This window comes from Pristis pectinata, chromosome 11, assembly GCF_009764475.1.
Source record: "Pristis pectinata isolate sPriPec2 chromosome 11, sPriPec2.1.pri, whole genome shotgun sequence".
NCBI classification, from domain to species: domain Eukaryota; kingdom Metazoa; phylum Chordata; class Chondrichthyes; order Rhinopristiformes; family Pristidae; genus Pristis; species Pristis pectinata.
This window is the reverse complement of record NC_067415.1, coordinates 43,959,559-44,026,081: the sequence shown is the minus strand read 5'-3', so window position 1 is coordinate 44,026,081 and position 66,523 is coordinate 43,959,559. Positions and strand designations below refer to the sequence as shown.

At 39.5% G+C, this 66,523-nt stretch overlaps 2 protein-coding genes across 3 annotated transcripts; both read right to left on the bottom strand.

Moving 5' to 3' along the window:
* Positions 1-11,884: 11,884 nt before the first annotated feature.
* On the bottom strand, positions 11,885-25,460 carry hikeshi (heat shock protein nuclear import factor hikeshi). Of its 2 annotated transcripts, none has more exons than XM_052026625.1 (5): positions 25,252-25,460; positions 21,027-21,264; positions 19,555-19,706; positions 17,807-17,925; positions 11,885-14,090 (listed from the first exon to the last, which is right to left on the bottom strand). In XM_052026625.1, exons 1-5 carry the CDS (start codon positions 25,279-25,281, stop codon positions 14,036-14,038), a joined length of 594 nt encoding a protein of 197 aa, XP_051882585.1. In that variant the 5' UTR covers positions 25,282-25,460; the 3' UTR covers positions 11,885-14,035. The 2 variants fall into 2 exon arrangements, with proteins under 2 accessions (XP_051882585.1, XP_051882586.1); XM_052026626.1 differs by having other exon boundaries at positions 11,885-12,816; positions 25,252-25,395.
* A 2,479-nt stretch (positions 25,461-27,939) lies between these two features.
* On the bottom strand, positions 27,940-43,997 carry eed (embryonic ectoderm development). Its single transcript, XM_052026058.1, has 12 exons — positions 43,899-43,997; positions 40,044-40,196; positions 37,089-37,181; positions 36,393-36,458; positions 35,666-35,791; positions 34,116-34,197; positions 33,166-33,257; positions 31,634-31,767; positions 29,844-29,949; positions 29,309-29,467; positions 28,808-28,881; positions 27,940-28,316 (listed from the first exon to the last, which is right to left on the bottom strand). Exons 1-12 carry the CDS (start codon positions 43,992-43,994, stop codon positions 28,190-28,192), a joined length of 1,308 nt encoding a protein of 435 aa, XP_051882018.1. The 5' UTR covers positions 43,995-43,997; the 3' UTR covers positions 27,940-28,189.
* Between the last annotated feature and the right edge of the window lie 22,526 nt (positions 43,998-66,523).

Genomic DNA, 66,523 nt, shown 5'->3' with positions numbered 1-66,523 from the left:
CGATAATTGAACCGTCACCATCTTCTCTCGTATGACACCAACACCACCTGTGCGTTTTGCATTCTCTTGGTTTCTACCCTATTGGCAAGCACTCCCTCTTCTTTCCATCTCTACCCTTTCTTTACAAACGTGTTCGTTTTCCCGCTTTTGGCAAAAGGTTATCAACCTGAAATGCTAATTTAAATGAAAACTGCAGATGCTGGAAATCTGAAACAAAAACAAAACCTTGTAAAGTCTAACTACCCTTATTTCACAACTTTTACATTTCTTTGTTCCCATTTTCCCTCAAACTGCCCTCAATCTATAATCAAATAACTTTATAGCTTATCACCAGGACAACCTTGGCTTCACCTAGCAACAAACATTCGCTTTTTCTTATCCATCCTTCTCCCATCTTCCCTGTAACTTAAAACTAACTTGTTTTCTCTCTTCCCCAATTCTGCCGGAAGGTCTTCAACCTGAAATAATGTTAACTCTCTCTCTCTCCGACGTTCTTTTTATTGCAGATTCCCAACAACTACCGCTCTTGAAAATTGTAAATAACAGTTTAGTGGGAAGTCTTTATTGAGGAGGCAAGGATTTTCACCTCCATCAAAGTATCCAGAAAACCTGCTAACAGTCTGCAATGCTTGTGCAGGATCCCCAAAATTTCAAGTGAGTTCAAGCCTCAGCTGCCGACTGCTCGGAGTTGAAATGTCTTCCCTCTATTCAGCGCTGATCATTAACAGATCCCGCCAACAATGTGTAGACACAACACTGTTGAAATGGGTTACTTTTAAATGTAGGCTCTATTATTACAGCCAGCATGTAAAGATACCTTGCCGACTGTTAAAATGGCACTAAGAGACTGCAATATGTTGTGTATGTTATGCGCATCCTTTGAAATTGATAGTTCTGCTGGTGAGAGAATTTTCTTTTACCAGTAACTCGAGCAATGGGTTCTAAAATCCGATGCATTGGTGCGCGTTTTTCTTGTGGATAAATATTAGCTCAAAAAATGGCTACACTGAGATTAATGCGAAGCAAGCAAGCAATGCCAAGTAGCAGTGTGCGACGAGCGACCATGCCTATGACAAGTAGAATACATCTCCCAACCAGTTTCACGAGCGTGCTCGGTGCACGACAGGGAATGGTGGGTGGGAAGGGAGGGGTGGGGGTGGTGTATGTTGGGGAGAGGAGGAATGGGATGGATGTAATCCGGACAGTAGATTCCAGTATCATAGTTAGTCATTAGTCTTCCTGTCTCCGCTGCACCAGCGCAAAGATGCAAATCACAGCCAGATAAATCAGTGAGCAGCTCGGCACCGTGGCACCGTGCAAAATTAAAGCACATGGATTAAAGTAAAAGTACGGATGTGAATGGACATCTTGCTGGCGGACAGGAAACTAAGTATAGGAATAAACATGGCACAAGGGACTGCAGATGATGGAATCTGGAGCAACTAGTCTTAATGCAGGGTTTCGACCCGTATCGCCGACAGTTCCTTGCCTCCCACAGATGCTGTTCGACCCGCTGAGTTCGTCCAGCAAATTGTTGTTTGTAGGAATAAATGGGTCTTTTTCCGAGGGGCAGACAGTGACTATTGAGGAACCACAGGAATCAGTGGTGGGACTCAAGCTATTTATAATACATATAATTATTTGGAACAGGGAATTAAATGTAATAACTTCAAGCGTGTGGTTGACGTGGTGTGTCTTGAAGATGGCGCAGAGAAGCTTCAGATTGATTTGGACAGGTTGAGGGAAGAGGCAGTGATACATGGCAAATAAACATAATGTGTATAAATGTGAGGTTATCTACTTTGGTAAATTGGTTTATTATTGCCACATGTACCGAGGTACAGTGAAAAGCTTGTTTTGCATACCATCCATACAGATCATTTCATTACACGGTGTATTGAGGTAATACGTAAAACAATGACAGAGTGCAGAATAAAGAGTTACAGTTACAGAGAAAGTGCAGTGGAGGTAGACAATAAGGTGCAAGGCCATAATGAGGTAGATTGTAGGGTCAAGAGTCCATTTTATTGTACTAGGGGACTGTTCAATAGTCTTATAACAGTGGGATAGAAGCTGTCCCTGAGCCTTGTGGTACCTGCTGTTAGGCTTTTGTATCTTCTGCCTGATGGGAGGGGGGAGAAGAGAGAATGTCCAGGTGGGTAGAGTCTCTGATTATGCTTGCTGCTTTACCAAGACAGCAAGAAGTGTAGACAAAGGCCATGGAGGGGAGGCTGGTTTCCTTGATGTGCTGAGCTGTGTCCACAACTCTGCAGTTTCTTGCAGTCCTGGGCAGAGCAGTTGCCATACCAAGCCGTGAAGCATCCAGATAGGATGCTTTCTATGGTGCATCAATAAAAATCGGTGAGTGTCAAAGGGGACATGCCAAATTTCTTTAGCCTCCTGAGGAAGTAGACGCGCTAGTGAGCTTTCTTAGAACCATAGAACAATACAGGCCCTTCGGCCCACCATGTTGTGCTGCCCTTCAAACCACACCTATGACTATCTAACCCCTTCCTCCCATTTATCCCTCTAACTTAAATTCCTCCATATGCTTATCTAACAATCGCTTGAACTTGTCCAATGTATCAGCTTCTACCACCACCCCAGGCAGCGCATTCCATGCACCAACCACTCTCTGGGTGAAAAACCTCCCTCTGACATCACCCTTGAATTTCCCACCGAATACCTTAAAGCCATGTCCTCTTGTTTTGAGCATTGGCGCCCTGGGAAAGAGACGCTGGCTGTGGCATCTATGTGGTTGGACCAGAACATGTTGTTGGTGATGTTCATGCCTAGGAACTTGAAGCTCTCAACCCTCTCGATCTTAGCACTATTGATGTAAACAGAAGTCTGTGCACTACCCCCCTTCCTGAAATCAATGACCAACTCTTTTGTTTTGCTGACATTGAGGAAAGGTTGTTGTAATGACACCATGTCACTAGGCTCTCTATCTCCTTCCTGTACTCTGACTCATCGTTATTTGAGATTCAGCCCATTACGGTGGGGTCATCTGCAAATTTGTAGATGGAGTTAGAGCAAACTCTGGCCACATAGTCGTGAATGTATAGGGAGTAGAGAATGTATGAGTATAGGGTTGAGGAAGCAGCCTTGTGGAGCACCAGGTTGAGAATAATCACGGCAAAGGTGTTTCTGCCTATGCTTACTGATTGCGGTCTGTTGGTCAGGAAGTCAAGGATCCAGTTGCAAAGGAAGGTGGTGAGTACCAGGTCTAGAAGTTTAGAGATGAGTTTTCTTGGAATTATAGTGTTGAAGGCCGAGCTTTTCGAGTTGTCATACCAGACCACGATGCAACCAGTCAGGATACTTTCAACAGTACATCTGTAGAAGTTTGTTAGAGTGTTCTATGACAAGCCAAAGCTCCTTAAACTCCTAAGAAAGTAAAGACATTGGCATGTTTTCCTTATGATTGCATCTATGTGCTGGGCCCAGGACAGGTCATCCGATATATTAATGCCCAGGAATTTAAAGCTGCTGACTCTCTCCACTGCCGATCCCCCAACGTAGACTGAAGCATGTTAACCCTCCTTCCCCTTCCTGAAGTCAACAAGTCATGGGCACACCCCTCCCTACCATCAGTAGTATCTACAGGAGGTGCTGCCTCAAGAAGGCAACATCCATCAAAGATCCCCACCATCTGGGCCATGCTATCTTTTCACAGCTACCATCGAGCAGGAGTTACAGAAGCCTGAAGTCCCACACCACCAGGTTCAAGAACAGCTACGTCCCTTCAACCATTCGGTTCTTGAACCAACCAGCAAAACCCTAATCACCACTACAGTTTAGCAACACTATGACCATTCTGATCACTTTGCACTAAAATTTTTTTTTTTTGTTCAACTTGTTTTTTCTTGTAAAAATTGTGTATAATTTATGCTTTTCTTGTGAATGCCGCTTATATGCTATGTGCCTGTAATGCTGCTGCAAGTCAGTTTTTCATTGCACCTGTGCATACATGCACTTATGCATGACAATATACTCAACTTTGACTTTGCAGTCAATAAACAATAGTCTAACATACACATCTTTACTATCCAGATGCTCCAGAAATGAACATAGGGCCAGGGAGATGGCATCCACCATAGACGTTTTGGCAGTAGGCAAATTGCAGTGGGTCAAGTTTGTCTGGGAGGCTGGAGTTAATGTGTGCCATGACCAGCCTCTTGAAGCACTTCATGATGGCCGATGTCAGAGCCACCGGGCGGTAGTAACTAAGGCACATCACCTTGTTTTTCTTAGGTACTTGGGATGATAGTGGTCTTCTTAAAGCAGATAGGAGCCTCAGATTGAAGTGGGGAGAGGTTAAAAATGTCTGCAAATACCCCACCAGCTGATCTGCACAGGATCCAAGGACGTGGCCAGGGAGACCATCCGGGCCTGATGCTCTCTGCAGGTTCAGTCTCCAGAAGACTGATCTTATAGCTGCAACGTAAGACGTCTTCAACTTTGGTAGCAATAATGGAAAGGCAGCTCATCTGAATTATAATAGATTGGGAAAGGGGGAGGTGCATCTAGACCAGGATGTCACCCTACACCAGTTACTGAATGTAAACATGTGATTAAAAGGCATAGTGAGAGTATAGAAGCAGGGAGTTTTGCTGCAGTTGTACACATCCTTGGAAAGACAACACCTTCAGTATTGTGTGCAGTTTTGGACTCCTTTTTGAGGAAGGATGTTCTCATTGTGGAGCAAGTTTAGCAAAGATTCCTAGGATGGCAGGACTGACATATGAAGAGATTTGCTTAATTAGACTTGTATTCATAAGATTTTAGAAGAATGAGAGGGGAAAGCTATAATATTCTAACAGGACTAGACAGATTAGATGCAAGGATGTTTCTGATGGCATTAGAGTCCAGGAACCAGTCTAAAGATTAGGGATGAGCCATTTAAGACTGAGATGAAGAAAGACATTTCTTCTTGTGAATCTGTGGCATTCTCTACCACAGAATGCAGTTGAAGCCAAATCATTAAATATATTCAAGGAGTAGTTATATATTACTTTTAGGGCTAGAGGGATCAAAGAATATAGGGAGAAAGCTGGAACAGAGTACTGAATTTGGATGATCAGTCATGATCATATTGAAAGATGGAGCAGGCTCAAAGGGCCAAATGGCCTATCTTTGCTCCTACCTTCTATACTTTCCCAATTCTTCATTAATCCTTCATGAGATCTCTCACACTGGGTGCTTAAAAGGGAAATGTTTAAAGGTTCCCTACATTAATTAGTATGAGACAGTTAGTTTTCCATTTAAACAATGAAGCATCCTATATAATGCAGGACGGTTAACAATCCTGTGCTTTTTTGTAAATAAACACAGGATAGCAAATTGTAGTTGGAAGTTGCACTGGAAGTTTAATCAGCTGATATTTGCCCATGTGATCATTAATTACAGAAGATTTCAGCACAAGCTGTAGAATTTTCATTAAGTTGAGAGCACAGAAGGCAAGTATCTTTATGCATAGTTTGAAGCAGTGGGTATGTGCAAGAAATCCCAAGAACCAGGAAGCATCTTCTATTGATAATGAAGGAAAAGCAAGAGCAGATGAGGGGGGGAAAAAATCAAAGAAGTGAGAGAGAAGGGAAAGAGAAGAAAAAATTTGGAGTTGAGAATCAGAATTAGGGTTGATTCCAGCAGTAACTAATAGAAACTCACTGACATTGCAGCAATAATTAATATTATTGCAGAATCTTCACAGTCAAAAATTTGTAAAGTGGGCTATTCTTATGTACACATTCATAGGACTAGAACATAATCTTGTGATTAAAGGTTTTTGCTTATGCTTTCAGCTGATATATAGAGTATGGATTTGCAGTGTGGCAAGAAATAATAAAATGACATATTGCTCATTCCCAGAATGCTTCATGATTTGACCTTTCCCAAGGAAAAGGTTTGTCAAAGAATGCATAAACAAGGGATCACTGTTCTACATGAAAAGAGGACAAAACAAACTAAATCATGGTCAGCAGATTAGGTAGAAAAACAGAAAAAAAAGCTAATTGAAAAGCAACTCTGATTATTGCATAGCAAAATCAGCAAGATTACAAGAATTAATGTGACTGATTAACAGTCCTGCAAAAGGTTAAGCTTTCCTTCATAAAAGAGAGAACAAAACTGTTGTGTCTCTAAGTGAATTTGTTCATGTCTCTGCAGGACCTTATTAGGCACAAAATGTGTCAAACTCCATAAAATGTTATTTTTGTTTTTGCAAATCAAGTCAGAGCCTTAAAATAATAATCACTGGATGTCTGTATGCATTTGGTAGCAATGGGTATAACCAGTGATGATTCTGTAATCACAGAATAAACATGCAAAAGCAAAGCAAATTATGCAGCTTTTAAAGCCTGTTTAACCATTCAATTAGATCATGACCAATACCATGTGTCAAGTCTATTTTCCCCTCTTTCACCAATTGCCTTGGCGTTCAGCAATCTATCACCTATACAGAATAATGAAAGTGTACAAACGTATACAGAAATAATCTCTTAACCTCTGTCCTAAGATTTTGCTCCCCTTATAGACCTTTTCTTTCCACTCCTCCCCCTATCCTCAACCTTCTGTTCTAGATTCTCCAGCTACAGGAAACAACCTCTCTACAGCTAACCAGTCTACTTCTCAGAATCTTGTATGAACCCATGATATCACCTGCTTATCCCTCTAGACTCCAATAATTATAAGCTAAATCATACTAAATTACTCCCCAAAGGACAATCTTCTCATCCCAGAACCAATAAAGTAAATCTACATTGCACAATTCCAAGGAAAGCACAACCTTCTTTGGATATGGAGATCAACAATGCCCACAGCATCCTAAATGAAGACTCACGTATAGCATGTACAATTTCAGTAAGACTACATTACTTTTGTACTTCACAATGAGTATAATGTGAAATTTAGCTTCTTAATTGCTAACTGTATATTTACTTTCTGCATCTCACAAATCAACACATCAAATCCTTCTGTACATTAGTACTTAGTTTCTCACCAGTTATTTTTTTTATTCTTCCTACCAAAATGATAACCTCACATTTTACATTGCACACACCAGCTGCCATCTTGCTGCTCACTCAAATAAAGCTTTATAAACTTCTTTGCATCCTCCTACCTCTGTAACATCAGCACCTTTAAATTATTTTTGTACTTTATAATTGCATCTACAATGTTATTCTAAATTGTGAATATCCAAGGGCTCTGTATTGGCACCCTATTAGCAAGGGATTATCAATTTGAAAATGATGTTTGTGCTTCTCTTTTTTTTTACTGTTCTTCAACCAAATTTCTTTCCATACCAGAATGTAACTCCCACCCTCTGTTTTCCCTCTCCAGTGGTATTTCATCTGTTAAGGGGTATGTAAGCCACTCAAATTTGTTCCTTGTTATCTTCCATCTGCACCCATAGAGAACTCCCAATACCCTTAAAAAACATACTCCCTTTGAATATACAATTAAATTTTGAAAGCTAGTTTTGAATATACTTCTACCATCTCTTCAGAAGGGTCATTCCTGCTCAGTATACAAATAAGTGGATTTTTCATATCACCTGAGTCTTTTGTTAATCAACCCAAGTCTGTTTCCTTGTGTTACTGAGCCTTTTTCACTGTTTCTCAAACAAGGATTGTCCTCCACAGTAGTTGACAATACTCTTTAATTAATTCTATTTCCCACTCTTCCCTTTCCTTCCAAGAAACATTATAGGATTCCTCTTGATTTGACCTTTCACCCCACAGCCTCCACATTCAACCCATTACCTCTGCCACTGGCAGGACCTCCAGCATAATGGCACCACTAAACACTTCTTATACTCCTCTCCCTTCTCCTTCCACTATTCCAAAGAGTCCATAGCCAATTCATTTCTCCATCACCAATACATCTCTTCCTTTTCCATGCCACTTTTTTGTGACAATCACAGTAGATGACCCTTTACCTACCATCCAATGAACAAACATTCTTTCAGAATGAAACAGTGGTTTGCTTGTACTCCTTTGTTCAGAGCTCAGTGTCCTGTACACTAGGGAATTCAAATGCACATTGGGTGGCCCACTTTGTGGAAAACCACCATTCAGTATGTAAGCAAAAGACCAACCATCCAGTGACCTGCCCCTTTAAATCTACGTCTCTAACACTTACACCATCAAGCTCAAATTAAACTTGTATACCTCATTTCCAACATAGGATATTACAAATGTCCAAACTCAACATTTGATTCTGTCATTTCCATTCACAGCACCCCTTAACCTATTAGCCCCATTTCCACACATCTTTGCCTTGCACTCATACGGACATTTAATTATTCCTGCAATCTACCCAATCATAACTTACTTTCTCTTCCTTCTGCCCCATCTGTCCCACCCCACTAACATTTTCTGCATCTTTACCTATTCTATAGCAAACTCCCAATGTTGATGAAAGCTCATTCGTCATTAGTTAACTGTTTCACTCTATGACTATTACTGCACCTGCTGACTATTTCAAACATTTAATTTCTTCCACTGAAAACATATTTTTCTTATTTACTCTTGATCAAGAGACACAGTTCTATCAAAAACTACACACGATTTTCAACTCCTAGATTATGTGGTCAGGACTTGTGAACATTTTCAATTGAAAGAGGTAATAAAACTGTTACATTAAATCCTTCATAAGATGGTACTATAAAAGGGCCAACAATATTTTTAATTTGATAATTTTTTTTATAAATAAACAAGGATTTTAAAACTTGTGATTCTCATTGCATCTTCTGAAAGGTAACAAGGTAACATGGTGATATTCAAGGACATAGTGGCTGTAATATCTTTGTCACAACCAAAGCCATTTTTCCAAAGTTATGATATCAGCCCTGCTTGCCCCATTTGGTTTGGACTCCAGGTTGAAAATCTTACTATGATCAATCTTCATTATGACTCAACTGAACTATTAAAATAGGTACACAGAGTATTACTAGATATTCCATCCAACCCACATTAGTAGCAATATAGAACAAAATCCCAGTTAAGCCTGTGATTAAATGTTTAAATGTCTGTTCAGATCATAATATAATCCTAATTATTTTGTACTAAAACTATAATAATTTGATTATAGCAACATAACTAAGCAAAATAAAAATCAATTGATTTTAATTGTGACTAACTACTTTGGTAGGTATAACTGAAGAAGGTGAAATGTTATATAGAGGTACGCAATATTAGAACAGATATGTAAAGACTAGTACATTGAGGTTTCACCTTTTGGGTCAGAGAGAATCCAGCATCTTTCCTCAAGTGTTCATTAAAAGAAAAATTATGGTGTTGTTTAGGAAGTGGTGGGTGGGAGGAATTGATTTATACATTCAACCCCTGTTCTATTATTTCTTCTTCCTAATCAGGCCTCCATCAAATTTGTATTTGGAATATATCTGGATTTAAATGGAATAAAACTACGTGAAGTGTCACATTCCACATACTCACTTTCCAATGGTTATATGTACTGCACTAAATTGCGCACAACTCAGAACTAATTAGTTAAATCAAATTAGGAATATTACAGAAACATTGTGCCAGATATAAAATTTCAGAAGTTATAAAATCAGAGCCTACCTATTCCTTTATAAACAATGTATAGCACTCAGCGACTTTTGCTTCTGATGGAGTTTCTACTGACACTTGGAAATGTATTCTACAATCTTCATTGGATCCTGAGGTAGAAATGAAACCACATATTTTCCACATACTCACCCATCATTCAGCATTTCATTGGATCATATGTTTATATTTTCACTAATTTATATTAAAATGCATGTGTCTTTCTAACCAACTGGTGCTATTAATTCAAAAATGAAAAACACGATGATGCTGGAGGAACTCAGCAGGCCAGGCAGCATCCATGGAAGAAAGCAGGTGGTCAACATTTCGGGTCAGGGCCCTTCTTCAGGACTGAAGATAGGAAAAGGGGAAGCCCAATACATGGGAGGGAAAAGCAGAGTAGGGATAGATTCCAGCATCTGCAGTCCTTTGTTTCTCTATTAATTCAAAGGCTGCTGGAAAAAAGTGAAACCTACAGAAATACTGGAAAGCAGGCCACAAAACACCTGTGGCATTTGTTTCAAGTCAGTGACATTATGTCTGTTACATTTTCCATTTTTGACACAATCTTCCATCAAACAAAGGGAAAGAAAAAGCACAACAAGGCATTGAGTTCAAGAGTCAGGAAGTTGCATTGCAGCTTTATAAAATTCTAGTTAGACCGCATCTGGAATATTCCATTCAATTCTGGTTGCCCCATTACAGGAAGGCTTTGGAGAGAGTGCAGAAAAGTTTTACCAGGATGCTGCCTGGATTAGAGGGCATGTACTATAAAGAGAGATTGGACAAACTTGGGTTGTTTTCCCTGGAGTGGCAGAGGCCAAGGGAAGACCTGATAGAGGTTTATGAGATTATGAGAGGCATAGATAGACAGCCGGTATCTTTCTCCCTAGGATCAAAATGTCTAATACTAGAGGGCATGTATTTAAGGTGAAGGGGCTAGTTCAGAGGAGATGTACAGGGCAAGTTTTCTTTTACATAGAGACTGGTGGGTGCCTGGCAGAGGTGGTGACGGAGGCAAATACGCTAAGACATTTAAGAAGCTCTTAGCTAGACACATGAATGTGCAGAGAATGGAGGAATATGGACATTGCTTGGCAGAATGGATTAGTTTAGTTGGGCATTTAATTCCTAGTTTAATTAGTTAGGCAGAACATTGTGGGCCGAACGGCCTGTTCCTGTGCTGTACTGTTCTATTTTCTATGTCTGCAAATAGAATGGAAGTCAGCAGAGATTTCATCAAAACCTATTATATAAAATTGAATGAAGATCATGATTTGAAATTGTGGCACAGAATTAAGAGATGGTATTGTTCATCGAGATGTCACTGAATTTCATGGCAATGGTATCAAATGCCATGGGCAGAGAGGTCAGTAGGAGAGTGGGATGCTGAACTGAAAAAGCACACAACCAGAAGTTCTGGATCAAACTTGCAAAACAGATGTATTCAGTAAAGTGATTCATTAATTTGCATTTGGTCAGCTCCTATGGAGGTGGTCCAAATGTGTGCAGCAAATGTAAACGTATGAAGTGATCAGAAAAACAAATTGAAAATGAGAAAGTGAGGGTAAAATTTCTGCACTTTCATCAGAAGGGAAACAGTTGCTGGGGCTCATGAAAGAGTAGATGAGGGAGTTTCAGAGGGAGCAAAAGCAGCAAAAATGTCATTCAACTTGCTACAATATTCAATAAGCAACCTGCTACCTTCCACACCTTCCTATATACATTGGCATATAAATTTCATTGGCTTGTCTCCAATATACTGAACTGAGCACTTGCAGCTTTCTGGGGTAGAGAATTTTAAAAGATCCCAACTAAGTGAAGAACCTTCTCCACAAATCAGTCTGAAATACACAATCCCTTTTTCTAAGATGGGCAGAATGTTGAGGAGGGGGGGAAAGGTATGATTCACACCACCATTACAGAAGTTCTGAGAGAGATGACACAGGGTGATCCATTGAATCTGGAAGGTGGCAGATTGACAAATACAAAAGGAAGCTTATTATGATTCCAAACTGAGAGGAGAAAGGGCAAGGTTACAACTGCAGGAAATGGGGAAGACATAATCGAGGCCACTGTGAACTGTAGAGGAAGAAATCCTCCACTGAAGATTTAAAAAACATTTCAGCAGTGCTGATATGAAAAGTGGCATTGTCTGAAAAGATTCAATTGAAAAAAAACTAGAAAAAATAAGTCCAGGAAATGGGAGCAAGGATCAAATAGCTTGTACCAGATGTTGGTTGACAACCCAAACTCAAGTGGAAATAAAGTTGTGAAAGAAAGGAATGTGGTCATATGATGGCATGAAATTTAGAGCAATTTTTTCATCTCTTTTCATAATTTATTAGGCAATTGCTCCAGGAGGAGATTATTAACTGCTGGTATGAAGCACAGATTAATGACGATGACACATGGAAACTAGGAGATGAAGTTCAATGATTATGTATACCTTAAATGGTAGCTCCCAAATTTGAAAATAGAGTAATTTTTGAAATGAGCTTCCAAAATAATAAAAGGGAACTAATCAATTTAGAAAATTATTATTTTGGCTGCTTGGGCAGTCTAAAATTAGGGTTCATCATTTAACATATAAAGCTAGTCCTTTCAGGTGAACCTTTGATTTAGGAAACACTATCAGACCAAATGGGTTGTAGAAATTTGGCACACTCTAAAGCAAATGGCTGTTGATGCTGGGCCAATTAATTTCAAATTGGAGGCAAATATTTACAATCGTATTCTTTAATTAGCTGAAAAAGACACCTAGATAGTTATCATAAAAATATTTTTTTCATATAGCCCTCATTTCAGTAAAAGTGATGAACTCAATAAATATGCAGGAAAAAAGTTAATTTTAAAAGCTATGCTTTGACCAAAATTCAATAAGTAAATTAATAGTACATCCAAAAAAATCCTTAGTTATAAACTAATTTTCCAGCATCACTTACTATTTTTGATGAATCTTATAAAGATATTGAGAAAGAACAATGTTTGTCATTCTCTTCTGGTTTAAGAAATGATCTGTTGAAATGACTGTTTTGCACTATAACCATTCATTTCAACTAAACAGTTACGATAGCAAACAGTTCTTGTATGCAAGTAATATTTGGAATAATTTTCAATTCATGCAACTCCAATCCTCCATTATCGATTTGTTCTTGAAGAATTTACAAAAGAAGTTTTCTTGTTGCCTCACCCGCAGCTGTTTTGGAAGCCTTTCAACTTGTAAGGATGATTACAGTCCCTTCAAGGCAACAATATTTCTGTGTTTAGGGCACTAATTAGTCAAGTACCATCCATCCATGTTACAGACTATACATTGTTCATTTCCAGTAATGATTGAGTTGGGCTGCATTACACTATGAGCTTCCTTTGCTGCATATCTTTACCAATTTTATAATATTTATTCTGTAGTTAGCTTTCCCCATCAGATTTCTGCCTTGCCTCCACCACCTAGCCCCTTCCCCATACACACGTCTCAACCTGCTCTTCAAGCACTTTGCTTTGAAGAGGACCTGGGTATGCAAGCACAGAGACAGAAAGGTCACATTCTACTTGTATTACCCCATCTACCCGTTAATGTAAGGAAAAGCATATCACTCCACATAATACCCTCACTATTCTACAAAACCATACTCAATCATATTAAACACAGGACTTCTGATAGGCACAAATTACTATCCATTAATTTACAACCAAAATTCTAAACAATGTAGTTTACCACAATGGAACTCTCTGCCAATGCTTTGGAATATTGAGCTTTGCTTAATGCTGAAATTTGAGCAGAATTTTGACCCTGGTGCACGCAAGCATACAAATTATTCCCCTCTGCATTCAAGCACTGCAACATCCTGCAATCTAATTTTTCAGTTTTTCTTTTCCCTGGTAATTAAATATTATAAATACAGAGAAAGAATAGTATCTCATGTAAAGCTAATGTATAACTGACGAACTGAAAAATTAGTGTAGAGCATAAAAGTTAAACTAATAAAGCAATGTTCATTGAAACACAGCCAAGTCTTCATAAGTTATACATATCAGAGACTTAAGAAAGAAAAAGTGGAAAGTTGAGTATTTTAGATACTACAAGAAAAAAATTGCATAGTTTCTTGAAGAGTTGTATTTGTATCCCTCTGATTTTTTTTCTAGATGACTGACAACCCACTCATATAATGAAGTTTTACAATGTAATACAGCTTCTAAACATTCTCAGGTGCTGAATTCCAATTTCCAACCAATTCATGAAAGTAAATAAAAATGGCAGTTCAAACATGATTAAACATGTTCCTCACTATCCATTATAACACAAACATGACAGGTATTCCAAAATAATTTTCAAACCAGCTCGATTACTATGAACATTTGTATTCTGAGTGACATCTTGGAAAGGATTTGTAAAAAAAAAATCAGTTTAAACAGATGAACAGTGTTGGTTGTTACAATTAACTTCTGCAGCATATGGTTTATGATTTCCAAAAATTTGGATTTTGGGACAATCTTCTATGAAAATTCTCATACCTGAGAAATGGAAAAAAAAGAAAACACAGGGATTAGCAGCATAATTAACAGCAAAATAAGAAACAAAGACTAGACTGGTTTTTTTGACATATTTACTGAAATCAAGTAGGTCATTTCTGGCCTTTTTTTTAAAAATCAATCTCTTCCTTTAGTATCCTTTAATTATATATTAATAAAATCAAACATTGCAATAATTATCTGATATGTTTGCGATAACAAAGACGAAGCAAACTATATTTTTTGGAATCTCTTTGCCAGGAATTGAATTTTTTTTTGTACAAAGCACACAATCAAAATCAATTCACCTCTGGGTGAGGGAAAGAAATTAATATTTCACTATCAATGCAGAAGTGAAGTAACAAGAGACCTCAATCAGCTGCTCTATTGCAATACCTGAATAGGTCCAAGTAAGTGCTCATTATGTTCCACACTTATGTTTATATCAAGGTTAAAAAGTGGAAAAGAGATGGATAATGTGTAATTTTCTTCCTCCCCACTCACAAGAGTGGAATTACTTGTAAAATATCTTAATCAAACCATCCATTTAGTAACGTGGCTAGTACCAAAAAGGGTACGTAACTCAGTGGGACATCTTAACAGATATTAGTGACAACCAAATTCAATATGAAAGTAATAGGACAATTATCATATGCAGATCAATGAACACAATATTATACTTAATCCACTGTTTAGAGAAAGCTCTTAGCAGCAACCTGAACATGTTCCACTATCAGTTAGGTCTCCAAAAAGATCCATAAATGATTGAGAATAACTGCTGATCAAAACCACTCATTTTAGGATTTGTGAATGGGAGATTTACACAGGCCAAGAGCAGAATCACCAGGCAGTCCTCTGCTCCCTATATTCTAGATGACTGAAAAATACATGAATGGCACAAAAAGTACCAAGGAGGTTAAAATACAGATTATAAACAGGAACAGCAAACAGACATGCAAGGTATTGGACTAGCTAAAATATAAAGACATTAGGGAGCTCCAAAAGGCTGCATAAATATTCAGTGAACGAGGCTATAGAATTCTCTCTGGCTCAGGTCCCCAACAGGGAAAATCCCCAAATACAGTAGGAATAATAAAGAAAAACAAAACTGCTTCCAATTGAAATAACAAAAAGATGTGTTGAATCTAATTAAGTGTAGCGACTCACCGTCCGAGCAAGTGAACCGGCTCAGCGGTCGGGTCACACGTCATCGGAGCGGCGAGACCCAAGATGGCATTGGGCCTTCGTCTTCCCCAAGCAACGGGGAGAACCTGCGCGTGGGAAAAGTTTGATGACGTAGCACATACGTCATTTCCATTTTTGGTGGGCAGGAACCGTTCCTCTTAAAAGGCCCGCGCAAAGCAGGAAAATAAATCAGTTTTTGTTCTGCAGCCCACCGACTAGTGTCTTGCTTTCACATCGCGGTAGCAGCCGCTACATTGGTGACCCCAACAGTCCAAACGGATTTTGGAGCCGCACAATAGATGACAACGCAGCAGCCAACGCAGTGGCACTCAAGCTGCCCACCTTTTGGACGCTTCGGCCCAGCGTCTGGTTCGACCAGGCTGAAGCACAATTCCAACTTCGGCAGATCACCTCCGACTCCACAAAGTACTACCACGTGGTCAGCTTTCTGGACCAGGAGACAACCACCCAGGTCGGAGACTTCATCCAGTCTCCTCCGGAGGAGGATAAGTACCCGGCTTTCAAAGACCTTCTTATTCGGACCTTTGGCCTCTCCCGTCATGAGCGCGCCGCCCACTTCATCTCCACGGCCTAGGGGGACAGATCCCCATCGGCCCTAATGAACAAGATGCTGGCCTTGGCTGAGGGACACAAGCCTTGCCTAATATTCAAACAGGCCTTCCTTGAACAACTACCCGATGACATTCACCTGCCGTTGGCCGACGCCAATTTCAGCAACCCACGAGGTAGCTGCCCGGGCAGATGTCCTGTGGAAGACCAAACACGAGAGCGGGTCGTCTGTCGGCCAAATCGCCAGGCCGCGAGCCCAATGCCTACCTAAACCAGTCCCAGCAACCGAGCGACCACACCCCAGAAACACAGACGACAACACTGGTGACCAGCTGTGTTTCTACCATCAGAGGTGGGGCGCGGAGGCCCATCGATGCCGACCACCCTGCAATTTTCAGGGAAACGCCAGGGCCAGCCGCCACTGATGGCTACGACGGCTGGCCGCCAACACAGCCTCCAATTCATTCGGGACAGGCAGTCCGGGCGTCGTTTCCTCGTCGATACTGGAGCAGAGGTCAGTATTTTGCCCCCGACACCTGTAACAGGCAACAAGGTCCTGTACTCAATGCCGCAAATGGCACAACGATACGGACTTTCGGCACCCGTACAGTTCAATTACAATTCGGCGACAGCCGATTTACCTGGAACTTTACCCTTGCCGCCATCGCCCAGCCATTCCTGGGAGCCGATTTCCTTTGGGCCCACAGCCTGTTAGTCGACCTGCAAGGGAAGCAGCTCGTGCACTCCAGAACTTTCCAAACCTACCCCCTGGAAGAAGCCAGACTACCAGCCCCATCCAGTGAGCCCAAGGAACTACAAGACTAAGTTCGTTTTCGTTCACAGGGGCACACCCTGGGCACCATTGCAACGACCATACAAGGGGCCGTTCTGGGTCATCAGGAATAATGGGTCCACCTTTATTTTGGACATTGGGGGCAAGGAAGAGGTCTTCACGACAGACAGCCTCAAACCGGCCCATTTAGATCTACAACAACCGGTCAAGGTCCCAACACTGCGACGCAGAGGCCGACCTCCTAAGCAACGGCTAGCACAGCCCGCAAACCTTGGGGACCGTATTGCCGGTTCTGGGGGGGGGGGGGGGGGGGGATTGTGTAGCGACTCACCATCCGAGCAAGCAAACCAGCTCAGCGGTCGGGTTGTGTGTCATCGGAGCAACAAGGCCCAAGATGGCATTGGGCCTTCATCTTCCCCGAGCAACAGGGAGAACCCGCACGCGGGAAAAGTTTAATGACGTAGTGCATACGTCATTTCCGTTTTCAGTGGGCAGGAACCATTCCTCTTAAAAGGCCCACGCAGGGCAGGAAAATAAATCAGTTTTTGTTCTGCAGCCCACCAACTAGTGTCTTGCTTTCACATCACGGTAGCAGCCACTACACAAGCTTAGTTTCTTCAACAAGTTACTGATACTGGACATTTATCCCACGGCAGTCTTCCAATGCATCAAAAAAAAATTAAATTTAAGAAGGCCAGATTACATCAAGTTATATGTATTATTGTATGCTTCTTAACATTTTGTCCATTGTCTTGTGATGAGCAGTGGTCATTTAGAAATAAAACATTTCAGAAGGCTGTGAAGCTGTGGAAATCTCTACTCAGAGAGCTGTGACTGCTTAGGACACGATTGTATTCAAGGTTGAGTTTAACAGATTTCTGACCACCAAAGGAATCAAGTTCCAGGAGAACTGCATGCAAAAGTTGAGGAGGATAAACTTACTGAGTGCAGATAGATTTTGAGGGGTGCATGCATGCCTACTCCTGCTTTCGTATCTTATGTTATAGCAGAACTACCTGTAACAAAATATTTAACTGTACATTCATGCAGACTGGATCAAGAGATGTAAGTATTTTTTTTAAAGCTAGCAATTTGATCAAAGTGTTGGTACAGGAAGTAAGTAACAATACTTGTTGATGAAAACAGATAAACAATGAACATGTACATTTACCATTTCATGACAATACTTGCAGGGATAAACATCTCAGTAGGATTTGGAGTCATCCGATCCTGGGTCAGTGCAAATGAGGTTGAAAAATTATAGAAATTGTCCAGCATCTTCTGTGTAAACTGAAAGTGTAAGAAATTAAAGGACAGTTAGACTGTAGAATTCATATTTTAAATATTTTCAAATTGTTTGTTGAATTAAAAATATTGCCAGCCACATGACACTACAAGAGACACATATTCAAACTTAGTTCCTGACTGAAAAGTGTGTATAAATTTTAAGGAGGGGAAAGACACTACTAAACTCAAGCTAGCAAATTCTCAAAGGAACACGGATGTTACAAATTAGTACAAAGTTTGTGTCAAGAGTTTACGACTCTTTCACAAATTGTCTGACACATAAGCTACATCAAGACAAGCTTTTTTTCAAAAAAAAACAAGTTTGCCCAAAACTGGAACTGATTTCCCAAAATTACTCCAGTCTGGATTTCGGACTAAGAGGGAGACAAGAATCTGAATGGTTCTTTTGACAAAGAAAACAATGATTCGTGAGCCATACTTGCATATTCTTAATATTTAAGGGCATTTTGCACAATTACCCTGTTTCTTTGACCTCTGTGGGGCCAAGAGAGAAATCTAACAATTAATAAAGTCAGTCAAAATGCTTAAGGGAATGACTACTGTATCCGAGAAGAAACCCACAGTGATAAAAGTTATAAATGTAATCTTGAACCCAAGATAGATTGTTAAGTCAATACATAGATATCTTTCTCACCTCCCAGTTAACTGTCAAAAGCATTTTCCAGAACTCAAAATAGTTTTATACTGAGGAAATATCACAAAAGATTTTATTGGTATAATAGCTGTTTGATCTAGCATAAATGAGAAAAAAGTAAAAACCTGAGCCAGACAAAGGGGAAAGAGTTAAAATTATTTTTGGAACTACAATATACAATAAAAATGTTATGCAATTTACTGATCCAACTGATTTAAATACAATGCAGAATTTGGCAAAATAAATTTTTTAAAAAAGTGAACGAAGCGTGCCATTATCAACATGCATATTAGTCAACAATTTATGGCAGCAATACCCCTTAAATTAAGAACTGCAGCATGATGTATGTCGCTCTGCTATTAGTTTCACGCCAACAGCATTTCACATTTATCCTACTTCAAAAAAATTGTGGTTGCTGCATTTGCCTATTACATTCACCACAAAAAAATTAAGTTTTCCAGCATTTAATAACACAAGTACTGTTTTAATAATAGATGTTTGTGATTATCAATCTCTCTTCTAGAATATGAGCAATTAGAAGTATAGATTTATTCCTGCAGTGATTTTTCAAATTTGAAATGTTTCAATATTTTTCATTTCTGTCCATTTTCCTCCTCTGAATCCACTCTTTTACTTGCTTTTCTAAACTTCCCTGAACATCCTTGTTTCTGCACTTACATAAGATACCTTTATTAGTTACATGTACATCGAAACACACAGTCAAACGCATCTTTTGCGTAGAGTGTTCTGGGAGCAGCCTGCAAGCGTCACCACGCCTCCAGCGCCAACACAGCATGCCCACAACTTCCTAACCTGTACGTCTTTGGAATGTGGGAGGAAACCGGAGCATCCGGAGGAAACCCACGCAGACGCGGGGAGAATGTACAAACTCCTTACAGACAGTGGCCGGAATTGAATCCGGGTCGCTGGCTCTGTAAAGCGTTATGCTAACCGCTACACTACAGTGCCTGCCTTACCTGTGTAAATGAATCAACTGTTGATACAGCTGCACTCGCTTCTGGAGTCTGCTGTGTCAATAGTTCCATGGGCTCCACAGAGATCCCAATTTGGGCAACTGACTGAGTCTGTGCAATATTCATCATCCCAAAAGGATGCTGGCTCCCTTCTTCTGCAAGGTGATAAAAATTCATGCTATTAACATGCACAAATTCAACAATCTAGCATATAATATAAACTCTTTTCCAATCAAATGTAAAATCATGGAAACAAAACTGCATGGCAATAAAGGAACTAAAAATGATATTAAGTTATTAGCAGATTACCTTTCTACCACAGATACTAAAATTGCACAATGGTATAATTTTGTTTAAAAAGCACAGCAGTTATTTAATCATGGTTTCTAAAGACAAAATATTTAGATTATAATTTGAATAAACTACACAACAAAGCCTTGGGCAGAATCTATAATAGTACAATGCTGTACTACAGTTTTATACCAAAGTGGAGTTATGCTGGAAAAATCAACATTAAGATCTGATACCAGGTTAAACCTGGCGTAGAATCAGAAACCCCACTGATTTCAATGGGGAATTTGAACTTGCAGGTTAGGAGGCAGATGGGAAGCTTGGAGGTTTTATCATGATTTTGCTTTAACTCAATGTTTCTAATTATTTCTGTTAAAACTTTGAAATGAACTTCAATTATTTGATTTTAATAGATCTTAAAATGTCTCAGAACACCAGAGATTTAAAAATTGATAGAAGTCAATAGAAGCTTTGTCAGAAGACGAGTCCACCCTAGCTTTGCCTTCTATCAAGGGCAATGTGGAGCAGGGCCTCCACAATTCACTGCCCAATGTCCAGTCACCATCCAGACCTCATGACTAGACTCAAAGATGAAGGACAGCAAGATATACAAGTCCAGGTGAATGTCAGCACATTCCAACCACAGGTGGGGATTCCTGGCAGCAGCCCAGTTCAGTATACTAGCTTGTCTTTTAAGTAGTGATATTGTAATTAAAGCATCAGTTCAGTGGCTGCATTATCTCAGAACCAAATGGCTGTGACTTGACGCTCCACTCCATATTCTGAGTACTTAATACTTGAGTACTTGAACCATCATGGCAGTGGAAAGAGTCAGTAGCAACTCTGCCGAGGAAGATGGCTTTTGGTTGAATTGTTAATATTAAGGCATTGTCTGAATTTTTGGGAGGACATGACAGATCTCAATCCCAACACACTTCAAAGAAATGCATTGTGTAGCCTTCAGCAAAGATCAAATATTTGTTTATTTCACTGCTGCAAGTGGAACCTTGTGTGTAAATTGACTACTACATTTGCCTACATAACTGTTAACATATTTAAAAACTAAATAACTGTGAAGTACTTTCATGGTTAAGATTTTTTTTTAAAAAACTAAATCTTTGTTTTTGTCCCCCTTATGTCCATTAATAAAAGAGAGACTACTTCGAAAGGCAACTTCTACTTACCTGTTTTTAAACGTGATATTTTGAAGATTGCACTGGGTTTTTCATTAGTTATGAATCCCAGTAACTGCCACACTGGCATTCCGCACTTGTCTGGGTAAGAGAAATACACAGATCCTCCTGCTCCTACAGGAAATGGTGTTGTCCCCAGCATAAAGACCACCACGTGATTGACACTCTCATAATCAGGAAGATTAAATACAAATTTCCCCTCTGCAACTTGTTGTGCATCTGTCTGCACCTGCTCATTGGAGAGAAACACCATTGGTGGACGCAGAATACAAGAAACAGAAGCCCAAGATATATTACAACATTTTCACAACAGCAGAATGATGACAGTAACAAGACCACATATTTCTATTACGAACAGTGAAATCTTATTTCATCAGCCCAATGTGCAAGGTTTTTATGCTCCACTTTATCTCCTTTCTACTAAAATAGCCTTTTAATTCTTTCTCCTCCAATGTGGAATCTTTCTTTCTCTTATTCATCTCAACTATTAAGGAGTTCTAAATGGCAAAATATGAAGTTGCCTACTTTGGATCCAAGAACAGAAAAAGTATTTTCTAAACAGTGAGGGAACAATAGTGTTTAAATATCCTATACACAAGTTGCCAAAAGTAGCAAATGAAATGAAGCTCCTTTTATCAAGAGACAAAGAATACAAAAGTGAGGAAATTATCCTTCACTCTCATTTGCTCAAACCCTGACTACCGCACTGAGATTTGGGCAGGACACACTTCAGAAAAGAAATATCAGTCTTGGAACACCTATTATGAAGATCATTCTTACCTGGATACCCAAATCTACTTCACCAATAAACCACTCCCATCCCCCCTGTGACTCCCACTGTCTCGTTTTTGTCAAACTGCTTCTGCAACACACAGCACTGGATGAGCAGAACTTTGCTTCAAGTAAACAATAAGGCACAAACTGAACATCCTATCCATCCCTCTTCCTGGTCACTGAAATTAAATCTCTCATAACCTTTACGTCCTATTTGACCCAGAAATGAGGTTTCAACCATATATGCACTGTCACCTGAACATCCACTCAGCATTACTGTTACCCAAGTAACATCACACATTTCTCTCCTTATTTCTGCTCATCTAACCCTCATCCATACCTTTGTTACTTCTAGATTTGACTTTCCAAAGCACTTTTAGGTGTCCTCTCTCCTTCTACCTGTAATAAATTTGTGGTTACCCAGGATTGCTGTCCTTGTCCCAACTTATACTGTCCCTTTCACTCCTCGCCCCTGTACTTGCTAACTTTTAAGCTATCTTTATTAGTCACATGTACATGGAAACACACAGGGAACGTAGAGTCTTCTTGCACTATCTCCTGGTTAAATATTTGATTCTAGAATCCACATCCTAGTTTTCAAACTCTTCCATTGAATGGGCTCCACTATCTTGACCATCTTCAAAGTAAATCATTTCACAAATGGTGCCTTTGCTTTCAGCTGCTCAGAATATCCTTCCCAAACTTTTCCCCCTCTTCCAAGATGTTCTTTAAAATCATTTTCTTTGAACAAATGTGTTGTCTTCTGCTCTAAAATTTCTTTATGTGGCCCTGTGTCAAACTCCGTTTTGACAGCACTCTTCTGAAGCAAAGCAAGAGGCACAGTACATTCAGGGCACTTCATAAACACAAGTTGGATACTTTTATAAACACAGACTGGTGTGTTGCCTCCTGGGTGTGAGGGTTGAGGATGCCTCAAGAGTGGCTGCAGAACATGAGAGGGTGAGCAGCCAGAGGTTGTGGTGCACATTGGTACCAGTGACAGGTAGAAAGGGGGAAAGAGGACTACACAGTCAGTATGAGTTAAGAAAGAGGCTGAAAAGCAGGACCTCAAAGGGAGTCATCTCTGGATTACCCCTGGTGCCACGTGCTAGTCAGGGCAGGAATAGAAAGATAGAACAAATGAATGAGTATCTGAGGAACTGGTGGTGGGGGGGGGGGGGGGGGGGGGGGTGGGGGGGGTGGGGTGCAGAGTTTCAGGTTCTCGTTTCATTGGAGCCTCTTCTGGAACAGGGGTGACCTCATAAAAATCAGAGTACTACAGCACAGAAACAGGCCTTTCAGCTTATCTAGTCCATACCAACCTGATCTTCTGCCTAGTCCCATCTACCTGCACCCAGACCTCCAAACCTCTCAAGTGTTACAATTGAACCTCCATCTACCACTTCTGCTGGCAGCTCATTCCATATTCACACCACCCTCTGAGTGAAGAGGCTCGCCCTCAGATTTCCCTTGTATATAAGACTATTTCACCTTTCACCCTAAACCTATGTCCTCTGGTTTTAGTCTCACCCAACTTTGGGGGGAAAAAGCCTGCATGCATTCACCCTATCTAGACCCATCATAATTTTGTATACCTCCACAAGATCTCCTCTCATTCTCCTGTGCTCCAGGGAATAAAGTCCTAACCTATTCAACCTTTCCCTATAACTCATGTCCTCAAGTCCTGGCAACATCCTTGTAAATTTTCTCTGCACTCTTTCAAGCTTATTGATATCTTTCCTGTAGGTAGGTGACCAAAACTGCACACAACACTCCAAATTCCACCTCACCAACTTCTTGTACAACTTCAACATAACATCTCAACTCCTGTACTCAATACCCTGATTTATGAAGGCCAAAGTACCAAAAGCTCTCTTTACAACCCTATCTATTTGTGACACTACTTTCAAGGAATTATGGATCTGTATTCCCAAGTCCCTCTGTTCTACCACACACCCCAGAGCCCTACCATTCACTGTACAAGTCTTACCTGGTTTGTCCTCCCAAAGTGCAACACCTCACAATTATCCGCATTAATTCCATCAGCCATTTTTCAGCCCATTTTCCTAGCTAGTCAAGATCATGCTGCAAGCTTCGATAGCCTTCCTAGCTGTCCACTACACCCCCAATCTTGGTGTCGTCCACAAATTTGCTGATCCAGTTTACCACATCATCTAAATCATTAATATAGATGATAAACAACAACGGACCTGGCAACAATCCCTGCGGCACACCACTAATCACAGGCCTCTCTGCCTACTACTCTCTAGCTTCTCCTGCTAAGCCAATGTTGAATCCAACTGGCTACCTCATCCTGAATGTCAAGCGACCTGTACAAGAGGGACAGGTTGCACCTTAACTGGAGGGGAACCAATATTCTGGCCGGGAGGTTTGCTAGTAGGAAGATTTAAACTGGTTTGGCAGGGGAAGGGGAACGAGAGCACCAGGTCAGAAGCTGGAGGGATCGAGAGCAAGGTAGATGTCATGACTAGAAAATCTGTAAGGAAGGACAGGTAGCAGCAGGGCAACAGACACAATGGGATGGATGGGTCAAAGTGTGTGTATTTTAATGCTAGAAGTATTATGGGTAAGGGTGATGAATTTAGAGCATGGATCAGTACATGCATTTAAGTTGAGAGGGGATAAGTTAAAATGAGATCTATGGGACAGGGCTTTTATTTTGTACATGGAATCATGCATCCCTGGAATCCACTGCCTGCCCTGGTGGCAAATACCATAGTGACATTCAAGAGGATCTTAGATGGGCTGGTGAATGTACAGGAGATGGAAGGATATGGACATTGTGTATGCATAAGGGATTAGTTTAGTTGGGCATTTGATTACTAATTTAGTTAGTTCGGCACAACATTGTGGGCCGAAAGGCCTGTTCCTACGCTGCACTCTTTTACGTTCCCCGTCCTAACAAGTTGTTGATGTGGAACATCGGATGCAAGGAACCACCTGACAGTCACGTTTAACGGAGACACAAGAGGTTCTGCAGATGCTGAAATCTGGAGCAACGCACACAGAATGCTGGAGGAGCTCAGCGCGTCGGGCGGCATCTCTGGAGGGAAATAAACAGTCGACGTTTCGGGTCGAGACGTCCTGATGAAGGGCCTCGACCCGAAACGTCGACTGTTTATTTCCCTCCAGAGATGCCGCCCGACCCGCTGAGCTCCTCCAGCACTTTGTGTGGGTTGTGAGTCACATTTAACTCTGCCTTCAACCCACACAAGTCAAACAGTTCCCAAAATACCGCACCATTTAGATCAATCGGTCCCTTTGTTCCCCAAGGACAGTTACTTACTCCTCGCGTTACTTTTCACCAACACAAACTACCACGTTACTTTCCGAGCTCCAAATCACTTGGCTTTGAAGAGCTATTTAAACCCCAAACGTGCCTATGTTGTGCTGCACACGCGCGAACCCAACACAAACTTACCAACCGTCCCGCAACCAGGCACCCGAACATGTTGTCTGAGCAGACGCGCCGCCGCTATGTGGCTGGGACACCAGTGCTGGCGGCCGCTGACATGTTACTGCCGCTCTCCACCCTCGCTCGCCGACAAGCGCAGAACCTTCTCGAACCCGCAGCGCTGCCACCGCCCTCCGACCTTTCACACCGGAAATGCTCCCCAGACCACCGTTCCCATGGTAACCGCGCCCGTTATCACATAACTCTCACACTGACTCTTTGCGATTGCTTCCCTGCAAATTAATTACTTGATTGACATCTGACTTCTGCTGCAAGTTGATTTTGTTACCGGCTTTCGTTCTCCATCTATAAATATCATCAGAAAATGCCGCCTTTGCATCAAGTTCCTTGGGTTTTATGGAAAGTTGTTGGTGTCAGCGGGAAGTTTGGCTCCAAAGGTCCTGGGCGATGTGAGGGATGGGCCTTTGTGGAATCTCTGATTGCAATCAAGATTGATTAAACTGTGGTTTCCACTCACAGTTTGGTGAAAGTTCTTGCTTGGATTAGGGGACCTCTGTCCAAAGTGCTGGTCTGCAGCCTTTCTTCCACTTCGTCAGCCCAACTGCTGGAGTTTGATTTGTTTTGCCATTTTTTTCTCGATTCTGTTTCTCATAGACAAAAAACCAAATTATGGATTCCTTGAATCCTGGGCAACAGGAAGATTCCAGGAATAGCGGGCCGTTGGTTTCCATAGGGCGTTGATGCACAGCTTCCTATTACAGCATCGCGTCGGATTTTTGCAGCTTCAAATGAACGGTGTTTGTTTTCCAGGCCCACAGTTTATCACATAGACTTCCAGATTTAAGATCTGGGGTTTAGACCCTTATACCTTCATACCATGCATTTAACTGAATAATGTATATTCATTTCATAGTATATGGTGCAGCAGTGAGTTTGCAGTACACGTGGAAATTAACATAACGGTACAGTTCCTTACTCAGGCTAACAATCCTTTTCACTCTAATTTTACTTGTACAGTTCACCTGATTGATTATTGGGATGATGGAACGGTATTGTGAGGAGAGATTGGATTGACGACGTATAATCACTAGTTTAGAAGTATGAGAGAAAATCACGTTGAAACATACACAATTCGGACAGGGCTTGACAGGCTGGATCCGGGAAGTGGGGTGCGTGGGGGAAATGCTAAAAGGGTTGCAGTCTGTCTCAGTCTCAGGGCGTTTAGGACTGAGCACAGGAGAAAGAGAAATGTCTTAACTCGGAGGATAGTAAACTTATGGGACTCTATTACAATAGACTTCGGAGACCAAGTCATTGAACATAGTTAAAAACATAGATTTCTAGATCAAAAGGCGTCAAGGGGTGTGGAGAAAGCAAGAACATGGTATTGAAATAGAGGAATCAGAATGAGATTATCACTGACAGATGACGTGAAGTTTGTTGTTTTGCAGCAGCAGTACAGTGCTGACATAAAATCACTATAAATTACAAAAGTAAATACAGTGCAAGAAAAGGTAATAATGAGGTCGTGTTCATGGACCATTTGGAAATCTAATGGCAGAGGGGAAGAAGCAGTTTCTGAACCGTTGACTGTCATAATGGTATTGAGTAGCACAGCAGGCGCAAAGGGCTAAAGGATCTGCGATAGGGTGGAGACTGGGAGAGATTTGCATGCTCATGGTACTGGCTGCAAGAGGCTTCAAAGGCTATTGAATAATAAAAGATGTATCTGGAGATGTATGAAGGAGACAAATGAAATCTTGAGTTACCAGAAAAGAAACAAAAAATAGAAGCTGGAAATTTAAGATGCATAACTGAAAAGGCTGATTTTCTGAAAATGTGAATTTAATACACAATCTGATCAGATTAGGTCTCATTCCTTAATTGGAATAGTGTGGGAGGCCAAATGTAGAGATTCAGAGAAAGAGTTCAGGGTCACCTTTGCAGACTTAAGAGGCATTCTACAGAGCAATCACCTGACCTATCTGGTTTTCCCAATTTAGAAAAAATCAATTCATTTTTCATTCACTACTATTAATGCAATTTGGGTTTAGCTTCAATCCAGCTGGCACATGTATCATTCCAAGATCTGTGGTTCAATATGCATTTATTCTTTGGGCTTCATGCCACGTGCTTGGCTTAATGATACAAGTATATTCAAGTGAAAAGAATATGGTGCACTAGTGAGCAATGCAGTAAAAGCCCAAAGTAGCACTTGTACCTAACAATAGCTGCTTACCAGGCATTTTATATACTACAGATGGGAGTTTAACTGCATTCCTGTTGATTAACTGTCTGGTACAATGAGAACAGGGCAAGCTCATGTGGAAACAGATGGTTTCATGTCAATATCCACTACAACAGGAACTGCCGTTTTGCTTTTGAATCATCTGGGCATTTTCATAACCAAGCAGATTGAAGAATTGTTAATGAGCAGTGGAGAGTGCAAGTTCAGATGGATTTATCAGAATCAAAGAAATTTATGGCAGAAGAGATCCATCAGCCCGTCAAGTCTATACCACCCAATAGTGCTACCCAGTCCAATCCCATTTCCCAACACTTGGTCTAAACCTTGTCGGTTTCAGCACATGAAATGCCCAGTTCAAAGGCATTACAGGGTAGAAAAATTGTTTTTAACATCAGCTGCTGCAAAGTCAAGGGGTCTAGGTTTTGAATGTAATTATGCCAGTTTTATTGCAATTATAAGTGAAATTGTCCAAGATTTATCAACAGTATTAACATATAGGCAGACAATGTATATAAAAATATATTTATTGACACAAGCACAAGCAGCACAAAGGAAGAAGTCAAACAATTGCACAGTTTGCATTAGCAAATCTGCAAAGACAACAATATCCAATTAACAAAATGAAAACTGGCCAAAGCAAACAGAAAATATTCTTTCTTGTCATTGGTACATGATTTAGAACACACTCAATTCCTTCTATCGAAGTCTGTCCCAGCGCCAAATCGTGGCATCGTCACAAACAGCAATGAGAATACTGCTATCTCTGCTAAAACTGGTTTGTCGTATCGCCGCAGTGCATTTTGGATAAGCCAGTGTTGTGCATCTAAAACATAATAAAATCAGAAAATAGTTGAAAGCTTAACTACAGTATCAACTAAGTGCAGCAGTTCATTATGGCAGAGTTTGCAAATGATTTTGCACAATGGACTAGCATTTCCCCTTTTTGCAAGTTCCAAAATCAACTATATTAAAGTCACAGGTAAACACTGAAAATCTGAGCTTCAGTCACCCCAAGTAGTTTGTTATTGAATAAGCAAATAGTTAAGTGAAGCACTAGAATAGACTTTGGAAGAGTGTTAGCCAGCTTGCTCTGCCATTGATAAGGGTAAATTAGAAATCTGTGCAAGATGGAAGAATTAAAATTTGTTTAAAGCAGGCTCTGTTTTTATAAATAAAACAAGTCTCATTAGAATGACATTTTTGAAAGCAGACCCACAGAAAACAAGTTGTCCATAATTTCAGAACAGGTGGAGAACCTTATATGTTGATTTTGGTATGTCTGTTACAAAATAAGATAGTGAAAAACATTCTAACTTAGCCTTATGAGGATCTTCCACTTCGAGGTCCCATACATAGAGTTTTCCAACTTGATTACCCAATGCCAACATCTTTAAAAAGAAATTTAGATTTTAATAATTGAATAGTTTAAGGTTTAAAGGTTTTTAAACAATAAACTCTACATAACTGAAGATACTTAAACAATATTACTTCATGTTTAGCTTGAAATCAAAAAACTCAATATTCAGTTAATGGCAGCAAAGCACTCCAAGAACAGTAAAAAAGTAAATGATGCAAAAGGCCACTCAATTGCAAACATTACAAGTTTAGCAAAGAGACAGCCACACTTGTACAATCATAATCTTCCTATTCACATTGTCGTCTACCACTCTCTATAATCACTGAAATCCTTTCAAAAAAGTAAATCATAACCCTTGAGTGGGTTACTGGCAGCCAACTAATTACCACGAATAATAAGTTATAGGAATACACAACTAAATTATATCGACTGAACCTTTCCGCATACTTTATTCTTACCTTCTGCCAGAAATCCATCGAGAACCTCATGTACCAGATGTCACATTGACTGTAATCAAATCTTCCCAGTATTGTCACATTTGATTCATTTGGTTTTATTCTATCAATGTCATCTTCCATTTTGCTAGGTTTCCAGCACACAATGGCATTTTCACATGACTATAACAGTTAACATAACTATAAGTTAGTCTGTGGTCCAATCATACTGCTGAACTATTAAAATAATTCTAACCCACGTCAAAATATAGAAAATAATGTCATTAGAATCTTTTGTCCTATTCCAATTTTAAAATATAGCTCCCAAACAACAGAAAACATCTAACACATTATTGAGCCTCCAAGTTTTGCATTGCTAAAAACAGATTTATTTTCACTCAAGGGACTTCTGAGCCTCCTTTCATGGAGAGGTCTTTCTGTGCTACGTATTGACTTCTGACCTGGAGCATCAGCAATCTGCTTTCAGTTCAACTCTGACAAAGAGTATTTATAATTCAGGAATTACCTATTGAAGAAAAAAAAGGAACAGAATGTTTACCTTTGATAATATCAAATCTCCAAGCCACCGCACACAGTCCACATAATTCCGATGTATATCCCTCGTAGAGAAATCAGGGAAATGGATTTTTTGTGATACAAATGGCCTACAATACAAAAAAAAAATGGAATTTTTTACTAAAGGGTCCATCCATCATCCAAAGTAGCCCAAGGGAGGGCTTTTGGTAAGGTGAACTTGGTTAATAATTCTAGGGAGTACAGCAGCCGAATGATTTATGTTATTGGATGAGCAATCTGGATTTGAGAGTTCAAATACCACAGTAACTTGAGAATTTACATTTTGTCTTAAACTCATTTTTGGCATCTAGGTGTCTCTGCCCAAATATGCCAATCCTCAATGACAGCAGAACCTAGAACTAACGCAAAAAGTTAAAGCATGTGCAACCATCTTCAGTCAAAAGTACCAAGTGAGCAATCCATCTCAGTCCAGAGAAAACCAATCTTCAATCAATTCTACTCAACCCTCTTGATGTCAAGAAATGTCCAAAGGACTTTGGATATGGCAAAGAGAAACAATTTCGATGAAAGGTCTTTGACCTGAAATATTAACTCCGTTTCTCTTTCCACAGATACTATCTGACATGATGAGTGTTTCTAATATTTTCCCACTTTTACTTCAGTTTCCAGCATCTATATTTTTTGATCTGCAATCTGGACGCTAATATCATGGCTACAGTGCCAAAACCATGCCAAGAACCAACTGAGCCTCTGACCGAGCTATTTTAGTACTGTTACTTCACTGGCATGTGCATGAAGTAGAAAAAATCCCAGATGCATCCAATTCACAGAAGTGACAAATTCAATTTGGCCAATTGCAGCATCACTGATGGAATCTGCCATCGGATGTGCTTCACAAATCCCCAGATGAAGCTACAGACCATGCATGCACATTGCATGATCTGGACAATATTCTGTTTTGTTGAAAGCAACATTAATGCCACACAAATGCAATCAATGACCACTTCAAACATGAGAAAGTTATGTTCAATAGCATTACTGTTACTGAGTCTCCATCATCAACATCCTAGGGCCGACCACATCAGGATGCTACAAACGCAGCCCAGGGACACATTGCATGGAATTAAAAGTTAGGAAGAGTCCATAAGCCAGTTAAAAGGGGAGTTTACAAGAACATCAAGAACTACCTGATGTTAATCCAGATATTTAAACAAAAATGTACAAAACATAAGTAGACATGGTTACAACTTACAGAATAAGCTGACAAACTGGGAAATGTAAAACAGACAGTATTGATTACAAATTTGTAACATTTTTTTCAGATCAAGCATGACTCAGCCAAACGTTTCAGAGATAATTAGAAACCGAACAATATGCTTATTAGAAGTCCCAGTTTTGACCCCTAGTGTTGTGGGCTAGCTCATCTCAATTGGAATTACGGAAGGGACACTGCAATTGGTCTTCAAAATGAATGCAGAAATTAAGTTTAAAAAAAATTGAATGGATACTTCAATTAAGTTTTTTTTAATGACATCAGTTGAATGGGAAATTGATATTGAGATGACAATCTTTATAAAATGCAGAACTGTAACTTCAAACCAAAGATACTGGAAATCTTTCACAAACTTATTGGAGTGGGTGGGGTTGTTTTTGTTTTTAAATATACATATGGATTAACTTGCACTGCAATGTTTTTGGATATTAGCTTTCCTATCTGTTAAGGCAGCAAAAACAGTTTCATTATAGATACATTTGTCATGACAAAACCTAAAGGCAATGCAATGAACAGAACAAATGGTTGAAATATGTTACCTGTTAGTCTTACTTGGATTATATTCATTTGATGCCTTAATAGCCTTTAACATTCTTTCAGAGTTGATTCGCCACAATTTAAGGGAATGATCCATGCCACAAGACATGATTTTCTCTCCAAGGAGATCAAAATCCTACAAATGAAAGTAAACATAACAGAATGATCATATTCACTGGATCATAAAATATATTTTATTGAATACTTCAAATATTATTTGATTTTTTTATGGAAAACATTTTGTTTGCCATAACATACCTGTAAAGCACATTAAGTTTCAAGGTAAACGTCCAATTTCTATTTAATATATAAAGACATTAATCAGAATAGCAGAATCTAACATATCTACCAACAGGTGGACCATTTATACCAGATTCCCAAGATTGCATTTAACTTGCTGAAAGCACTCACATATACAGAATGTGGATTCACACTTCACTTCAGAATCTTGAGTGCATAACCTTAACTAATATCTCAACATACTTCACCACAAGTGGAATATATCAGATGAGCCATTAAACTCAGATCTCAAAACCCTTTATTCAAATACCAAAACACCTCACGGTGCAATTCATGGCAGTGTAAGACAGCTCTTCCGATATTCTCACCAATATTCAAGCTAACTTACTTATTATTGTTTGTTGGATCTTGTATGGTTGCCATAGTTCCCTGTATAAAACCGGTGAACCTGCTTCATAAGAAACATTTTTTTTGCATTTACGACACTAAGGGAAGTAATCTTTTTACTTCACACTCCTCCTCCTTGCTGAGATGTAAAAAGGAATTTATGTTCCCATCTACTTCAACTGTTGATTATCAGTACATTTTTGAGTAACATCCTATTGAACTTTCTACACTACCCAACGACCATTATTTCATACTGGGAAGTTGTATGAACAAGCTTTCCCCGTAACCCACTAAATATCTTGCCATACGTTTCAGAAGCGACATTGTTTATCCTCATACCAGGCTACATTTTGGTGATACTGTTCCACTTAGCAAATAATTAGCATTCTTTGCACAAACCTTGTAGCTAACTTCGAATCTCATTCCACTACCCTAGCCCTACCTCAACCAACTAAGCAACATTTGTAGAGACATAAACAAATCTCTAAGTAACATAAATGCAATTGCACCTCTACAACTCTAACAAGCATATTTCCTGTTTGCCATGTTCCCACACTGCCTAGTCATGCCCCATTTAACTGCCTCACCAAAATGCAATGGCAAGAGAAAACACACATACTTAAGCCAGAACATCTTGCAATATGTGGCATTTAGAAATCAGATAAAACAGTGCCCCTGCGACCATCCAGTCATTAACACATGCGAACTCCAGAGCATCTCCTTATCATTCAATACATTTCCTGTGTTTTGTTGATGAATCTATCCATAGGAGTCTAAGTTGTGCCAAAAACTCATGTCTTTTCTACATAGATATATAATTACATACTCAGGCAAATCCTTAATGGATTTTTACATTACCAACAGTGGCCAAATTTTATAACAGCATGAAACATCATTGGTCACTTACTGCACTCAGAACTTCATCTCGGTGTCCTTCCACACCTCCAAATATCGCAACTAAAGTGTCAGTTTGGATGTTCCAAAATCTTAGAGCATGATCTAATGTGAAACAGACTCCATTTAGCCTCAAGTGGAATACTTCATAGAAGTTGCAGTTTTTAATCATTTTGATAAGCCAAGGGCTCTTAGAGTCTAGTGACAATTCCATGTCTTTACAAAACATTTCCCAAATAATGCCACTGTAACCTACAATTGTAAAGCAACTAATGTTTTACCTTGCATCAGATAACATGATTTCTATGCAGTTATTTTTTTAAAAATCAAAGACTAACATTTTTGAACTTATTTGCAAAATCTTCAATGGAAATTCAGACAGCCCAAAAGCAAGAAATGATGCTGAAGAAATTATTTTATTTGAAATATAGGCTAGCAAAAAATAGAATGGAACAGGGGAAAATGCTTAAAATATATACTGAACCTAATACTAATGCCTTGAATCTTTGTGAAATGGACTTCAGTTTTTTGTTTACAAACACTTTCTTTACACACAAAAGTTTACTTAATGTAAATTTACACTGCAAGATGAAAATGCATAAGATTGGAAGCATTATTTCCTGAGTATAATTTTAGAAACTACTCACATAAAAGGACTATTTTCAATTTATTCTTTTCCAAGTCAATTTTCCCTTGCCCTTCCCACAATTACACCAACACCCTGGACCTTCTGCAGCTACCACAGACAGATTACTGCAGCAACATTTCAGTATAAATAGATAAAAGTATAATATCCAATTCCTGCCTTAAGGTTCAAGTCAATATCTAGATCCAGCAGCATTGCTGAACCTGCAGCTAACCATTAAAAGAAATTTCAGATAAAATCTCAATCCCACCGTTACACAGGGCCCCAAGAAAATTTGAAACCAAGCTAGTTTACAAACTAGCTAATTGCCAGTTTACCTTTGCTTACAGAAAGAAGAAGATTTGGCTCTCTGGGGTGGAATTTTAGCTCATTGATGGCATTACCATGTCCAACATAGTGCTACAATCAATAAAAAGGGAAGAAAGCCATGTCAATTTCATTTACAATGAATAATACTTAATTAAAATAATGAAGTTAGTCTACTCCTTTTAAAACAGCAACTTATTGAACTGAAAATTGACTGTAAGAGTATCAATATAACTTATAAACTTTTGATTTCTAAAGGTTTTTCTGGAAATAAAATATCAGTCTTCGCAATCATCTCCACTTTTGACATCAAAAATAGCATTACTGAAAGTCATGCTGTGATCTGATTATTCACTCCCTTCAATATCAGAAATGTTCTGATCAACCTGAAACTGGAAGAAGTCCAATGATTTACCTTTTGTAACTTTTTGCAGAGGTTCTATCTTATTTTATCATTTCAAATTAAAGTTTTTTTTGTAAATTGATGTCTGATCAAGGAAAAGGTCTTTGACCAGTAGAAAATGTCTTGGTTTACTTCAACTTTCAATGCAAACAGCAATTCTGTTTTCATGGGTCAATATAAAAAGGAACTCACTATCTTCCTGGATTGTGAGCAGTTATATAACTCTTTGCTTCATTAAATTATCAATCCCTAAACTTTACATAAACCACAACATTTCATAGAAAGCACAATGACTTGAGCAGAACAAGATAACTGAAAAAGACAAGACTGTTTTTAGTTCCAGATGTCAGCATTTGCAAACTGGAGGAATGCAGCAAGTCAAGCATCATCTGTGGAGGCAAAGGGATAGTTGATGTCTGCATCAGGCTGAGAGTGTCAAGGGGAGATAATCAGTATAAAGAGGCGAGGGGGAGGGGTGAGGCAGGAGCAGGTAAGCAATAGATGAATAAAGGTAAGGAGTGGTTGATGGGCAGATGGAGCAGGTGGGGAAAGGAGGGGAAGAGAAAGCGACAGAGGCTGGGAGCCGTTTTCCTTTTGTTTTCCCTCAACTGTTCCCCTTTTGCCTAGTATCCCTCCCTTATCAGGTCCCACTCACCACCATCCTTTATCAGATTCCATAATCTGCAGTTCTTTGTTGTCTTCACTATCACCTCCCTTAGACCATGCAAGTCCTTAGAATTTGTAGACTTTCTTTGGGTAGTTACCATAAATGTTTGAAACCCAAGAAGTTATTGCATCATTTTATGGCCAACATTTGAGAGCCAAGTTTACCACTACAACATCAATCAATTTTTTTTTTTACAAAAGTTCCTCTTAAAAAACACATCCCTTTTATTTTATTTTATTTAAACACCAAACAATCCTGCTTGATTTAGAACCTGCCACATTTGAAGACAGAAACTTAAGTATTTAATTAAAACAATTTTTAAAAAGTAAAAATATGAATTTATCACACTAGCACAAATATGCCATAGGATAAAAGATCATTAACATTTAACCATGTATAATAGTCTACCTACATTATTTGCTTTTATTTTGTAGACAAGAGTAACCATTACAAAATTTAACCTACAAAATATTATCCAAACATGCACTCACCTTAATGCACTGCATGGAGATAGGATTAATAATTCGGATAATGCCCCTTGATCCTGCCACAGCCAGGAGGGGGTGGCTTGTATTACTGTCATACGTCCAAGCACACGTGTAGAAGTTTTCATCTGTCTGATCAGCTCCAGAGTTAGTGTCAATACTGAGAATTCTTATTCATAGTACATCGTTGCTCCTTTATTTTTTTTTAAATTGCCTCCAATTCCTCCAATCTGAACTAGGAAACAATCTTACCCAGACGCAGATTTATCCATGACAATTTCAACTAGGCAGCATAATTTTGTTTTAAATCTCTCCAGAGGTTTATATCCCAATGTCCAATAGAGGTGTTATCAATTAACATGTGGTTACATTCAAGTTTACTGCCCTTTTGAAATTAATTATAGCTGTTACCAAATCTGGTTAGCTGCTCATGAAAATCTTGGTCCTCCAAATCAAAGAATTCTGCCCCATTCTGGCCTCCTACCTTAAAAGTACTAGAATATTTAACTTTGTTTCAGTTATTTAAATAGATTTCATTGCTCAATGAAACTACCTGTCCTTGGACTTTACTCCCTTCTCCAAAAAAAAATTGATCATCCAATTTTAACCCAGCTGAAAATGGCTCTATAAAATTCCAGGCATTAAATGACACAACAGCACATTCTAACTAAATTTATATCTCCTAAAGCGTCAACTTCACATCCATCATTATATGACTGTATTCCAAGGATACATCAGCGTCCACATACGATTGCAATAATCGTATTTCCCCTTGCGAGTGACATTCATAAAGTGTGACCTTGTCAAAATAAAAGAGAGAATTAGAATATATAGATTAAACAATGCTGGAGTGTGTCAGTTACATGGAATTGCCACCTACTGTTCACTCACATCCTCAATTACCTGAGTCAGATGTGAAGTGACCATCCCACTGGGCCTCTATGCACCAAGGTGTAACGTGGAGGCCCAACCCCAAAGCATCCAACAGCCAGCAAAGTTGGAAGTGCAGAAATTGCCAACAACAAAACCTTTCAATCATTTTTAATAATCTTTTTTGAACATTTACACACTATTAAAATTGAACTAAAGAACATTTTTAAATCAAAATTAAAGTTAACATAATAACATTAAATTGAAGTAACATTATTTTTATAAGTAAATTACATTCCCCAATGCCTCTGAATCCATAGATTTACAATACCCATTGAAATAGAAGGGGCCAGATCCCATGCTAAAACCATGAGGCAATTCCCCAACACTGCACTCTTTCACTCTTCCCCTTTTCTATAAAGGGAATGCAGGTCCACACAGCATGAAAACAGGCCATTCAGTCCACTTTGCTTGGGTTCAAATGAACAGTGCTTTAGCAAGAACTTAAGAAATTTGTAGTATTACATTTTTGTTAAATCACTTAATTTGAAATACTGACCCGGTTGCTGCCAACAGTAGCAAATACCAAAGGGTCTCCCTCCTTACTGTGCCAGTTAAACTGTACTCCAAAAAGTGGTTGACCATGATCCTCCTACAAAACAATACAAAGAATAAATTTCTTCCATAAAAGTTAGTTTGAAGATTTACAAAATATCATTGCATCAAACAATGCTCTCAAGAGGCCAGATAAACGTCATGGTTAGTATTCTTGATAGGGACCCTATCAAGGTAGAACTTTCCAACTTACAATTTTCCTACTGCTGCACAAAAATGTTGCATTTTCTATTTTATATTTCCCTCCATAACTATTCTCAAATCATAGGAATCAAAATGTTTGCCCTTCATTAGAAATAATTCAATTTCCAATCATATTTTTATAACAATCTGCACAAAGTCAAGAATGCACATTGTTTAATAAAAATGTGCACTGCAATTCATTCCAGTTTATGGCTTTTGGCAAACTATTTTCCCAGGTTACAAAAGCAAGCCATGGTATGTAAATAATTTTGGTTTATATCAGCACATCGGCTTTCATCACTTGAATTCCTTGGCAAATCAATATCCCTGGAAGCACCTCAATAATAAATCTGTAAATGGGATGCAAAGACCCTGAGAAAATTTAAACAGTGGTTCAGAAATATGCTAAACCAGTATTATGGTGGAAGGCTTATCCAAGTTACAGGACAATGTCACTTTCATCAAAAAGTTAAGTTAGGGTAAGGGGTAGGTTATCATCGTGTGGCGAATAAAGCCGTCATGAGCAATGTCAATCATCACAAAAACAGTCAAATTTGTCCCTCATTTGTTGGCACAATAAAGATACAGAGATACGAGTAAAGCTTTTTTTTCCTCCACTGAAAATCAACATATGAAGGAAGATTGTGCCAGACTTCAGAGGGATTTAGGAATTACCTAAGATTTTACAACATAGGGACAAGTCAGTTATCCCAACGTTTATTCTGTCCTTATGCTCATTCCACATAATTTTCCCTGCTGTATTTACCAAGCCTTCCTTTAAATCAGTTGTGCACAACTTTTTTTTTGTTACATACACACAGGAAGCCAGATTAACAGTTCAGATCACTTCAAAACAGGCCCTTAGACCCAACTCATTCATGCCAACCAAGATGTCTATCCAAGCTAGTTCCTTTTGCCTGTATTTGACCCTTATCCCTCTAAACCTTTTCTATCCAAGGACCTGTCCAAATGTCTTTTAAACATTGTAATGGTACCCGCCTCTGCAGCTTCCCCAGGCAGCTCATTCCATAGACCCGCCACTCTCTGTCTGAAAAAATTGCCGCTCAGTTCCACTTCATATCTTTCCCCTCACACCTTAAATCTATATCCTCTAGTTTTAGATTCCCTGACCCTGGTAAAATCTATCTCCCCCCTCCCTCATGATTTCATATGGTCACCTCTCAGGTCACTTCTATAACACCCCAGCCTATCCAGCCTCTTCTTATAACTCAAGCCCTATAGTCCCGGTAACATCCTGTGAATCCTTTCTGCACTCTTTCCAGCTTAATGACATCCTTCCTATAGCTAGGTGACCAGAACTGTGTACAATACTTGCAGGTGATACCACCATTGGAGGCCGTATCTCAAACAGCAATGAGGTGGAGTACAGGAAAGAGATAGAGAGCTTAGTGGAATGGTGTCATGGCAACAACCTTTCCCTCAATGTCAACAAAAGAGCTGGTCATTGACTTCAGGAAAGGGAGCAGTGTACATGCACCTGTCTACATCAATGGTGCTGAGGTTGAGAAGGTTGAGAGCTTCAAGTTCCTGGGAGTGAACATCACCAACAGCCTGTCCTGGTCAAATCACATAGATGCCACAGCCAAGAAAGCTCAACAGTGCCTCTACTTCCTCAGGAGGCTAAAGAAATTCGGTTTGTCCCCTTTGACTCTCACCAATTTTTACCAATGCACCATAGAAAGCATCCTATCTGGATGCATCACGGCTTGGTACAGCAACTACTCTGCCCAGGACCACAAGAAACTGCAGAGAGCTGTGGACACAGCCCAGCGCATCACGGACACCAGCCTCCCCTCCTTGGACTCTGTCTTTACCTCTCGTTGTCTTGGCGAGCAGCCAGCATAACCAAGGACCCCACCCACGCAGGACGTTCTCTCTTCTCTCCTCTTCCATCGTGTAGGGGATGCGGGAGCCTGGGGGCGTGTGCCGCCGGGCTTGGGGACGGCTTTTGCCCCGCTGTGGTAGGACTATTGAACAGTTCCCTTATACAAGGCTTATAGATACATGGACGAGAGAGGTCTGGAGGGGTATAGGCTGGGGGCAGGTAAATAGGACTAGCAGAATAATGTTTCGGCACAGACTAGAAAGGCTGTATGGCCTGTTTTCTGTGCTGTAGTTTTCTATGGTTTTTCTATGGTTCAATACTGGTCACCTATGGAGTCTAAAAGCAGAGTGCCAACTTTTTGCAGTTCACAGCAGTTCTGTTTGGAAAATATAGGAACCCTTCATTTTTACGCAGTGGAAAACTGCTAGAGAGCGGGAAGTTTCACTAACTTGTATTTATGGCCCTTAGATTTGGACTCTGAAGTAGAAACATTTTCTCCAGCAAGAGAAATGTTGCAAATCACATCGAAAGATCTGCAAATCTGAATAGGTTTGAGAAGGCTCTTAAATAAGTTGTAAATACTAGCATGAGATGGAAAAACAAAACTACACTAGATATTTAATAATCATTAGTTAGGTCTAAAATGTTGTATTTAATTCTGCCCACAATATTTTATGAAGTACACTGGTACCCCTCTTAGTGCTACCACGCAAAGCACTGATCATTTCCAGCACATTTGACCTGGAGGAAAATACTTCTACTAAAAAAACAAGAAAAACAAAGAATAAATTTGTCAAACAACCACTAGGTCTTAGGTGCTGTGTGATTTCAGTTACAATATCAGGCATTGATATTTTCGTTCACACAAACCTTAAGACTGTTGACACATTTAAAGGAATATTTGCATTTCTTGGATTTCCATTTTCCTTTCCCCCAGCTCTTCCGTCCTGGTACATTTGGTGTGTTTGTAGGCGTGTCTGGTCTTTCTGTATTTGTACCACTCTCTATACTGGCAGCATCATCCTACAAAACAAGCAGAACATAAATGAAAACAAAAGTCATCTTACAAACGCAAGATTACAGTTTCTGTGGAGCTTCTGATTTTATTCAACATCACGAGCAAGCACCGTTTAATCATTCTGGTCAAGCAAGAGTCATAAACATTAAAAAGCCAAACAAAATAAATTACAGTAATCTTTATTTACATTTTTCAGAGATGGGTGAAGTCAGTACCACAGTGAACTAAAGGGCTTGCTTCTGTGCTATGTGACTATGACTCAGAGTTTCCCAAGGATAGTTAGTTATATTTCTAGCTAGATCTATTATATTGCTTTCATATTTCATCAGCTACAATTTATTGTTTTCTTTTGAAAGTTAGTTTAAATGGAAAAAACACACAGAAGTATCACCCTATATCAAAGTAGATACACATAATACAGCATCAAGTAATATCCCAACTTGATTATTACTACAAAAATCAATAATATGCAAAAACAACACTTACAACCCACAGAAGAATTATGATCAACATTCCATCTGATCATACATGTTACGGTGGATATGACTCCCTACATGATGAAATCCTATGTCAGGTGGTCAATGTTTTATGGCAATGATCAATAAATTTACAGACCCAGATTGCAGTCATTCATAACAAGATTTACTTTTGCCCCTCTATATACAGTGGCATGCAAAAGTTTGGGCACCCCTGGTCAAAATTTCTGTTACTGTAAATAGTTAAGTCAGTAGAGGATGAACTGATCTCCAAAAGTCATAGAAAGATGAAACATTCTTTTCAACATTTTAAGCAAGCAAGATTAGCGTATTATTTTTGTTTTGTACAATTTTAGAGTGAAAAAGGAAAAGAGCACCATGCAAAAGTTTGGGCACCCCAAGAGATTTGAGCTCTCAGATAACTTTTACCAAGGTCTCAGACCTTCATTAGCTTGTTAGGGCTATGGCTTGTTCACAGTCATCGTTAGGAAGGGCCAGGTGATGCAAATTTCAAAGCTTTATAAGTACCCTGACTCCTCAAACCTTGTCCCAACAATCAGCAGACATGGGCTCCTCTAAGCAGCTGCCTAGCACTCTGAACATTAAAATAAATGATGCCCACAAAGCAGGAGAAGGCTATAAGAAGATAGCAAAGTGCTTTCAGGTAGCTGTTTCCTCAGATGGTAATGTAACTAAGAAATGGGAGTTAACAGGAACGGTGGAGGTCAAGTTGAGGTCTGGAAGACAAAGAAAACTTTCCGAGAGAACTACTCATAGGATTGCTAGAAAGGTAAATCAAAACCCCCGTCTGACTGCAAAAGACCTTCAGGAAGATTTAGCAGACTCTGGAGTGGTGGTGCACTGTTCTACTGTGCAGCAACACTTGTATATATATGACCTTCATGGAAGAGAAATCAGAAGAAAACCTTTCCTGCATCCTCACCACAAAATTCAGCATCAGAAGTTTGCAAAGGAACATCTAAACAAGCCTGATGCATTTTGGAAACAAGTCCTGTGGACTGATGAAGTTAAAATAGAACTTTTTGGCTGCAATGAGCAAAGGTATGTTTGGAGAAAAGAGGGTGCAGAATTTCATGAAAAGAACACCTCTCCAACTGTTAAGCATAGGGGTGGATTGATCATGCTTTGGGCTTGTGTTGCAGCCAGTGGTACGGGAAACATTTCACTGATAGAGGGAAGAATGAATTCAATTAAATACCAGTAAATTCTGGAAGCAAACATCACACAGTCTGTAAAAAAGCTGAAGATGAAAAGAGGATAGCTTCTACAACAGGATAACTATCCTAAACACACCTCAAAATCCACAATGGACTACCTCAAGAGGCACAAGCTGAAGGTTTTGCCATAGCCCTCACAGTCCTCCAACCTAAACATCATCGAAAATCTGTGGATAGACCTCAAAAGAGCAGTGCATGCAAGACGGCCCAAGAATCTCACAGAACTAGAAGCCTTTTGCAAGGAAGAATGGGCGAAAATCCCCCAAACAAGAATTGAAAGACTCTTAGCTGGCTACAGAAAGCGTTTTCAAGCGGTGATACTTGCCAAAGGGGGTGTTACTAAGTACTGACCATGCAGGGTGCCCAAACTTTTGCTTTGGGCCCTTTTCCTTTTTTGTTATTTTGAAACCGTAAAAGATGGAAATAAAAAAGTAATCTTGCTTAAAATATTAAAGAAATGTGTCATCTTTAACTTTATGCCTTTTGGAAATCAGGTCATCTTTTACTCGCTTACCTATTCACAGTAACAGAACTTTTGCATGCCACTGTATGCATTCTGTGCTATCTTGTAGTGAACTTAAAGCTCAGGATGACTCTAAACACAACTGCACAAAGCATAACAGAGTAATACTTAAAAGCAGTAATGTAAAATTAAAGATTCTACAATGTGTAACTGTTGACACCCAAACCAGATTACAGAACATTTAACTTCCAATTCATGAAAGGAGCTATTACAGCAACTCACATCCTGTTAGTGCTAATAAGACTAAACATTTAAAAATTAATTTATCACCGTTGCTCAACATCAGCCATAGGAAGAACAGGAGAATCTGTCCTCAAATAACAATAAATCAGTATTGGTATGTATAAGTTTACAAATTTTGCTTATAAAGAAATTATCAAAAACCCAAGTTAAAAAATAAACAAATTAGATCTTTTAGCACATTAGAAAAATCAATCTTAGAAGAAACAACAAAAGCCATTAAATAACTATAGCCCTCCACATCATAGGCAATTTACCATGAGTATCCACATATCACAGGCAATGAATTAAACTGGCCGTTTTCCTGTTTAGTTTTGACATGGGTGCGTCTTCGGCAGACTGAGTCCGTTTGAACAAATGCACAAACAAAGGCGAAGTATATCCTTCGGGAACCATACCCAGATTCTATTGAACAAACTAAAACATTTCCTTGATTTCTTAATGGCGTGAAAAACAGTAGATCTGTGCACATCAGACATATGACCGACCAAAACAAGAGGTGGAAGGAACTAAGAGAAAAGCCGTGCTGATAGTTTTTCCACTGTTCCGAGTCTATATTTCACCATCCCATTTAATTCCCAATACACCAAGATCCACGCAGTGCGGGGACAAATACACCACCAGATTCCTTAAATTCTTATGAGTACAGAAACAAACGGACTCGGTCTGATGATGACGCCCTCATGTCAAAACCGAAGTTAACAGCAAAACGGCCAGCGTTTAATTCATCGGACCAACTCGATGAATGATTGCTTGTAGTCACAGCGTGTACACAGTAGGTGGAGGCAACGCCAGGATTTGTCGAAAAGATACCACCGCAGCATGGTCCCAGTTATTAAAATACAATTAACTGAAATGAAGCCCAGATCAGTTACTAAAATACAATTAAACGAAGTGAAACCCAGATCATGAACTGGGCCAACTTTTTCCCCCCAAACAGGTAATCTTATCCTCATTACTGGAGGATCCCCTTGCAATTTAAAGTTACAGGGCCATGGGTTGCAACTTCTCTCTGCTCCCGCCCCACCAGGCCACGGTCATACTGACGAGCCGTGGAGCGGGGAGGCCGGAGGTTGCTCACTCTTTGCCCGCCCGCCTGCACCCCCCACACCGCAGGCCCACCGGCGCTCAGCCCGGGCGCCGCTGAAGTTTTAAACCAACTGCTCGTTCTCGGTGGTCGGGGGTAACGCCGCCTCCCTGCCCCGCCCCATCCCCGTCCATTGCATTTACATTCTCGTCTGCCGACATGTCGGGATTGCTGTTCTCGTCGCTCAGTTTCTGCCTCTTGGCCGGCATGTCTCCCCGCACCGCCGCGCTCTCCGACATGGTGCGCACAAAGGGGCCACGTCACCGCGCTCTCCGACATGGTGCGCACAAAGGGGTCACGTCACCCCGCACGGCCGCGCTCTTCGACATGGTGCGCACAAAGGGACCGCGGAACTCCATCGTAGCAGACGTGGTGCGGCGAGGCGCGGCGGGGCTTGGCCTGGCCGTCACTCCCGGTTCGCTCAGCTCGACCTGCTGCCTGTACTCAGTAGATCGGGCGGAGAGAGAAAAGGGTTAGCATTTCAGATTTGGTTCACGCAGTTTTATTTTAGATGCAAGCTTTGCTGGCCAGGCAGGCGTTCCCCGATTGCCCTGGAGGTGGCGGTAGCGAGCCCCCTCCTCCAACTGCTGCAGTCCGACTGCTGGTGGTTACTGATGGACCCGGGAGCAGGTCACTGGATCCCTCAAGTCTGCGCTGCTATTTAGTGAGGTCGTATCTGATCTGTTGTAACCTCAGAATCACATTCATGTCCACCAATGATAATCTTTGTACCTTCTTATCTAGTATCTATTGGTCTCTATCCTAAAGATATTTTGACTGGTTCCACTGCTCTTTGACGAAGAGGGTTCCGAAGACTCGCAACACCCTGAAATAAAACATTGTGGCTCATCTGTCTTAAGCAAGTGACCTTTTTTTAAAGAGTAAACCCTAATTTTAATTTACTGCAAGAGGAAATATCCTCTTTCCATCCACCTTATCAAGACCGTTGGGATCTGAAATGTTTCAATTTAGCCCTCTCTCACTCTTACTCTGACACTTTTACCAGATGTCCACATATTCCAGTGAGTGAGGCATTGAATGCTTTTCATGTGATGTTGACCTAGAGCAATAATATACTTCAATGATACAGCAGTGTGATCACAAAAAAATGCTAAGCTCCCGAGACAAGCTCGGTGTTGTTAGTAATGTAATCATATCTGAATTGCAATGTTTTGAATCCCACCGTGACTCCAGAGACTTGAGCATAAGGTTGACACTTCAACTAGGGGTGTTTTCTTTTTGATTAAGACTTTAAACTGAGGCCTTATCTATTATTTCACATGGATGTAAATGATCCCATGCCATTATTTTGACATCACCCTGGAGCTATTTCCCTGTGTCCTGGCTGATACTTATCCCTCACTCAACATTACCTAGATAAATTGTCTGCTCATTGTCAAGCATATGTTCGTGGGAGCATGCTGTGAGCAAATTAAGGGCATATTTACTACATTGCAACATCGCCTACACTTTAAAAGTACCTTATTGGCTGTTAACTACTTTGGCATATCCTGCAAGAAACATGAGAACCTCTATATTAAAAAAAAGCTAAGAAGAAGTTTCAGATGGTTGCTTCCTAATTAAACCATAAGGAGACAGTGGGTGAGTGAAGTATGCACTGAGTGCCAGCAGAAAAGTAGAAATGGAGATCCTTGCCACCATTAGCTTATTGTGAAAGATTGCATAATTACGATTGGCTTAATAGAATCTTGACTGACAGTGTTAACACCTCCCTCCTTTATAAATCTTACTGTTTGACCAAACCTTCCATCACTTGCCTCATGCATACCACTGTATCAAATCATATTTGGTTTATTCCCTGTGTCCTTTGGCACCTTTTTGGGGCATCTCAGTTTGTTCTACACCCTCACCTCACCTTTAAAAGTTTAACATTTCACTCCCATCAAATTACATGAGAAACTTCTTTCTGTGATACCTTTTCTGCTTTCAGTTTCAATACTGAGGAATTTCTCATAATCAGTGATTTCAACTCTTCGTCCACTTTTTCATCTGAATTCAATGGCTTTTATCCTCCCTTGCTCTCTTGCACCATATTAGGTAGGTATTCAAGTAATTTACAATAGCACATTTAATTCCCAAATGTCTGCCCTTGTGTCTTCCTTTGCTGTGATATCCCAGCAAGTATCAATCTACAGTCACATCCTTGGCTCTATCTTTGATGCTTTTGTCACCCTCAGAGCACTTACTTTCTCTTACCATTGTTTCCTAAGGTAAAGCATTCATCTCCGTTCCCTTGTCCTTCCTTTCAAAAAGCAATACTGAAAGCTTCTTTTCTCTGCCAAAACTGCTCACTAAAGATAACCCCAGCTTCTCTACACCGTGAACTATCATTTAGTGACTAATATTGAGATCTTCCATTCAGCTGTCTTTTGGTCTTGGTTGTCAATCTAAACCTCTCTGATATAGCTTGAAGTCACTTCTAACTTGAACTTCTCATTCATTTCTGCTCTTCACCTCATCTGTGTATAAGATCCATTTCTTGCTAACTCCATCTTAATTCCACCACAGAGCTGGCCACACTAAATTCATTCCTGACCCCATGTTATTTCTATTGGTTGCCATCTCTCAGATTTGTCTTCCCATTTTATACCCTGAGTCATCACTCCTTAATAAATCTGACCTTGGCTCTTCAATCATTGCAAGCTACCACCCCATCTCCAAAGTCTTCCTATCCAAAGTCCTTCAATGTATTGTCATCTTCTAAATTCAAACCCATTTTTGTTTTAGAAATCCATATTAACCCCATCTCATCAGATTCTGCTCTGCCACAGCATTGAAAAAACCCTCATTGAAGTCACAAATGACATTGCAATGCAAGTGTGACAATGGTAAATCAACCCTTGTCTTCTTTCTTGACTCTTCTACAGCTGTTAACACAATTCATCAGATCAATGTCTTCCTTCTTCAGCCTCCAGTCTCCAGTCCACTCCAAAAATCTATCTTTTTCAATTATTCATCCTATCCTCACACTCCAACATATATCTGGGAAGAGTATTCTGAAGACTCACAACCCTCTGAGGGAAGAAATTCCTCCTCATCTTCATTTAACAGAGCGAGTTGTTGTTTTGAAACTGTGCATCTACTTTGTCAAGCTCCCTCGGAATCTTATATCTTGCATTAAAATCACCTTCAAACTCCAGAGGTTATAGCCTAACCTGCCTGGCTATTCCTCATTAGCCAATAAGTTTATTATTTCTTAAGTGACCAAAACTCTACATATTACTACAGGTGTAGTCTGGCCAATAGCCTGTATACTTTTAGAAGGACTTCCCTGCTTTTATACTCTATTCCCCATGTAATAGACGTCAACATCTATTTGCCTTCTAAATTATAGTTGGACCTGCATTGCAGACTTTCAGTGTTTCATGTACAAGGACACTCAGAACTCTCTGCAGAACAGTATTCTGCAGTCTCTCTCCATTTAAACAATATTTTGTTCTTCCACATGTCCTCACATTATACTCCATCTGCCAAACTTTTGCCCCATTACTTAAACTATTGTTTCCCCTTTGTAGATTCTTTATGTCTTCCTCACTTGCTTTCCCATCTTTCTTTGTATCATTAGCAATTTTGACCTCAATACTGTACACTCAAGTCATTTGTAAATAGAGGAGAGCCCAGCACAGATCCCTACAGAACACAAACTACAAATTGCAGACCTAAAATGACCATTTATCCTGACTGCTGTTGTTTAGCCAATCCTCTATCCATGATAATATATTACCAACATCATGAGCTCCCACACTTTCACTGTTACCCTAGAGTCCCCAACATTTGATCCTGGACTCCCCTCCCTCTTCTGCCTCCATCACCCTGCCCCTGCCCATTTCACATTTACAAACCCCTCCTGAGCACATTATGAGTAAATACAACTTCAGAATTCATCCGATGTCACTAAACTCAAGCTCACCACCAATTTTCTTGACTTGTTAACTTAATTTCACAGAGTCTGACTTTCAAAATTGGATGAGCAAAAACTTCCTGCAATTAAATATTGTGAAATCATCTTGAGTACCCACAGCAACCAATTCTCCCCAACCACTGACTCTAGCCTTCTCTATGGCCAACATCTGAGACTGAACCGGAAAACTTTGGCATCCCGTCTGAACTCAAGTTGAGCTTTAGTCTCTTTATGCACAGATCACCTACTTCCACTTCCATAATATTCAATGTCTTCCTCCTGTCTCAGGCCAAATGCTGCTGAAACCCTTATTCATGTTATGACTTTGTGTCTGGCCCTCACCTATCCAATCTCTCATCTTCTACATCCATGAACTTAATTTAAACTTAATCCACAAAGCTCTACTGCTCATTCTAACTCTTTCCAAATCCCTTTCAACTATAAGCTTATCATTACTGACATGTTGGCTTTCAATCCAACAATAGTTTAATTTTTTAATTATCGTTATTTCAAATCGCTCCATGGCCTCACCCCCTGCCTTGGGAACTTCCTCCAGTTCTGTCAACTCTCTGAAATCTCTGCAGTCCTCTTTTACTAACTTCTTATACATCCCTAATTTAAATCATTTTGCCACGAGTAGGCTTGCCTTAGTGCTAGAATTCCTTAACACAACCTCTCAGCATGTGACGATGACAAATTTTACACTATGCTCTTCTAAAATGCCTTTAATATTTTACTGCACTTAAGGCACCATATTAATATGAGCTGTTGATCTTATTGGCATCTCTATGAGAGAGATGGGGAGAGAGATCAATGAGGAAAAACAGAAAATATTCTTAGATAACATGGAAGAAAAACATAGATTGGCCATGTGGGTTTGCACCTATTTTAATTTTTAATTTCAATATTGAAATGGAAATTCATTTATATTTTAAATAACTGGTTTTGTTACTTTGCTTCAGTAAAATAAAGTTGAATCCTACTGTTAATTGCATCGAAAAAACAACAGAAATGCTGCCCCAAAAGTCAGACTTTAGATTGTCGACAGCTGGAAGCTGAACTTCTTGCATATTGCAAACATAACCACTTACGTTTGATGCAAGTGGCTAAAGCTCATATGGTAGATGAAGGCAGGATAATGACTGCATATTTTATATTTGGTTGGAATTCAACCGTCCTTATTCTGTGCAGAAACGTTTAATTATATTGCTTTGATGACTATTTCGGCAGGGAAAGCAAGATATTTTCACATTAAATACAATTACCAGAGCTCTGAAGACCCTATCTGCTGGCTCAGTTTGGTCATTACATTTCCATAGGACTCCATATGATTCTTAGCTCTCCCTTTAGCCCAGTGGTGCCAGGTCTCGAACTGATTCAGTGGGCTAAATATGACAGTACATTCCTGCAAAATCTCTGGTTCCTTTCAAGTCAGTCTCAGTGAAATCATTTTTCAGAACTGAAGTAGAATGCACAGCTGCTTCTGTATAGGACAGGATGAATTTTTGGACATACACTTCTATTACTTCTAATGAAAATCCATTGACTTGAAACAAAATTTTCCTCATGGTTGTTATTTCTGACTCCCTCTAAAGCATACAATTGTCAAATTTAAAGCATGAAGATACAAGAGATATGATTGAGCTTACATTATTAATATGGTGCCTTAAACGCATTTATTGTGCAAAATTTGATACCATCACATTTAACTTTGTTCAGGTGTTGCCAGACCTACTGAGTGTCCCTGGTATTTTCTACCTTCATTGGAGAGATCACAAATATTCCTTGCTGATAGCATTTCATCAATGACTGAACTATGGGAAGCTTAAGTATGGTAGTTATCAAAATTGGAATTTCTCCTTTCGGATTCCATACAGCACGTACCTTAGGACATCCATGAGAGTGTCACAGGATCGACAGTCATGCATCAGCACAACATTATATACTTGGGTCGGTCCAAATAAAATTAGCTTTCATCTGGTCGCTGACACCTCACAAATGAACACAGGCATTCGCTGATGGCAGGGACAGCAGCATGAGATTATGGGATCTGGCAATACCCTATGAGCTATACTTAACAGTAACAGATGTCATTCTCAGTAGATGATTACTAAGAAAGAGAATGCAAGATATGCATCAGTAACTTGCCGAGATTCTGAACAAAGGCACACATTGATGGAAAGGATAGAGGAGTTGTACTCCATTGCTAGTGGAGTAGTGATGCAGTGAACTGCCATGGAGAGAGGCACCAGGCTTGTGGAGCTTCATGCAACTATCATATTTTCTTCCATGCAAGTCTATTCTATGGCTATGCAGATCTTTAATGTCAACATATTTGCTGCTTTAAACATAATGATGGATATCTGATAGCTTACAGTGAATCACTGATCTTCACTGATTTGGTCAGCAGTAGAGTGGCAGTACTGATGTGGTGCTGGTTCATGAAAGAGAGAACATAAAAGGGGGTTTACTCAAATACCTCCCACTTCTCGCCTTTCAACCATATCCCACATGCTGCTTCATACCTCAATTACTGTCTACCCCTATGTAGCTGCAAGTGGAGAAATCCTCGAGGACTTCACAACTCAGAGGACAAAGGCCAAAGTAGTTCAGCAGTCAGGATACACACATGAGCAACCTGTCTTGACACTGTGGATACTACACAGAATGCACCATGGAGGAGCAACTAGACATCTAGCTAGAAAAAAATAATTCATGAGGGTACACATGTGGATTTTTGACAAAGTGTTATGTAAAATTTCTCTGTATCTCAACATTATATTTAATGTATTGATAAGCACCACTTTATCCTACTGTCAACTCTTCCTCTTCCTTGATGATTAACATGAAACATTGGAGGGGATGAGTCGTCATTTGGTCCAAGATGGAGAAGTGGTGCTTGCAGTAGAGAAGGTGATAGAAACAAACAACGGGATTTCATTGTTCTGTTTTGTACAATGTAAACTTCTGAAATATTAGGCAATTTCTTGTATCCTGAACAGCAGTGTAAGTGACTGATTTGATCACTGGTACTCAGTTTTCTTCCTCCTTGATTTTCTTAATGAAGGTGATTGAGACCCTTGTGCTCTTCCATATGAAAATCTCTCTGCTGCACAATGTTGTGCATGATGCAGCACACTGTGATCTGGAGACTCTCCTTGACATAAAATGAAGGACAACTCTGAACCCATCTAGGTTGCTAAAAAAAGTTTCATCATTTCTTGACACATCTGATGATGACATAGCTCTGGCTTCATTACTCCTGCTGTGTATTCATGAAGTCTCTCACAGCCGTGGAAGGGATGTTTGATCCTAAGTTTCTCTCCCATCATTCAATCTGACAATTCCATAAGTATAGCAAGGATTTAATGTAACATCGTATTCTAGCAACAATAAGGAAATCAGGGATGTCATTACATGGCCTGAGCCTCTGGACAACAATGCAACTCAGTTTTCAAATCTGGGGTATTTTCTTCCATTTGTTTTCCTTCATTTATATTTTTCCTATGACTCTGATTCATCAGCCAAAACTTGTTTGCATATCCTGGATGCACTGCCTAGATGTAATCATCTTAGAAGAACCTTTCAATGCTCAGGAAACCTAAAAACATTTTATAACCAGGAAGTAATTTTTTACATGGTAACAGTTGTAGCTTTGGAAAAAAAGCAGCAGCCAATTTGCATAAAGCAAGCAACCACAAATGTCAATGAGATTATAAACAGATAATCAGTTGAGGTTTGGTAACACCTCATCCAAAAGACAGCAGTTCAGCATTCCCCAGACTAGAATACCAGCCCAGATTGTATCATGGACTTGAATTCACAGCCTTCTGTCTTGCAGGTAGAAGCGGTATTAAGGAATGGAAAAGGATGCAAGGGTTCTTGTTGAGGTTCATCCTGAGCAGAGCACCGTCTGATCTAAGGGCTGTTCCCAGGGATGCACGCCAAGGCAAACATCAACTGCTGCTGGAAGATCATCATTTTGGTGAAAGGCGCACTTTGGTCTGTCCAAAATTCGTTGGTCTTCCAAGGCAACGAGATGCCCCTAAGAGAATGCTCTTGACTGGCTCATTCCAGAGTGTAGGTCTAAGAACTGAGGGACACATTGAAGCTTGCTTCAGTCACTGTAAAGGGTTTGTGGGGAAGGACCAGAGTCTAAGGTCCTGCCACCACTGGACACTCAGAGACTGGCTTCTGGTTAACAGCCTCTCAAACACTTCATGGGTGTATTGTTTAAAGAGGAAACATGAGTGGCATTGTTGCATTGTAAATAGAATGTATTGGTTTCATGGCACAATGAAAATTTTGATTTTATAACATAATGAATGTAAGACATGTACTTATAGTGTTTATTTCTGTATATATTTTTATGAATAAAGAATATATTTTTTTAAAAATGACTGATAACTAATACTCAATGTTTACATACTGAACACAACATTCTGGAGGCCCTATGGGTGGAGATAGCGGATAATATGGGATGGTTTCCCAGGCAGATTAATCAGAGATATTTGGCAGAATGTGTCATCACCAAAGCTCACAACCAAGCACCGAAACATCGCTTGGCTGGCAGTGAGAGGGGCAGTCCCCATCAAATCCTTCCTGCATAGCTGGAGTCTCACTCCCACCACAACCTGCCCTTGAGACCGCTACAGTGCGGTTGAGACAATCACCCAATTCCTCATGAACTGTTCATTTGCTAAGAAGGTCTGGAAAGGGGATGCAATGGTCCCTATCAAGGTTTGCCCCGAGTAGCTGTGTAACAGATGACTCTGTAATCCAAGGAACACATACTGAGACAAACATTAGCTGCTGGCGAATGACACACCTTTGCCCAAAAATTGTTCATCTTTCAGTGCAAGGAGTTGTCCAGAACCAAATGCTAGCAACTGGCACAGTTCAAGGTGCAAGAGTATGTGTTGAGGGATGTACTGAAGCTTAGTAAAGTCCCCATCTCTTTTGTGGGGAAGGACCATAGTCTACGTTCCTGCTGCTACTGGACGCAAAAGGGCTGGGTCCTGCAAGAACAGCCTCTCAAACACTTCATGGATGCATTAACTAAGGAGGAAATATGAGTGGCACTGATGTATTGTAAGAGAACGTATTGAATCGATTGTATAATGAATGTAGAGAAAGATGTGTAACACACACACACACACACACACACACACACACACACACACACACACACACAATGAATTAAGTATATTTTTGAAATAAAAAGTACTGCTGTGTTGTTTGCCCAGAATTAGATGTAATCTTCCTCCAATCATCAAAGTATGCACACAACTAACAAAGTCAGGTCAGGTAATAGCTAATGAGGCATCATGTACACCCAAATTGGTTTCTCCTTGTTTGCCTTCAGAGCTCTAAAAGTTATTAACAAAATTAAGAACATTTTACAATGATGCAAAAAAAAAGTTAACATCTAAATAAACACCCTAATTTGTGGAATAATTTATTCTGATATTATCATCATTATTCTCCAAAAAAAGTTACCAATCCAGGTCCACTTATGTTTTTATTTCAGCTCTTTGTAACATTTTTGAATTAACAAATTACCATGAAGAAATCACCCAGCAATATAATCAGTACAATATTTCAAGATTCAGATTACAAGTGATACCAGGGATACCAATCAGTCAGCTCCCTTATTTTTCTAAAGAATTTTAAGGATCATGAGCCAACTTTGAAAGGAAAATCTCTTGTCTCCGATAAGCTGGTCCTTAAGTCTGCTTTGTAGAACAAAAAAAATCTTAGATGTTAGACTGCCCAACGTAAAAATTTCATGTCAGCTCACAAGGAATTTAGTGTAGACCTGCGTGAACTCCACAGTGTTTGCATAATAGTTTCTCTCTCTAAATCTCCCAATAGTTGTAGGGAGCTTGATTTCCTCAAATATTCATTCAATAGACCCTGATCTAATGGGAATCCAGGATAGATCAGCAAATCTGAGTACCTGGTTATTCCAGCTGTTATCTTCACAAGATAAATTTGGGAAATAGCCCATCAATGATCAACTTTAGGCATTTAATTGCAAATGCTTGGTAGCAACCTCAAAAGATTGCAGGTTAAAATAATAAAGTCAATGGGTAGCTGCCAGGACGAGCAAGGAATCTGTTGGAGGCCGAAAATCTCTGTCATCACGACTCTTAACAAAGATCAAGGACAGAGCTTCCAAGCCCTGTGATGTCCAAGCCCTGTAATGTAGATACTGGTTCTTGTGACTCTGAGTCCTCTGTACTCTCCTGTGCAGCTCCCTCTTGTTCAGTCTCCTTCTGGGCACCTCTCTCCTGTGCACATTTGTCTCTGTTAGGTGCAAAAGTGAACAGACTAGTGAGCACATTACTGTGCTTGTCAACAGCCTCTATGTATACTGTATATTTGTGCCATACTGTTTGCACGGAGGACCTGGAACACATTTGTAAACCCTGAACCCTAGTGTCTGTTTGTGCATCCTTTCTGGCAATCACAGATTTATACCCCAACCAACTACTGTCCTTTCTGTTCTAGAGGATTCACATTACCTCTTTTAATTTTGTTTTACGATCTACAGATGCTGCCTGGGCCACTGAGTATTTGCAAAGTTTTCTGCTTTATCTTAAGAATTCCAGCATTCACAGTATTTTCATACTAGTGTTACATAATCAATCAACACTCTGGGTTGTTTACACATACAAGATTTCAGTGATCTCAGTATGGTTCCACTACTGAAAATTAAATCAGGCTGAAATACAAGAAAACTGTTATATGGCACAAATATGGCTGTGTTTACACTGCATAATGAATAGTAAATCCCACAACATTTAGATGTTAAGGCTTTGGAGAGGATACAAAAAAAAAATTTATGAGTATGATTCCTGGGTCACAGTTACATGGACAGACTGGAGAAACCCAGATTGCTCTCTTTAGAGGAGAAAAGACACGGAGGAAATTTGATTAAGTTATTTAAATTAATTAAGTGTTTTGATGCAACAGATAAAGGAAAAGGTCCTTCCACACTGTGCCATATTTTGGTGTGTTGGTGAAAGAATTTAATCAAAAATCTGATCACTGAACATGATTAGTTTCCTTATTCATAGATCATGTAGTTTGCTAAATGTTCTCCAGATCCCCTGAGCATATGCCATTCATACACATAAAGGCTGTTAGACATATGCAATAACATTAAATGGTGTGCAAAGCAAATTTTGATGGTCTGCAATTGCCAGAGGCCTTTCACACAGGAATAAGCCTTACCAAGATATTTGAAGACTGCATCTGCAGTACATACAGGGAAGCAGCCATGAATCTGATGCATAAGTTCTCTGGCAGGAAGGTCTTCAAGAAGATTTTTAATTACTGGTTATCCCCAAAGTCCCCCCATTCACATAACTTGCTGTTTGGCTCTCCCATTATTAGAACCTGGCATGATCATATCCTTAACCCACCATGTCTCAACCTGACTCCAGAAGTTATAATTACTCATCTGATGATTGGACCCAACTGTTGATGTCTCAGCCCACCACTGAAAAGCCAACTAGGCATTTCCTAACCATCATCCTTCTGACCTATGATTTGTAGCCTACTTGTTATGTTGGAGCTATTGAGGGAAAGGTGTTGGGAGCTCATGATGAATACAGCATTGCTGCCAGGGTATCTATGAACAAAATAGGCACTAGCACCCTCCTGGTCATTGCTAGTTTAATATGTCCTTTGAGGTAGGGATGTACTTAAAGTCCAAATGGATTCTCAGAACTAAATATTCAGAGGACAAAATTTATAATGACTGACAAAGACTACATGTCGGGAAAAATGTTTTATACATGAACTTTTATGATTTGCAATGCATTGCCTGATGGAGTGGTGGAAACTGTTTTACAAGTAACTGTCAAAAGGTAATTCCTACAGAAGGAAGGTGAACAGAAAACATGGAGTGGGACTTGCTCCATTGTTCTTCAACTCAGCTTCTGCAGACTCAGTGGGCCAAAGGTAGCAATTCTCTAACTGCTTTATGCCAGGAAGATTTGTAGTTCGGGCAGAGTGAAGCCATTTGTGAAATGTGTCAAATGGTGATAATTAATTGGCTGTTACAGCAATAAAGGAATCCCTGGTATCCTGGGCAGCAAAATGAAAAGCAGATAATGCATCCTTTGCTATCTCTGATTTGTCCACAGATGATATATACTCTGCACAATATCTTGTTTGTCCTGCATCTCTAATCCCTGCTGCTATTCAATGTTGCATAAGTCATAAAGGTATCTCTAGACTTGTCCGGATGCACAAATTTCACATTGAGCATGCTGATTGCTTGCTCAGTGAGGTAGCTAGTTGTCACATGACTTTCATTGTACAGTGCTTGGACTTATTTTCATTTTCTCATGGGTGTCATTAGTTAAATTTGAATAAGGTGTTACTGTCTCCTAGCAGCCATTCTTTACATTTTTACATTTCCACAGTAATCAAAGAGCTTGAGCTCCCCAGGTAAAGAGCTTCCTTGCAGTTTGTCAATTCTTTGGTATTAACCTGTTAAAACCCTACAGTTGCATGTAAGTTAAACAAAGATCAAGTGAAAACCCTATGGTTTATCCTGTGAGTCTTGTTGGCAAGGTTAGAAATTATTCCCTATCTTTATCTGCTCTTGAGCCATTGCCTTGAATTGTTGCAGTCTTTCTAGTGATGATACTCCCACAGTATTATTGGGTAGTGAGCTCCAGAGTATACAACTAGCAATGGTAAAGGAACAGCAAATTATTTCCAACCCAGGATGTGTATAACTTGGAGGGAACTTGTACCTCGTGGAGTTATATGTGCCTGATGCACTTGTCCTACTTCATGGTAGAGAGATCAAGGGTTTGGAAGATGCTGTCAGAGTAGGTTAAGTCAGTACCTGCTGTGGATTTTGTAGTTGACACACACTACTGCTATGGTGCACCAGTGGTTGGGGGAATGAATGTTCAGGGTGATGGATGGGTTGCCTAGCAAGCATTGTCCTGGAAAGTGTTGAGCTTATTGAGAGTTGTCAGAGCTGCATTCATCCAAGCAGGTGGACGGTATTCCATCACAGTCCCAGCTTTTACCTTGCAGATGGTAAATAAGCTTTGGGGTCTTTGGTGATGAATCACTTGCTGCAGGATACTCAGAGTCTAATCTACATATTTATGTGGCTAATTCAGTTGATGGTCAATGAGTTCCGGGATGTTAATGATGAGGGAATCTCCATGATAGTAATGCCATAAATTTCATCTCACATGATGGAGTTGGTTATGGCCTGGCACGTGAGTGGTGTTAATGTTACTTGTTACTTATCAGACCATGCCTGAATGTGGCCCAGATTTTGCTGTATGCTGACATGGACAGCTTCATTTCTTTTGAGAAGCCACATATCGAAATAAATATTGTGCATTCATCAACAAACATCCCCACATTTAATCTTATCTTAGAAGGAAATTCATTGATGAAGTGGTTAAAGATGGATGGGTCAAAGATATTTCCCAGAGAAATTCTTACAATGATGCTTAGGAGCAGGAATGATTGACCTTCAACAACAACATGTTTTGTGCGATGTATGATTCCAGCCACACAAATTCAATTGATTCCCATTGATTTCAGTTTTACAGGCTCCTTGATGTCAGAGTTTGACAAAGACTCTCTTGATGTCAAGAGCAGCCACTCTCACCACCTCTGGAATTTGGCTATTTGGTTCATGTTTGGACCATGGCTAATTTAAGGTCTAAAGTCAAGTGGTTTCCATAAAGCCCAAATAACATTGGAGAACAAGTTATTGGTTAGTTAATGCCACTTTATAGTATTGTCAATGACATTTTCCACACTTGAATAATGATTGAAAATAGTTAGATTGCACTTTAATTAACTGGATTGGATTTGTCCTGATTTTGTGTTCAGAGCATTCCTGGACATTTTTCCACATTGTTCTATGCTGTTAAAGCTTGACTTAAGGGTGTTGGAGTGCAGGTCTTCAGTATTACATCCAGGAAGTTGTCCTGTAGATCTAGTTGTGTCTAGTGTCCTTGACCTAATGTGGAATGAATCAAATTGTCTGAGGTGGATCAAGCACTCAGCATTTTGCTGGAGATGGTTACAAGTGCATCAGCCTTGTCTGTGGCACTCACATGTTGGGTCCCAGCATTTTTAAGAATGTAAATGTTCTTGGAACATCCTGCCCCTGTTAGCTGTAAAATTTTCCATTCACAATTAAATGTAATAGGCTGGCAGAGATTTGATCTAATCTGTTGGTTCCACAATTGCTTTGCTCTGCCTAATGAATACTGCTTCTGCCAATGGCGAGCATATAGTCTTACATTGCTGCTTTGTGAGGCTGGAAGTTCATTTTTATGTACACCAATATGATGATGTTCCAGCATGCCCTTCTGCACTCCTTATTGAACAAGGGCTTACCCCCTGGGTTGATACCAAAGGTAGACTCAGGGGCATACTGGGCCATGAGTTTACGGATTGTAGTGAAGTACAATTCTGCTGCTGCTAGTGGACCAGAGCACCTCATGGATGTTAATTCTTGTGCTGTATAATCCATTCTAGGGTTGGCTGATCTGGAACTGCCACATGTATGTAGCTGACTGTGAGAAGTCAACCAGAAATACAACTGAAGTGACTGCACCATCTGACCAGAGTCATCACAGGTAAAGTTAGTTCCTCAGCCTGGCAAATGAGCATTTATTCATTTTCTCATGCATTTTTGTGCAGCTGACTGGAAGATCCTCAATATATCTTTAGCAATGGAAGTCAAGTGGTATGAGAGCTGGTTGCTTTCAAAGCCAGTGGTAATAATGGCCACCAAGTACAGCAGGCAGTAGTTCTTCTTCTAAGGAACTGCAAATGTCTGTCATCACCTGTCAAAACAATCTCAGCCCTCCGAAATACTGAGATCTTCTGAGAGGCCTAGGAAGCTGAGCCCCTGTCAGTCCATCCAGCTGCAGTGATAGAGTGTCCTGCAACCTTAAACTCTCTGATACTTTCCTCAATGCTGGCGTGTCTGCCATCCCTCTCTCAGGTCTTTTCATATTGGTTGATACTGTTGCTGACTGTCATCTTGCCCCTCCTCTGAGACCCAATACATGACAGCAGCAATGCTTTCCTCTGTCTGAAACCCTACCCCCAACCAAAGTGTGGAAATTAACCCCTCATCACTGTTATTATAAATAAACATTATTTTTTCCCCAGCAGTAGGTAAGAAAGCAATATGGCATATTTATTGTAGTAGTTTACTGACTTTTAATCAGTTCTGTGAATTGCCACTGTGTTTTTCAGCAGGGAGTTTTAGGAAATCTAGGAAACTCATAAATGTGACATAAAATTTTAATAATGGTTAGAATATCACTCCAGTGAGCCAATTAATGTAGTTAAATTGGTAATCTGCCTCTTTAGAAAGCATGCATGCAAGCTGCTGTACACCCACGTTAAACCCAAGAGCTGGTGTGTTGGAACCTTGGAACTGGCTTCTAGACATTGCTTTAATCTTCAGCCATTCCCTCCATTCCTACCCTCCACCATCACCATCACCACCATACACACATCCCTCCACGTCAACATTCCTCTGATTAATCTCCATTTATCCTGCCTGCTCAGCATTTCCGTTTTTATTTCACCTTATCAGTAAAGCATGCCAGAAGCCATCGCCCAAAGGCACAATTCATTGATGAGGACACAGGTTTACTAATCTTGATTCATTAGAATATTGACCTGATTAAACTGTGACTCTGCTTAACACATTCATGTGACATCCCTTTGTTTGCTCTATTCAGAACTTTTAACCCATTTCAAATGTGTACAGAGTCATTTTGGCAAGAAAACAGAAAATACTGGAAATACACTGTAGTCAGGCATTGTTTGTAAAGAGTTACAATGTGTCATATCTGTACACTTCAAATCTGCAATTGTTCGTTACTACCTCTATAAAGTAGATACACTGTTGGCCAAGTTTTATCTGAATAATTGCTGTCTTTGCCAACATCCTTTTTAAAAAAGTAGGTCTGATGATAGTTTTTTTCTTACCATAGATGTTCTCTGACGTGCTGAGCATTTCCAGCATTTTCTGTTTTGTTTGTATTTGAATTAGTTTCTTTAGGTATTTTCTGCTAACTGTCCTATATCACCCTCATCGCCAACCTCTGCAACAGGCAGGAGCGGGTGGTTAAATGTGAACATTACCTGACATGTTCCTTAGGTGAATGTGACTAAAGAATTTTTAATGATAGCTGCCAATGGATGCAATGAACAACCCACAATTGATTAGCAATAAGCTTATTGACATCTTTAAATCAGGGTACTCTGATACAATAAGGACCCAGAATTAAATTTAACAATCCTGAGGTTTTTTGAAATAAGCAGGATGCTTAGAGTTATGAGGGGGACCTTCTTCCAAGGCTGTCGCACAGAACCCAGGATGACTTGTTTCCACTGGGGTTCTACGGATTCTGAAGTGACTGATGAGGCCGATGTGGGAACCACTGAGTTTTCCACTATTGGGGCAGGAGATGTTTGATGAAGTGGGTAGGTGGATCACTTCTCTCATTTACACAGGTCTGTGTGCTTCTATTACCTGGACTTGAAGTTCTCAGTGCCATCCCGAATGCTCCATTTTCACTTTGACCAGAGTGGTCAAAGTGAAAATGGGCCAATGATCTTCAGGAGTTCGAAGGGATGTTCCACTTTCTCAAGGACGCTTTGGGAATATTCTTCAACCTTTCAGGTAATCTGCTAATCAACATGGTGATCTCTTCCTATGACCACAATGGGGATAGACTGTTTTAGGAGTCTGGATATGTGAATGTAATGAATGCGGCTTGCCCAGCAAAACAGCCTAGTATGATTCGGGCCTCAGTGCTGGGGACTGGAACATCTCCCATGACCAGAATCAGGAACTTGGAATTGGAACATAGCAGGGAGTATGGGCAGGTATGTCCAGAAAGAGGGGCCGTTGGGCGGGCCAAAGGGAGGGGTTGAGTGGATGTGTGGGTAGAGCTCAGAGACCTGAGGTAATACTCAAAAGGAAGAGGCTCAGGGATAGGGAGGATTGAAGGTGTGAACAGTCAAGAAAAGAGTGTGGCTGGGGGAAGAGATGGGGTAGATTGGGAGAGGAGGAGACAGAGGAAAAGCCGATTTATATGTTTTTGTGTGTGTCTGTGTTTATGTATGTGTGTAAGAGTATGTAAGTAGCATCTATATATGTGCCCACCAACATGTGAACATTAATATCCTTGAAGTAGGGTCTGTCTCCAGTTGTCTTGGTTCCCCTTGCTACTGGATTAAGGCCCCACTCTGTAAAATCCCTGTGGTAGCTGTTGTGTAATAGCTACCCATGTTAAAAGAAGACACAGACAGATAACTTGCACTCCACTGTATGAATGACTGGACCTGGAGTGTCAGGATCCTAATGGAGCATCCAAACAATGACAATCTTGAACGTTACTCCCATATTATTAGCACGGGAACTCAGATGTTCAGACATTATCATTGCTGCTGTGAGCCAGAAACAACCAGCATTCAGAGATCTCCTTTCTGGATGAATGAGGTGAAATGGACTAACTATCTTCCTCCTTCTGTTGTGTTGTTGGCAGGAAATGCACAATAATGTTGTAGGATTGGAAGAAACTGTAATATAGGACATGTTATATTGCTAATGTACATATAAGGCTAGAATTACATAGCTTTTAATTCCTATATGCTTCCCAGCGCTTTGAAATATAAAGTCCTTCTTACTTGGACTTCTTTCATGATGCACATTTTATCTGTGAAAAAAGCTAAAGAAGGATTGCCTAGATATTCCCAGTAATTCACTTTGCATGTTAGGATCATGGGTTTAATCGCGTGTTATTTTTAAATCCCTTTTCTGAGTATAGCTGACCTGATGCCTCAGGCCAAAGAAATAGTTGCACAAATCTGTGTCAGAGACTCGTAGGAGAAAAGAACAAAGAACTTTAAACATATTGTGCCTTTAACATGTACTAAAGCTCAATACAGTGAACAAGATTCTTTTGAAATAATTAATTTCAATTGTAGTTACTATTGACATGGGCAAAACACATACAATATTACTAACTAAATTATATGCAATACTAAATTTGAATATATATCCTTTCACTCTAGGCAATACAACTTTAGAACAAACCCTCAACACTGGCACACAGTCTTCTTTTATTTATTTTAGGCACTTTTTCATCAGTCTGAGGTCAGTTGCAGATGGCTAAAGCAGCATTATAGATGTCACAAAATAAATCAACATTGAAATTTTTGCCACCACACTTCCTGCTCAGATACAACTACTGCACTCCAGAAATTTTAGTCTAAACTAAAATCTCTCTGAGCTAGTATTGCATGACTTATTTCGGACAGGAAGTTTGGTTTATTGAACTCTAGAGTTTATTGAGAAGAAGGAGTTCATAGTTGGCAAGCATGATCTGAATGAGACTGCTGGAATGTGTGTACAGTGGAAAGTAGCTTGTAATAGGCACAGCTTTCAAGATGTCATCTTGTTTTCCTCTCTTAGAATTAGATTAATATAGTTAGAAATTACTTCAAGATGAACATGGTTACTATGTTTTCTGTTAGCAAGATAAATAAATTATAAAAAAGGGCCAACAATGAAATGTTCGTATTCAAACTTTCATAAATTTAAGTGCACATTTTATCTAGTCTCACCAATTCTTTATCAATAAGCATCACGTTAAAGAAATCGATATAACTAATTTGTGCTTATGCATTTTCGGATACTGAATACAATACTAGAAAGCATTTTTAAAACTAAAATTATATTATTAATATATTTGTAAGATACTTAAAGCTAAAATATGAAAACCTATTTACGTACTCTTATTGTGATAGTGTGTGTGTGTAAGTTAAAATATTTGTATACATACAGGCACTGATGCCTTGTTGCTTTAGTTTTAGGCATTTCACCATAAAAACATTGACAGACTTACAGACAGCTCTTAAAGACCTTGTACTGCTGAATGAAGCAGTAGTATATAAGAAAGGCCTTTTACCATATTTATATGCACAGGAAGTCAGGAAGTACATATATCCATAGGTTTCCTATTAAGTTTCCATATTCATTGAGAGCTACATGATCTGCAAACTGACATGTCTGTAACTGAGTTATTCTTGAGCTAAGTCTGAAATGTGATCTTCCTCTCAGTAAAATGCTAGGTACAGGACACCTGTGCTTGCCCAGGTGGACTTGTCAGGGAGTTAACAGAGCAGCATGGATTTCCACAGATTCCCCATTCTCAGGTTGGAAAATTTGTCTGTGGAACCCCATGTCATGTTAAACTGGTGCAGGAACATTGCATCCATTGAAAGGAATGGAGAAACTTTTATAACCAGGTCCTGAATGATTTTGAATGTTTGCGAACATTCAAGTTTGGGGCGGACTCCCACCAGCTTCCAAGCCATTATCACAACCACTCACTTGCACTAGGAGAAGTCCAGAACTATCCTGGGTTACATCAATGAGTTGTGAGCCGGCCTTCCAGCTGACAATTGCACCCTTCAATGTACTGGAAAATACAGCATGATCCAAAACAAAGGCAACAAGCGATCTCAAAAATGCAAAAGATCTGCCCAATAGATTTTTGATATTTTTCTTTATAAATTGCATATACATGACAACCAAATTGTTCCAAAAGGAGCTTGCACAATGGGTTGGAGACAGACAGATTTTCCTCTATTGTGCTGCCCATTTCCAAGCATAGTAGAATATTCAACAAAAGGAAATTCTGGTTGAAGCCCCAAATTATTTCATCTTTCCAGAAACATCCCAGCAAGATTCCCTTCATTCCTTTTGGGAAATAGAAACACTTGGCTGCTTTATCTGCTATCTCACCACATGTAAGTGTCAGCAGGTACACATGGTCTTGTGCAGTGTTTCATTTCCCTCATTGTATGAATGATTGATCCTCACCTCCGTACCTGAAGCCAATAAGTAGTTTGGCAAGCTTCTTTAAAATTACTGAGGGGTGTTTAACACAAACAGTATTTGGTTCAATGTTAACTAAATCCCACCAAACAGCTTTTTTAGTGAGAAACTTAACTCAGTTGCTTGCTGATATTGAGCTTATCTACACATCTAACAAAGCTTCATTTTAGAAATCATGCTGCTAGTTATGCATGCAGGCATTCATTACATTGCCCAGGAATGAAAGTAACTACATTTCTTACCACTGTAAGAGGACAATTTAACCCATTGTATTGATTATGTTACCCGCTTTCTTACCAGTGCACAGTACTGGCCTGTACTAATTTACTTTCACCTCTGCTTTGAACAGAATGAGTTTGTTGAATCATGCTCAGTGAGAAGCAAAATAGCTATCATTTGCCACCCTCAGACAGATCCAGATATTAAGTTTTATGTTTAAAATACTAAAGGCATTGGTCCTCTGCATATTTATATGCTTGATTATATTAATGTTTTGCTGGTGTATGAAATTGTTTAGGAACATTGTTTTGGAACATCATTTGCCAGTTTCAATTGGAAACACTCAAGTTAAGATTATTTATTATACAAAAATATGAATAAAACAGAGCCTTGCGGCCCCTCAAGCCTTGTATTCCATTCAATTTTTGATCCTCTGTCCCATTTTCCTACCCATTTCCCATAAATGTTAACTCCCCAGCAGACCAAAAAATCTGTCTATCTTGGCCTTGAATATGTTCAATGCCTCCATACATTCAGCCTCCATAGCTCAGAAGATTAGAGAATCACAAAGCTTTGTAACCCACTGAAAGAAGATACCTTTCATTAAATAAATGACCTCTTATTCTGAATCTATGTCTCCTAGTTCTAGATTCTCCCACAAAGGGAAGCATTCTCTGCATCTAACTTGTCAAGCTCCCCTCAGAATTTTACCAATAAGATCACCTCTCATTCTTTTGAGCTCCAATGAGCATAAGTAAACTACAACTAGCTTAAGACAAATGAATCATGGCCTGATTGTGAAATCAGTCAGGTTCAATTTTCAAGTTCTTTACAACAGAGAAAATCCATTAGATGTGCTGTCTACAAATGGATGGACAGCAGTCATACCTTGCACATATTGATACATATAAAAGAAAGATAAACAGTCTATATAATTACAACAGTTTGGGATAAGATGTGATTTTTGTGACAAAGAAACATTAAATCTAGATTATTCATGCAAAATAAAGAGTGGCTTTAAGACAATATAGCACAGTTAAAACTGACAAAGGAAAATTGATGACTAACATCAGAAAGGGTTTCTTAGAAATATCAATTCAGTAAGACTTGAGACAAATAATCTGTAATCATAAAAGTGATAGAAAAATATATTTCTAGTATAGTGTGATAGGTAGTGTACAAAGGTAGTTTGCATATAAATATGGATATAGGATTTTACATAAGAAATATTTATAGATAAAAACATAATGTATAATTAAATTAGAGCTGTACACTCTGGTCAATTTATCCACTGGCCTCTGGTTTCACTGGAAAATTTTGCTGTGTGTTTTGCTCTGTGTGAAATTCGACCAGAAATTAACTATTTTTTAATGAAAATTTCAATTTTTCTTTGGCATTAACCACTTACATGTTTTTTTAAAATCAGTTCATTTTTCTTTAAATTTAGAAATATTGTGGCTCAGGAAAACGCAGCCCTGATGTTATGAAATTTTGCATAGGCTGAATTGTGACAGTGAGTGGAAAAACTCATTACTGGGCATCCATGTGGGTCATATTTTCAAATGTATTAGATTTTAGTTAGTGCTTCATAAATCTTTTATTTTCACTTAGAATCAAATGATTACACTGTGCAGAAGGAGCCTATCTGGCAAAGTATGACTGCGCTGTCAAGAAGAACTATACAGGTTTAAGTTCCTTCTGCAATGTTGAATATTGTTCTGGCCACCATACCACAGGAAGGATAAATTGATCTTGGAAAGGCTGCAGTAGGGAATGATACCAGAGCTGAAAGGGTTAAGTTACAAGTACAGGGTTCATAGATTGAGTTACACAGATTATGAAGTATCCCAATTAGAGTTTAAGATGACTGTAAGATTTGACAGATAAGGTAAAAAGAGTCCAGAACAAAGGTGCAAAAAAATTAAAGTTAAGCAGTGATTTTAGAAAATGCTTCTTAATTTTGTGAAAATCTGGAACTCTCTGTCATTGAAGCTATTTCAATTAAAAATATCAAAACTGGGTTGATCAATTTTAGTTAGATAATTGCATAGAAGGTTACAGAATCAAGGATATAATTGAATAGCAGAACAGGCATGATAAGCAGGATGGTTTGCTCAGATTTCTATTCTCCTTCCTCAATCTCCTGCAATTTTTCCCCTTAGTCTTGCAAGTTTTTCCTTTTGATAACTTCTCAAAATCAAAAGAAAGCTAAATTTAGCACATTGCTTTGGTTAACATGGAACACACATTTTGTTTAGAGAATCTGGAGTTTAGAAGAATGAGCAGGTGATTTTGTTGAAACATTATGATCCTAAGGGGCATGACAGGGTAGATGTTGAGATGTTTCCATGAGTGGGAGATTCTCAAACAAGGTGACATAGTTATAGGATTGTGGGGGGGTCGTCATCTAAAACTGAGGTATATAGGAATTTCTTCTCACAGAGGATGGCGAATCTCCACAATCCTCTAACTTGCAGAGTTATGGAGGCATGATCATTGGAGACATTTAAAGAGGTAGATATTTTTTTCTGAAAGATTGGTGAATTCAAGGCTATAGAACAAAAGAGGTCTTTGGCATTTCAGCCATGATCATATTGAATGGATTGGATAAGTTTGAGGGCCAGGTGGCTTGTTTTTGCTTGTATTTTCTTGTGTTCATATATCAAAAATTTATTTCTGTTAGTTTTCAAAGT

Coding starts and splice junctions, on each gene's coding strand:
- hikeshi (XM_052026625.1), bottom strand. CDS start 25,281: ATGTTCGGGTGCCTGGTTGCGGGACGGTTG. Junction 21,265..25,251: donor GCCTGGTTGCGGGACGGTTG/GTAAGTTTGTGT, acceptor TCCAATGAGCAG/GTGCAGACAGATGCACAACA. Junction 14,091..17,806: donor GCAAGTATTGTCATGAAATG/GTAAATGTACAT, acceptor TCCATTTCTCAG/GTATGAGAATTTTCATAGAA.
- eed (XM_052026058.1), bottom strand. CDS start 43,994: ATGTCGGAGAGCGCGGCGGTGCGGGGAGACATGCCGGCCAAGAGGCAG. Junction 33,258..34,115: donor TCTTCTTTCTGTAAGCAAAG/GTAAACTGGCAA, acceptor GTTTCACATTAG/ATCATGCTCTAAGATTTTGG. Junction 29,468..29,843: donor GAGATTTGATATTATCAAAG/GTAAACATTCTG, acceptor TAACTGTTATAG/TCATGTGAAAATGCCATTGT.